The 68,641-nt window shown below is 38.5% G+C and overlaps 3 protein-coding genes across 4 annotated transcripts in view; 1 reads left to right on the top strand and 2 right to left on the bottom strand.

Moving 5' to 3' along the window:
- Inpp1 (inositol polyphosphate-1-phosphatase) overlaps positions 1–2,035 on the bottom strand; it is a 25,621-nt gene extending 23,586 nt beyond the window's left edge. Inside the window, exon 1 of the mRNA XM_013027080.1 lies at positions 1,865–2,035. The gene's annotated coding sequence lies outside the window, so the exon portion shown is untranslated. The remainder of the gene's footprint in view (positions 1–1,864) is intronic.
- An 11,881-nt stretch (positions 2,036–13,916) lies between these two features.
- Positions 13,917–58,237, top strand: Hibch (3-hydroxyisobutyryl-CoA hydrolase). Of its 2 annotated transcripts, none has more exons than XM_013029572.1 (14): positions 13,917–14,030; positions 20,957–20,999; positions 22,631–22,771; positions 23,767–23,851; positions 25,464–25,541; positions 26,925–26,977; positions 36,349–36,427; positions 39,749–39,894; positions 42,706–42,792; positions 44,612–44,670; positions 45,623–45,704; positions 51,047–51,166; positions 54,573–54,606; positions 57,696–58,237. In XM_013029572.1, exons 1-14 carry the CDS (start codon positions 13,996–13,998, stop codon positions 57,809–57,811), a joined length of 1,158 nt encoding a protein of 385 aa, XP_012885026.1. In that variant the 5' UTR covers positions 13,917–13,995; the 3' UTR covers positions 57,812–58,237. The 2 variants fall into 2 exon arrangements, with proteins under 2 accessions (XP_012885026.1, XP_012885018.1); XM_013029564.1 differs by having other exon boundaries at positions 25,461–25,541.
- A 3,379-nt stretch (positions 58,238–61,616) lies between these two features.
- LOC105994461 (chromosome unknown open reading frame, human C2orf88) lies at positions 61,617–64,599 on the bottom strand. The gene has a single exon (XM_013027980.1). It carries the CDS (start codon positions 62,278–62,280, stop codon positions 61,981–61,983), a length of 300 nt encoding a protein of 99 aa, XP_012883434.1. The 5' UTR covers positions 62,281–64,599; the 3' UTR covers positions 61,617–61,980.
- Positions 64,600–68,641: the final 4,042 nt, after the last annotated feature.

Raw genomic sequence — 68,641 nt, 5'->3', positions numbered from 1 at the left:
GAAGAAAGAAAGAAAGAAAGAAAGAAAGAAAGAAAGAAAGAAAGAAAGAAAGAAAGAAAGAAAGAAAGAAAGAAAGAAAGGAAGGAAGGAAGGAAGGAAGAAAGAAAGAAAGGAAAGGAAGGAAGAAAGGAAGAATGGAAGGAAGGAAGGAAGGAAAGAAGGAAGGAAGGAAGGAAGGAAGGAAGAAAGGAAGGAAGGAAGGAAGGAAGCAGGAGGGAGGGAGGGAGGGAGGAAGAGAGGGAGGGAGGAAGGGAGGGAAGGGAAGGAAATGGTTAAATGGTAAATTCATGTTATATATATTTTATAGAACAAAACTAGAGTCTCAAGGAAATGCACATTTCAAAGGCATTTGGCACTAATAAGAGCATAATAAATATTTGCTGATTGAAGAGAAGCTTCAATAGAGTCATGAAAATTATTTTAAAAGAAAGGCCCTAGGCTATTTGTCTTGACACTGATTTTGTGTAGCAGTTAAACTAATTTTTAATAGACTATGCATTTCTATTCAGTAATCTGGGTGTAAACAAAGAGATTAGTGCACTTTACAAGAAGAGCCTAAAGCTCCTCAATCAAGTCATTTCTTGGGGCATCTACTGTTCTTCACTTTAAGGCTGTAGATTGCTTTGAGAGCAAGAAACACATTCCATCTCCCCCATGACACACAGTGGGAGTTCTAGAAATCCACAAGTTCTCATTCCACTAAAGATAAACCTATTTAAAAGGATTTTCTTGCAGCAAAATTAATCTGTAAAGGATTACTCATTACAAAAACTTTAGAATTAAAACAATCAGAAAGCCAGAATTATAAGCTTTTACAAGATGATGATGATTATTTCTGCAATCATAAATGAGTTATTTGATCTAATATACATCCCCCAAATGTTATAATTATAAAGTAGAGCTTACAGATTATGTTATGCATCATGGATGGGACTAGCAGTATAACTGTTAAGATTTCTATTTACTCTTCCACTTTGTAGAAAAAGTGTTTATTATTAAAGATGTTTATAAACTGTTTGATGGAAGACACACATTTCAAGTGAAACATTTTCCTCTAAAGGAACATAAACTAATAAAAGAATATAATACCGTTTATTTGAAAAGTTCAAAGTACTAAAAAGATACAAATGTTCTACACAGGGGACAAACCTCTGCTTATTCCACACCTTAAGACTAGGTTAAAAACTGAGAGGCTCCACAATGTGCTGGGTTAGAGTGACTGTGTGTGTGTGTGTGTGTGTGTGTGTGTGTGTGTGTGTGTGTGCACGCGCGCGCGTCCTAAGTAATCCAGGCATTCTCTTTTACCATTTGTGTCTAACACCCTAGGTGATTCTAGGCTGAGCATCTTTCCACCTACATACAGTGTGCACCCACTGTCTACGACTCACGAACCCACACCTCAAAAGGCAGAGAGAACGAAAAGCAAGGAGGTAAAGATGTTCCTAAGCGCAGGGCATCAGGTAGGTCTGGGGGCCGCGGGCAGTGTCTACCTGGGAAGCGGCTCTGAAAAGCCTGTGCGACGGGGCCAGGGCGCTGCCAGCGGCGCCCTCTACCTGCTGAACCACGGCTCTGACAAGTGTCAGATCAGCTTCTCCTACCTAGACCTGCTAAGGAGACGACTTGAAAGAAATACAAATTCAAGTTTGCCCGCCACTCCTTTCCTCCCCGCGCGGATTTCTCTCCGATGGCTTCTGCAGAGCCGGGGGACCGCGGGGACCCTCGAGTTCCTCCCCGCGGATGATCGCGGCGGCGCTGCCCGGGTGGGCAGGGCCAGGCCGGGTCCCCCCCCACCCCCACCCCGCACCCCTCACCCCGCAGGCCGGGGCGCCCCAGGCCGGGAGTCCGCCCGGCCTGTTTGACTCACCTGCCCTGCGGAGACGCGGGGGAGCGCGCGCGCCGCCCGGCCAGCGCCGGGCACCCAGATCCGAGGAGGAGGATGGGGAAGCCCGGGCGGCGGGGACCCGAGGGTGTCGGTGGCGTAAGGAGGAAACGTATTACCTAAGCCGGGGATGCAGAGGGGGGAAGAAGGCTTACAGTCTTTCCCTCGAGAAACGGAAGAGGGAGGAGAGAGAGGGGGAGGGGGGAGGAGGAGGAGGAACACGAGCCGCGCGGGGAGGCGTGGAGGGGCGCCGCGGGCTAGAACAGGGGTGCCAGGCGTCTGGGCGCGGGCTCAGCGCCAGAGCCCCGGGCCGGGAGGACGGCGGAGGTCACCCGAGAGGAAGGCAGAGCCCGGGCGACGGCCTGGCCTGGAAGCCCTGGAGCTCAGCATCTGCCAGGTCCCCGCCCCCTAGTTTCCCCTAGGACGGTGGCTGTGGCGCGGAGAGGCGGGGTGACGCCTCCAGGCTTCTAGGGCAGGCGAGGGCATCCCACGCCTGCAGAGCCCGGCGTCCACCACGTCACAAGTGGAGCGTGATGAGTCAGATGGGAGGGCCAGGAAGGAAAGGACTCCGCATTGTTCCTCTTGTTTTCCTGGTTAGCCGCCCACAACATTCACTTTTAAAAATCCTGTTCCTTCATTCATCAGTACTGTGGGAAATGACTGCGGATTTGACGGCTGGGTTGGCAGCTGGGCCAGAGGCACTGGGGTCCAGGGTCTTAGTGGGAAGGACGCTGAATGCTCACCATAGCCACATCTCCTTTGCAAGGTGTGGGCCTAGCGACCTAGACAGACGTGTGTCATGGGTAGGGAATGGATCTAGCTCTAGGATGGTTTGGGGTGGCAGAGGGGACTAGGACTAGGCAGTTCTGGGGAGTACGGGTAGGAATTTCTGTTTCGAATGGGAACATAAAGCGATTTGAGTAGAAGGGGGTCTGGCATAGACTAACCCAAGCAGAGGAATGTTTGTGAGTGCCTGGAGACTTCCAGGGCCGCGCTGGTGACCCTTATACTCCATGCTTCTGGTGGACTTCTGACAGTAGATTTGAACTTCCAAGATTCCTTCCAAGGCTTCCATTGGGTTCTGCAAACATGATTTCCTATCCTTATTGATTCAAGTCTGTTCCTTACTGCTGCAAGTGCCCAAGGTCATCCTTGTCTTTCCCTTCTTTTTTTCCCCCCTCCTCCATCCAAATCCAGCCCTAAATCTAGTCCCAACTTCTGTAAATAGTGTCTTCAATAAAATCTCTTCAGTTGAAACATCTGAGTAAAGGTTGGTTCCTGTTATGACAGACTGATACGTAGTAAGGAACACTGTTGATCATCACAGAACACAAATCTTTTATTCTTTATTGAAGCAGGCTCTGTAAAATGTCAGATTTTACATCCAAGCTTTTGATCATTTGTGAGGCAATTACAGAATGATTTATATGTTTCCTGAGCAGGAATTTGTGCTACTGCTTTGAGGCCACTGTTCAGGAACAGCACATTCATGACTATCATTCTTAATGCTTCCAGTAGTTCTTGCAAACTAACACTCTTGCATTTAAAGAAATTATACAGCCCAGCATTGTGATACTCAAACTTTAATATTCTTAGCTTTTGTTTTTGTTTTTGTTGGTCATGGGCTTAAACTTCAGGCTTGGACACTGTCCCTGAGCTCTTTTGCTCAAGGCTAGTACTCTACCATTTTGAGTCACAGTTCCACTTTTGGTTTTCGGGTGATTAATTGGAGATAAGAGTCTTGTGGACTTTGCTGCCCAGGCATAGCTTTGAACCATGATCCTCAGACCTCAGCCTCCTGAGTAGTTAGGATTACAGGTGTGAGCCACCCATGCCTGGCTCAAAATTCTTATATAGACTAGATCTAGATTGCATTGCTATAGCTGAGATAGGACTTAGAAACCATCTCCTCATCTTTGAAGCAGACTTTGACATATAAATTTGGAGTCTCAGAGTCCAAGATACACACAAGTATTGATTGTTATATTTCTTCAGGTTAAAGGCCTAGAATTACATGGTCACTAATATAATTTCACCAATTACCCTTCAACACACTCCTTACCATGAATCATGTTGCCTACCTCATTACTGTTTCTGTCAATGCAGTCATATCAACTGGCATTGGCATTACAATTACTGTCACACAGATCAACACTGTGTGCTTGCTACGACTGTGCCTCATACCTGAAATAAGCTATTGGAAATGTGATACTGGTTTTGGCTATAGTTCACTGGATTATAATGAGCATTTTCAGCAATTGCCACCTCTGTCTCTCAGGTTAGGCATACATAAAAATAACTCACAGGGCTGCGCATAGTTAATAAAATGTGAGTTACGTCAATGATCAGATATGATTTAGTTGTAAGAAATTCTTGCACCATATTGCACAATCTTATTCTTGTGTTCCCATTAAATCACTAATATAAATCAATCTTAGCTAGTCAACTTAAGAAAGACTGAATCGCCGGGCGCTGGTGGCTCACGCCTGTAATACTAGCTACTCAGGAGGCTGAGATCTGAGAATCACGGTTCAAAGCCAGCCCAGGCAGGAAAGACTGTGAGACTCCTATCTCCAATAAACCACCAGAAAACTGGAAGTGGCGCTGTAGCTCAAGTGGTAGAGCGCTTGCCTTGAGCTGAAGAGCTGAAGGACAGTGCCCAGGCCCAGAGTTCAAGCCCCACAACTGACAAAAAAAAAAAAGAAAGACTGAATCACATGAATTCAAATCATAACTAGGATTTGTTTAAAAAAGATTTGGGAAAGGAATTCTTAACATTTGTGATAGTTTTTTAAACTCTTTGAGTGTACTAAAGTATCTAAGTTAGGGGAAATGGAAATTATTTGTAGTGCACTTAGCTGAAATACCACAGATATAAGCATGAAAAAGTGAAAGCAAAAGAGAAATTTGTAAAAACAATTCATTACAGATGCCTTATGGTTATTGCCCATGCAACAATTATGGTTATATCTTATGGTCATTTCACATGCACACACACACACACACATATATGTATGTTAAATCCTCTAAAATGTTACTATCTTTTTTCTATTTACCTTTCCACAGAACTACTGCTTTCTGAAGTCCCAGAAGTAAAATAAGTAAATACCAAAGCTTTGAAGTATATGGGTAATTAGAATTTGAGTTCCTCTCTGTTTCCAGGAAATTAAAGCCTAAAATGTGAGGGGGAAAACTTTAGTGAAGGGGCCTTGGATTGTCTTCCCCTGCATTTCATCTGACCTGCCTTAGTACAGTGCCTCTTCCACATCTACCTAGTAGGTGTAGCATTAACTGCTGTTCAGGACAAAGGTTATCCTCTGAACAGACTGTTATCAATGGCTTGCTTCCTTCAATTCTTAAGCTTTCCTGAACATTTTTGTGTTAACTTTAGCTTTCTGCAGGTGACTCAAAATTAAACATTGTTGGATCCACTATAGTTTATGAAATCATTTATTACACACTTTCTCAGTTTGAATGTTTACATCCTGATTGAGAATTCCTCAGCTCATTCTGCCTTGAAGTTAAGTTTGCCTAACTTTATTTTTTAGAACTGTGTACAATTTGGTGATCTATCTTTTGATATTTTGTAGAAAGCATCAATATATAATTAATGTCCTATGAATAGTTCACTAAAAATCACTTTACTTTTGGCACGAAAACAGGACATTTTGGGACTTTTAAAACCACCTAATATACAGAATTACTTTTTTCTTAAATTATATGCCTCATATCTCTTCCATACCTCATGATAGAAAATCCTTCTGGTAAAAAGGAAAAAAAAGAGCTGGGAAGGTGGCTCAGTGGTAGAGCGCTTGCCTTGCATGCATGAGGCCCTGGGTTCGATTCCTCAGCACCACATAAGCAAAAAGAAAAAAGCCGGAAGTGGCGCTGTGGCTCAAGTGGTAGAGTGCTAGCCTTGAGCTGAAGAGCTGAGGGACAGCACCCAGGCCCAGAGTTCAGGCCCCACGACCGGACCCCCCCAAAAAAAATTACCACAAAGATCAGAATTTATCATCAAATTTCAGAATTTATAAGCAAATTCCCCTTATTTATTTGTAGATATCTTAGTGGTAATTTTAAATATTTATTTTTAAATTAAAATCCTTAAAATTATATCTAAATCATACAAACACTTTTATTGGTAAGCCAATTAGAGATTAGAAAGACAAGTGAAAAAAATAGATCTTTAATATGCTGATTATTATGCTGTGTTTTAAATTTTATTAATTTCCTTGTGCTTCATTATTTAGATAATGGAGATGTAGTGAATATATTTGGGGATTATATTATTACTCCTACTAATTCATTATTTAAAAATAATTTTAAAATTTCAAAAGGCCTTCACATATTTGAATACTTGATCCTAAATGCTTTCCCCAAGGTGTTTTTTTTTGGAGGGGGGGTCCGGTTGTGGGGCCTGAACTCTGGACCTGGGCGCTTTCCCTCAGCTCTTCAGCTCAAGGCTAGTGCTCTACCACTTGAGCCACAGTGCCACTTCCATTTTTCTTTTTGCTTATGTGGTGCTGAGGAATCGAACCCAGGGCCTCATGCATGCAAGGCAGGAGCTCTACCACTGAGCCACCTTCCCAGCCCATATTTTTTATTCTTTGTCAAGTATGTCTGCTTAGCGTATTAATCTAGAGTTTCCACAAAGGAACTGCTATCCATGGAGAGAAAGCATTAAAAAAACAGAACGAACATGCACTTGACTGCAGTTATGTTTGAACTTCATTTTTTCATAAGTATCTCCCTCTCTTCTCATACTTTCTCTTTTCCTGTCCTACTCTTTCTACAAGATTGTGAAGAAAAGTTACATGACTTGTTATACATAATTAAATTCTGTCTTAGAAACAGCAACAGATGCAATAACTAGATATTTCTATGAGGACCCATGAGATAAATGAAGGTTGCACACCATTGCTTGATCCCCAAAATGAAAAGAGAAAGCTAATTCTCAGTTCCCACTTCTCTCCCACTCCCTCTGCCTCCCACATCCTATCCATTTAGATAATCTCATCTTGTGAATGAATATGGGTATTTTTGACCTCAACATATCACTGAGTCTAGAAGGAGATCCTTGCATGGACAGTTGACTCTGATTTGTCATCGCTGTTGATATCAAAAGTTAAACTTGAAAAATACTTGTTGTTACTGCCAATGAGAAATTTTGTATCAGCTACTGACTATTTCTTATCTCATCTACCTTGAAGCTGAAAAACCGTGTCAAACCTTGCTGTCTTGCCTTTCACTCTCTTTGTTCTAAGTGACTCTTGCAGGCAGAAATTGTACATATTTCAAACCATTTTACCACTAGTATTGTGCAATGTCATTTTAAACTTTTCGTTAATTTAGGATTTGGAAGCAGGAACTTCAATGGAGGATTTTTGAACACAGTAGCTGAATATCAGGATACAACTTATCAATATTTACTATTTTCTCTTTCTTTACCTATTTTTTTATCTTCCAAGGGGGAATAAATGATACCATTGTGAATAGCAGAAGCCTCCCAAATACCAAATAGTTGAACAATAAAAGAGACACTGGTCTGGGTACCAATGGTTCACATCTGATATATTAGGTGGAAATCAAGAACATTGTTTTTTTGAGGCTAGGTTGGACAAAAAATTCATGAGACTCCATATTAACCAATAGCTAGGTAATAGTGGTCATATGTCATCTTAGTACTCAGGAGACAGATTGGAGGATCAAATTTCTAGGTCAGTCTGGACACAAAGTTCATGAGACTCCATCTTGACCGGATAATCTAGATGTAGTGACATGTATATGTCATCTCAGCTAGGGCAGGAAGTGTAAAAAGAAAGATTGTGGTCCATTGTCTGCCCTGGCCCAAAAGTGAGAACCCTATCTCAACAATAATCAGAGCAAAAAGATGGATGAGTGGCTCAAGTGATAGCATGACTAGTAAGAAAATTCCTAAGTTCAAACCCTGGTAACACCAAAATGAAAAAAAAATCAAATATTCAGGAATCTAATGTTTATCAGAGGGAAACATACACTTAATCTAAAAACATGTTAGGTATTTTATGTTCACATATTACCATTGTCATGTATTCTTATGTAGAAATAAGTCTGGGGAAATACAGCAGACTTTAACACAATAATTATTACAAAGGACCTTATTCGCCCAGTTCAATGTAAGACTTGCCAAAATTTTTATAAGCAAATTCCCTTATTTATTTGCAGGCATATTAGTAGTAATTTTAAATATTAATTTTAAACTAAAATCCTTAAAATTATATCTACATTATACAAACACTTTTTAATAATGGAATTAAACTGGCATTGTATTACATGCAAGTTATTAAAAATAACCTTGTACAATTACTATGTGATAAAGTCCATGCATAGACTATGAAAATACCATGCAAATTCTTTAAAATGCTGTGGATGTATTATGCATGTATTTTAATTATTGGATAATTTGGCATGCTGTCTGCTAAAAATCAAACCATATATTAAGATTTTATCTAATAGATCTGTTTTGGAGGGACTAGAACACAAACCTTTCCATATCCTTGGGTATATTAGATTCACCTCTTGGACTCACTAGAAATGAAGTGAATACAGCAAAGAAAAAACTTGTCCAAGTTATTCTGGGAATTCCCAATAAAGAAAAATATGGCAGAATGCATGTAATCTCCCTTATTTCCATAAAATTATATTAACTTTTGTTTAAAAAAACTCCAGTATCAAAAGTTATCCACTCTCAAAAGAACAATAAAGCTGGGTGTTGGTGGCTCATGCCTGTAATCCTAGCTTCTCGGGAGGCTGAGATCTGAGGATCATGGTTCAAAGCCAGCCTGGGCAGAAAAGTCCATGGGACTCTTATCTCCAACTAACCACCAGAACACTGGGTGCTGTGGCTCAAGTGGTAGATCACTCACCTTGAGCTGAAGAGCTCAGGGACAGCGCCCAAGCCCAGAGTTCAAGCCCCATAACAACAATAACAACAAAAAAACCCCAACAATAAAATATAAATAACTACAGACAAGCAGTCATTCGTATTTCTAACACTACCCAAGGAAACTCATTGCTCATTTTGGATGTGCATTCTTCTAGAACGTTTCTGTAAATGGATACACATTTCATTATTGTCTCTTTTTTTGTGGTGCTGGGAAGTGAATTTTGTGAGTCAAGAGCTCCACCACTGAGTTGGTTCCAGCCCCATACACACATTTCCTTTCTCTTAAACCATCTTTTGAAAAAAACCCTATTTTATTAATGCTCTGATCTTTGTTAGTTGCTATTTATTTTGTTTTAAGTGTGGTCATATTTTTTTATTGTGAGTACTTTGCTTGACATATACTAATTGTATAAAGAGGTTTCAGTGTTACATTTCAACACATACATACAATATTTGATCATTTTTACACTCTCTATTGCTTTTTGTTAATGCCAGTCCTAGGGCTTAAACTCAGGGCCCATATACTATCTCTGAACTGTTTTGCTCAAGGTTAGTGCTCTTTCACTTGAGCCACAGCTCCACTCCTGGCTTTCTTTTATTTATGTAATTTCTTTTTGGTAATTTATTGTAGATAAAAGTCCCACAAACTTTACTGCCAGGCCTGACTTTGAACTGTAATCTTTGGGTCTCAGCTTCCTGAGTTGCTAGGATTGCAGGCTTGAACCACCAGCACCCAGCTTGGTCTTAAAAAAATCACAATGGGTTTCATTATAATATTTTCATATGTGCATATAATGTACCTTGATCATGTGCACTTCCTTCCTCACGGCTCCCTACCACCAAATTATTCTCCTTTTAATATTCATGTTCTTTTTGCTAGGTCTAGATTTCTCATATAACTGAAAAAGAGGCATTTAGCTTTCTTAGTCTGGCTTATTTTACTTAACATTATGGTTTTTTTAGTTGCATCCATTCCCCGCCCCCTGCAAATAACATACTTTCATTCTTTTTTTTTCACAGTCGAATAATACTGCATTATGTATATGTGCTACATTTTTCTTTATCCATTCATCTGTTAATTTCATAACTTGGCTATTGTGAATAGTACATCGCTGTTGTATGCTGACATATTTCTTTTTTCTTGATAGATTTTAAAATATAAATAGTGTCATGCTGTATGCATTATTTCATAACTTGCTGGGAGGGGAAACATATGTAGACTATTTGACAGGTAGCCTTATGAGAGGTTTCCGTAGTACCATGCAACCTCCAGGGTCCAACATCTGGCATAGTCTTTAGATCCTATCAGCAAACAGCCCACACATTTGCTTGAGAATCCACTCAGTCAAAGAGACAGGGAGATGGAGGAGAGTCCTCCAGTTTTGTTCTTGATGATCATTTCAGTAACTCCATCATAATGCATATGGTACAGCTTGTTTATTTGGACTTCCCAAATGATTAGAACAAGCATATAAAAGGCAGAAATAATTTATCTTTGAAATAATGGGAAACTACGGTACCATGCTTGCTTTGAGGTCAACTCTGGTGTGCAGCAGCCTGCAGGCTGTCCTAAAAAAGGGAAAAAGAGCCTCATAGGTTCTAGGCACAGGTCTCCCAGTGTGCAAGCATTACCACCATGGAGTAGCAACTCCCTCAAAGAATCTAGACATCTGTGGATTCAGGGGGATGGGTCTCTATTTGTATATAGCTATATCATAGTGTTCTTCACCAGTGCTTCTTAGGAGCTCCTTGAAGTCAGTGACTACTAACCAGTTCAGAAAGTTTATTGATGTATTAACAATCATATGGACATCTGATGCTTACTCACTGAACTTATCTCTTCAGGAAAATTTATTTCACTTGCTTTGAGGTCCTTTGCTGAGAATATCCTAGACATATTCTAGTTATTACAAATGAGGGAAGCCATACAGCCTAAGTTTCTTTGGGTTTGGCTTGCTTTGCTTAATATAATTTTTTCCAAGTCTTTCTATTTCCTTATGAATGGGGCAATGTCCTTCTTTCTGAGGGAAGCATAGAATTCCATTGTGAATATATACCACATTTTCTTCTTCGTTTATTTATTTTTATTTTATTTTTGCCAGTCCTGGGGCTTGAACTCAGGGCCTGGGTGCTGTCCTGAGTTCTTTTGCTTATGGCTAGCATTCTACCACTTGAGCCACAGCACCACTTCTGGCCTTTTCTGTTTATGTGATAGTGAGGAATCGAATCCAGGGCTTCATGAATGTTAGACAAGCATAGAGTGTTTGGTTGTATACCTCATTTTCTTGGTCCATTCATCTACAGAGGGACATCTGGATTGATTCCATATCTTAGCTATCTACAATGCTGCAATGAACATGGTTGTGCTGGTGGCTCTAGTGTGGCCTGGTTTGTGGTCCATTGGCTAAATGCCCAGGAGAAGGATTACTGGGTTATTGAGAAGCTGTATGTTCAGTCTTTTAAGGCACCTCTGTACTGCTTTTGATTATAAACTATACTTTGGCTTTTATCTAGGTGGTTCTCTTTCTAGGATCTCTTACTCTAGAGGAAGAAAGCTTCTACTTGTGAGCAGCCATATGAAAGGGCCCAGATGGTTAGAAAGCTACCAAGAATCAAAAGTTTGGTGAAGGATCCTCCTTCCTCCAGTGAGCATTCTAATATCTACAATCCCAGCTAACATGAGAAACTGAAAACTACAAACACCAAGCTAAGCCTCTCCCTGATTCCTGAACCTCAGAATCTGAATGAGATAATAAATGTTTGTTATTTTAAGCTGCTATTTTTTGGGGTTGTTATTAGGGTAGAAAGTGTGGCTCACTGGTAGTGTTTATCTAGCCTGAAGGAGGGCTTGAGTTCTAACCCTAGCTCTGAAAAACTTTCTAAAACTCTTCACCTGTTGCCTTATTTCTGATACTAAGTCAATACTTCCTTCATGATGAATGTTTACTGTCGACCTTTGGGTGGATCTGAAACAACTCTACAGTGGATCCTAATGGCATAGTTAAATCTTGACTTAATAAGCTTTTTTCTCAATGTGCTTATGCTTTTGCTGTTTAGCTGGTGAGATCAGATCTATCACTTATTCTTTTGTCACTGGGAAGAAGGATCTGTAACTTGCCAACGAAACTGGAAATGTCCCAATAGCAATGTAAAAGATTGCAGCTATGTTGGATTAGGAACAAACTATATTGATAATTTATTTATCAACTGTATTCCATCTGCTTGAGTTTCAAAGAATATTAAATGTTATTGTTCTTTTCTTTTTATAGTGGGATCTGAAGTGAGAGCCTGCTGTTTGCTTGCTGGGCAGGTGGATAACCACTTGTGCCACTCCTTCAGTCATTTTTTTGGCTGGTATATTTGAGATGGAGTCTCACAAACTTTTCCTCCCTGGCTGACCTCAAACCAATGTCTAAGCCTCCTACATAGCTAGGATTAAAAGCATGAACGATTAGTATCTGGCTTTTATTTTTATTTAAAGGTTATTAAAATTCTAGAAAAGTCTTTTTTGTATTGATTTTTATAGTAAATATGATGTACAGAGGGATTTACAGGTAAGCCAGGCAAGGAGTATATTTCTTTTTGAACAGTGTCACTTTGTTTTTATTTTCTCCCAGTTTTCCCCTCCTCCCCCTAAGTTACATAGTTCACTCTCAACATAATGTCTAGTGAGTATCACTGCTATATTTGTTCACCCTTTGTCCCACCATTTCTATGCTTCCTGTCCCTCCAATCAAATAAACTTGCATACAAGACAAAAAGTACAGAAATAAAAAATAGCAACAAAAGGGGGAAAACAAAGTATTTCCATTTCAATAAGCATTACTTTATATGATCATATGTACATAGCTATTTGAGTCCTTGTGATCCTAAGAATATCTTACCTTTGTCTCACTGTGTGAATGTTTATCAAATCCTATCATGTCCATGTCTTGTTTATCATGTCCAAGTGTAATTTTTTTGTCTTTTACCATCCATTGTATTTACTTATAGATTTATAGGCATGTTCTAATTATTACAAATGAAGGAAGCAATGCAACCTGTTTCTTTGGGTCTGGCTTACTTCACTTAATAGTTTATTGCCAAGTCCTTATTTCTATTTCCTTACAAATGGGGCAATATCATGCTTTCTGATTTAAGAGTAGAATTCCATTGTGTATACATAGCACATTTTCTTGATCCACTGAGGTATTTCTGGATTGAATCCCTAACTTGGCTACGGGATACAATACTTCAATGAACATGGTTGTGCTAGTGGCTTTAGCGTGGCCGGGCTTGTGGTCAATTGGATAAATGCTCAGGAGTGGGATTACTGAGTCATAAAGAAGTTGTATGTTTAGTCTTTTGAGGAACCTCCATACTGCTTTCCAGAGTGGTTGAACTAGTTCACATTCCCACCATCAGTGTAATAGTGTTTCCTTTTGGCCACATCCCCACCAGCATCTGTCATTATTAGTTTTCTTGATAATGGCCAGTCTAACTGGGGCAGGTGGAATCTCAGTGTTGTTTGGACATAGCTAGCAAGATAAATAGAAATCCCACAGAATGGGAGATTTTTACTAGCTATGCATTCGACAAGGGCTAAAAAAAAAATTACCTGTTCTTTCCCCTTACCCAAAAAAACCCCACAAATCCTCAACGAAACAACAACCTAGTTAATAAATAGGCTGAAGACTTAAAGAGAGACTTTTCAGAAGAAGTAAGACTGGCCAATAGACACGTGGAGAATGCTCAACATCTCTGGCCATAAAAGGAATGCCAATCATAACACTGAGAGATTCCACTTCACCCTAGTTAAAATAGAGAAGTCTTTACCAAAATACTCTGTCCTATTAGCAGCAGGCCAAACCTGGATGACCGCTTCGTCTTTACCCAAGACAGCCTCTAGAGGGCAATCTCTCTTTTTTGTTTTTTCCTTTTTTTCTTTTCTCCTGGCCTCAGTATCTTCTCTGCTTTGGCTTTCACCCCGCCTCCGATTCTGACCACGCCCCTAACTCGCAACCCAATTTCTTCAAGAGGTTATTTTGCCCCGCCCCCTGGCAGCTCACAACCAAACAAAACAGCTGGCTTCGGGGCCGCTCTAGCGGTTCGGAGGACCTCTCGGTGTCTCACGGAAGTGGGCGGGGCTGACGCCGGGTACGGACTTGCTGCGGCCCTCCCGACGGCTTTAACTCAGACAAATATTGTGGGCATGGGGCAACAAGACTTGTGGAGGTTGCTGTCGAGGTGAGTGGGCGAAGAAGCCAGCAGAGCGGTGGCGGGGGCCGTTGGCTACTTTCGCCCAGCTGGGAGAAGGGCCGGGGTGTCCGCTCGCCCGCCCGGCCAGTCCTCCGGCCTGGGCTGCTGCGCGCCGCGAGCACACTCGCGCGTTGCCGGCTGTCTGGTGCTGGTGGTGAGACTCGATGGTTGGGCTGTGTCGGACGGCTCCAGCTTCACCCCGGCGGCTGCCGTTCGCAGGCCCCTGAACGTGGCTTGGGGTTGGGGGAGATGTGTGCAGACGTTAGCTCTTTGAAAGTGTTCCTCGCGGAAATCGGGTCATCATCCTTTCAGAAAGTGAGGGTGTATTTGCTTTGGAGCCAGCGCTTGTCCTGATCAAATGAGGACGACTGTCCCGTGTGCAAAGCCCTAACAGTTTGCTTGATGTTTTCCCACAAAGGGACAAAAAGTTTGTGCGGAAGTTAATAGTTACTGTTGCAAAAGAGTCCAACATTGTATCCACTGGCCTGCTTCTCAAACCTTTGTTCGATGTGGATACTTTTTTTTTTTTAACACTTTTTGCTTTTTTAGTACTTTACAGTTATCCAGCTCTTGGAGAGAGTGCGTACACTCATTGCTGCCTTTTTTTTTTTTTTGACATGGTTAGTAATACCAAATTATTTGAGAAACAGATTTTTAACAGCCTAATTAGAAGAGACGATCATTTCCATGCTTCTCCTCGTTATTCCATCCTAGCTTTCAGGATGCGGATTGACTATGTTAGATCAGGACTAGCTTGGGGGGTTTGATTAGAGGTGGTTTTCCTGAGGCAGCCCTGGAATACGATTTTCCCTAGCAAAACAGAGGTGAGGCCAAGGCCGTCCAGTCTACAGTAGTGTAATCCACAAATACGAAAGGGATTACCATGACAGAGAGGGAAAGGGCCTGCTTTCCATGGCTGGCATTGTTGGGCAATTCTGCTTGAACTCTGGTCTTCTTTGGTTTCTTTAGCACTGTCATATGTTCCTATTATCACTCTTACCAATCTGTTCCAGTGCCAGCTTTGCCTTTGAATTTATTTTTTATATTTTGCCCCCAGACCCACTTTCCTGAAGATAATGGACAATTTAGTTGTCTAGCCTTATTTACTGTAAGCTCTGGTGCTGGTGAAAACTATTTGAATGTCTCCATTGAAGAGTAAGTGCACCCAAATGCATCCAAATGTTACTCTTTACATCCACCAACTTCTGGGTTCCCAATGCTATCTAAGTTCTCTCACACTCCCAAACAAATTTATATGCATTCTCAAATTTGTCACTCGTTCATTTTGTGGAAGCTTGACTGACAGACTGCCTCCCAATTTAGTAAGTTCTATACAATACTGCTAGATTAATATTAACCAAGTTTTATACTTGCAGGAATACTCTCCTGCTTGTGGAACTAAATAAAAATTTGAAGGCTTGGAGTTCAAAATTTTTGGCTTCAGTTTGCTTCATGAGTACCACAGTACTTAATATTTTAGGCATTTCTGTTATCTCTGGACTATGTGTTTCTTCTGTTCTTTACATAAGATTTCCAGATGCCCTTGACATCTGAAAGAGCAGATATTAAATAAATGATTAGACAAACATGAATTTGGTTAACAACTCTTGTAAGGGTCTTAATGCAAAAGTATAGATGTGAGAAGGAGAAGGTCATACTCTTAAAAAGAATTGATCTTTAACTTGTTGATAATACTATTTTCTTCCCCTCATGGCCCATCAGCTTTCTACTCCTTTAACTACTTTGTTTTGGTTCTTGCTCTTTTGGCTGTCTGTTCTCTTCTATTTTGACTTAGTTGTTTCTTAGTTGATTAGAGGGTCAGTCTTTAATGCTGTTATATTTTTCTGTGCCAGGAAATGTAACCCAAAATTTAGAGGTCAGGAAACATGTAGTGTTGTTAGCTAGATGAATGCTTGTGGCTTTAAAACACTGCACTATCAAATCCAAGTAACCACAACAAAACCACATTTGCAGCCCAGGCATCAATCTTACCACCATTACATTTCCAAGGGCAGCTTCTTTCTTTTTTGCAGACAGTGGAGAGGTTCTTCTTCCTCTGTGATTGTCCATGCATGTGACTTCCAGCTTGTCTGTGGTCTTTTAACTTTTCTTTCAGGCCCCAGGCTCTTTTCTTCATTTGTTATATAGTGTTTTTACTTATGTATACAAATAGAATCAGGATGAAAATCATTTTTAGTAATACTGTATTAGGATAAGGATATTCAGATTTTTCAAAAAATATATGGGAAGTTGATTTTAAAATGCTCCTTAATAGATGGGGTGCTAGTGGCTAATGCTTGTAATCTTAGCTAATTAGGAGGCTGAGATCCGAGAATTGAGGATCAAAGCCAGCTGGAGGAGGAAACTCCTTGAGACTTTTATCTCCAATTAACTAGCAGAAAACCAGAAGTGGTGCTGTGGCTCAAAGTGGTAGAGCACTAGCCTTGAACAGGAAAAGCTCAGGGACAGTGCACAGGCCCTGATTTTAAGCCCCACCCAGGGAGGGGAGAGGGAGGAGAATACTCCCTAGTAAGTTATAATCTGTCACTTTAGTTTACTTTTTATCAGGTATTGCTTTTAATGGCAACATTACTGCCTTTTGTGGTCATTGTGTAGAGCTTAAAACAAAATACTTACGCCTATATCCCACCCCGTGGTCTTTGATTTAATTAGTCTTGGATATGACTTGAGCTTTGGAATTTTTTATGAGTCCTCGGGGGGTGATTGTAATAGGAGTTATTAGTTAGGATGAGAGAATATTTTACTTGTGGAGCAAATTTCAAATACTAGGCCAGAGATGAAAAGTGTGACTGACTCAAGTGACTGATTTCCTTCTTTTTTATAGTAGTATTCAATAAGAATATATCAAAGAGGAAAGAAACAAAAATTCCTCAAAGGTCCTTAGATTACAGTTTTAAAGTATAAATTCAGACATCTAATATGTGGTTACAAGTGGTAAACATGGTCTTACTCACTTTTTCTTCTCCTTTGCCTTTGGCTATTCTTTTTATGACCTCAAAGTAGCCTTGAAAAAATTAGTTCCATCAGCTAAAATCTGGGTCTGCAGATGTGAACAATTCCTGTCATGCTACTGTGGATATTGATTCCTGCTGTGACTTCTCTTCATACATTTTGAACTTCTTAAGTATGCATTTCAGCAGTGCGGGTTCATTTGCATGCATGCATACAATGTTTCTGGTTTATATTTATCCTCCTCTATTACTCTTCCTTATCCTTCCTCCCCCAACCTTTCCCCTTTTAAGTTTCTTACAAATGTTTTATATGTTTCATTGTGACCTTTGCACACATAATATTTCTAATCGTGTTCTGCCTTTCTTATGTTTTCTATCCCACTCCATTTTTCACCCCAAAGAAGTCTTCCACCCAACTAAATTTTTTTTTGTTTAAGATTTAGATTCTTGAAAAAACTGTAAGTCTAGCTTGTTTCACTAGACGTTTTGTATTCCTAGCCTAAGCATTTTTAAATAACAAAATTAGAAACTGTTGCTTTGTAACTTGTGGTTTTGGTATTGTTGTAAGTTGTGTCATAACTATTTTTACATGATGTAAGTATTTAAGTAAGTATTTTAGTAGCTGTTTTATGGGTGTGCCTTTAAAAACATTGCTGTATTAGACTTTTATTTTTGGTCAGTCATGGGGCTTGAACTAAAGGTACTGTCCCCCAGCTCTTCAGCTCAAGGCTAGAGCTCTATCACTTGAGCCACAACACCACTTCGATTTATCTGGTAGTTTATTGGGCTGGCTTCAAACCATGATCCTTAGATCTCAGCCTCCTAAGTAGCTAAGGATTGCAGGAGTGATCAGCTTGTATTAGATATTTTGTTTCGAGTTTTTTCCTTCACATAAATAATTGCCGTGAACATCTGTATAAATCAACTGCAAATGCTTGTGAAATTACTAGATGGAAGTGGAAGATTTTTTTAAATTAATAAAATATATTTCTTTGGGTCTAGCTTATTTCACTTAATAAAATTTTTTCCCAAGTCTTTCCATTTCCTAACAAATGGGGCGATGTCATTCTTTCTGATGGAGGCATAGAATTCCATTGTGTATATATACCCTTTTCTTATTCTGTTCATCTACTGAGGGACATCTGGGTTGGTTCCATATCTTAGCTATGGTGAATAATGCTGTGATAAGCATAGTTGTACTGGTAGCTTTACTATGGCCTTGTTTGTGATCATTTGAGTAAATGTTCAATCAAAAGTGGGATTGCTGGATCATAGTGGAGTTTTCTGAGTAGTCTTTTGAGGAACCTCCATACTGCTTTCCAAAGTTGTTGAACAAGTTTCCACTTCCACCAACAATGCAGTGGGGTTTTCTTTTGGCCACATCCCCTCCAGCATCTGTTGTTACTAGATTTCTTGATTATAGCCATTCTAACTGGGGTGAGGTGGAACTCAATGTTGTTTTGATTTGCATTTCTTCCATGGTTTCCCTTATTTGCAAAAACTAGTATACATCTATGATAATCTTACCAGACAAGCAGAAAAGGTCAAAAGCTATATACATATGATCATCTAACATGATGCTAAGCGAAATGAACCTGAGGATTGGGACACAAGAGTTTTTTCTTTGTTGCTGTTGTTTTTAATGTACTATGTAATGTTTTGTTTCTTTTGTATGTTCTTTTGTATGGAATAACCCCTGTTGTCACTGTATTTGATTCTGGTGCCTTGCATCTTTAAAAAAAAAATATATATATATATATAATTGTAAAGATACTGTGCAGAAGGGTTACAGTTACATGAGTAAGGTAATCAGTACATTTCCTATGGAGCATTGTTACCTCCTCCTATGTTTTACCCCTACCATCCTTTCCCCTCCCCACCTCCCCAACTCTTCCCCCCCACCCCAAGTTGTAAAGTTGGTTTTCAACATAGTGTCTTGTACATCTCATAGGTACAATAGGTCAACATGTATCCTTATTTCAGCATTTTGTTATTTTCCTTCCCCTCCCCAAATTAGAAAAATGTCTATACAAGATGCAGGGCACTGGAATCAAATACCCTGAAAACTGGTTATACCATGGGGGAAGGACATACAAAAGAAACAAAAAAAAATCACATAGTACATTATAAGTACATTAAAAACAACAACAAAGACAAAACCTCTTGGGGTTCATCTCGCTTAGCATCATCTTATATGGTCATATATACATAGCTTTTGACCTTTTCTGCTTGTCCTAGACATATACTAGTTTATTGCAAATAAGGAAAACCAAGGGACCTATGTTTCTTTGGGCCTGGCTTACTTCACTTAATATAACTGTGCTCTGCATCTTGTATATACATTTTTATAACTTGGGGAGGAGAAGGAAATAACAAAATGCTGAAATAAGGATACAGGTTGACCCATTGTATCATATGAGAGGTACGAGATGCTATGTTGAGAATGAACTTTACAACTTGGGGGAGCAGGGGAGGGAGGAGTTGGGGAGGTGAGGAAGGAAGGGATGGTAGGGGAAAAACAAAGGAAAGGGTAACAATGCTCCATAGGAAATGTATTCATTACCTTATTTGTGTGACTGTAACTCCTCTGTACAATATCTTTACAACAAAAAATTAAATTAAAATTAAAATAAAAAACAGTATCCAGATAGAGTCTCTTGCTATGTCGTCCAAGCTAGACTTGAATTCCTGGGCTTAAGTGATCCTCTTGCTTCAGCTCCTGTTTATCTGGGACTGCAGATGTATACCATCACACACAGTTAAACTTTTAAAGGTTGTGAATCTGTTTTTCATTCTGCTTACTAGAAAGTTAGTACTAATCTCTTAGCAGTGTCTGAAAATGCCCATGTTATTGCATCCTTACCAAACACTTCACATTAATACTTATTAGAGCATTTTTAAGGTTTACAGAAAAGTTGAACAATGTGTCACGCTCAATTTCATTTGCTCAGTGTCACGCAAATGTGTCCCACTGTCCTAAACATGTCTGTCTCCACCTGCCCATGCTTCCTCCCCAAACCTCTGCCAACTAGTGACTCTTTTCTTGACTTTATAATTTTGCCTTCTTCAGTATATTCACATTGTAATTCATGTATTTGGTAGTCTTTTCAGATTAACTTCTGCTTTGCACACATTTCCTCATGTTTTTACATGCATTCATGTGTTTTGTGTACATGTGTGTCTGTGTGTGTGTGAGTGAAGATAGCTCATTCTGTTTTGACATCTTAGTTACTGATACCTTTTGGCAATTGTGGATGGAGTTAGCAAAAAATTCATATGCAGGTGTGTGTGTGTGTGTGTTTGTGTGTGTGTGCATGTGTGGTCCTGGGGCTTAAACTCAGGGCGTGGGTACTATCTCTGAGCTTCTTTGCTTTTTTACTCTACCACTTGAGCCACAGCTCCACTTCTAGCTTTTGGTGGTTAACTGGAGATGAGTCTCACAGAATTTCATGCCTGAGCATGAAATTTGAACCATAAGCCTCAGATCTCAGCCTCCTGAGTATCTAAGATTACAAGTTTGAGCCACTGGTTCCTGGCTCACAGGTTTTCTCTTGTGGATGTAGGTCTTCAACTCATTTGGCAAAACTCAAGAAGTGGGTTTCTGTATTATATGACAAGAATATATTAATATATTTAATTTTGTAAGAAACAACAAACTCTTCCAAAATGGCTCTCATTTCATTGCTGAATCTTTCAGCAATGAATGAGAGTTAAGTCCTTTAAAGATATTTTGTTCTAATGCCTTATTGTTTTGGTGGCACTGGATTTGAACTCAGGGCTTAGTGTTGACTATGTACACAGTTGTGCTCTCTCTCACTTAAGCCATGCCCTCCCCAGTGCTGTAATAACTTTTGGAAGGGGCTTAAGTAAGAATTATAGAGTTTGAAAATGGAGACATGATTGCCCCTGGACCATGCTCATCGTATTTTACATGTGTTTCAGGTTTGGTTCATTTAAAAGAACCAGGATCATTCTACAACATTTGGTAAGTTTGGACTTCACTTTGCTGGCCTTATTACTTACAGTGTTTAACTTAACATGTTGTTATTATAGGGAAGTCAGGTAAAACAGGACTAACAGGTTTTTCTTACTCTTAGAGCATTATTATTCTTGGTTTTGTAATGTTATACTTGCTATCTCCTATGAAGTTTATGTATCAATATTATATAGCAAAAATATAGTTTTAGTTATACCACTGAACATGGGTAAGTTGAGTTGCTTGGACTTACATAATGAGTCTACAATGTAGACATTTAGTCTCTTTCAGCCTCCCTTTTGAGTAGTTAGGCTCATGAACCACAGTGCCTGCTAGTCTTTTGTTTTTAATATCCTTCCCTGAAGTTCTTATAGGTAAATACAAACATTTTTGCCTGAAAATGAATTTTAGTAAAAATTAATTTCAGCATTAAAAGTGCAACATGATTTTATAAAAGATGGATTGTTGCATTTTATTAGATTTTTGCTACATGCATGTTGTGTAGTTTGAACTGGCATATTCCAGTTAAGATTTTTCAGTTCTTTTTTTTTCAATATGGAGGATTGAGCCAGCCAGGTCCATGCTAGGCAAGCACTCTGCCAGTAGGTACCTCCAGTTATAATTCTCCAGTGTACCTAACTTCCTGTTTTACTTTCCACACTGTTCCTATGTGAGGTTTATAGGATTGTGTTTGTATAAAGAAAGGTGTTAAGACGAACTAATACAACAATGATACTTGCTCTAGACACTATGTTGGAAATGGACTTTATAGCTTGCGGAGGGGTAAGTAGGAGAAAATGAGGGAGGGGATAACAAAATTCAAAAGAAATGCACTCATTACCTCCCTTATATAACTGTAACCCCCTGTTCATCACCTTTATAATAAATATATAAAAATAAGTAAAAGGTGTTACGGTTGGTGGCACCATGAACTTTAGTGATTGTATGTAATGGATTCTTAGAAAATTAGTTAATTCCTATTCCTATAGGTGTTATATTAGTACTGTACGTTACATTAAGTATATAGTGTAAGCCCCTAAGTTAGTGTTCAGGAATCTATCTCTTCCCAATTCTGTAACATGCAAATCTGAAGTTTTATCACCTGGCCTCAAACTGCTTTTCCTGCTTATCCCACCATTATTCCTTTCCTCCACCAGCCATATTTCATTCATATTTAACACACTAACATTATCAAATATCAATTGTCTTTTGCCTAGCATGTACTGTTTCTTCTACCTAGTAGTTCTTGTCTCTCTTTTTCTTTACATACATCAAAGCCCAGCCCAGATGTCACTTTTTAAGACTTGTTATCTTTTCTTTGACTTTGTATTCTTAACACATAACAGAACTCAAATAATAATAATAAAGTAAAAACTTTAGGAGTATGTTATAGTCCAGGGAATTCCACGCTAGGGGATGAGGGGATTCTAAATCATGTAATTCACTCAGAAATAAAAATAAATAATTCAAAAGGTATGTGTAATTTACTTTGGAATTTGTTCACTTACAGTCTCCAAAACTTTTGAGATATGCCTAGCTATCCATTCCTTTTGTTATTAATATGAAAGATTTGCTATGAGCTTATGATGAAATATTTTCACTAAGTTTTTGTTTTTTGGGTTTTTTTAAAATCTGCACAGAGCATGTCTACACACTCGGCAGGCTTGGGAGAAGTGTTGTTGGAAAGGAAAGGTTGTGCAGGAGTGATAACACTAAACAGACCAAAGTTCCTCAATGCGCTGTCCCTGAATATGGTTCGGCAGATTTACTCCCAGCTGAAGGTTTGTCATTTTCTGAAAGCATTTATTTAGATTCTTTGCAACGTTTCTGGAATTTTATCAGAAGGAATTTCAGAACTCTCTTGCATATGCACCCTGACCCCATTGATTCTTGAGCCCTCAGTTCCTTCAAGTGTAATAATCATTGAATGCCCTTGGTGATAGGAAACCCTTTCTTCATGAGACAGCCCTTTCCAGAAGCTTTTAGGTAGCTGTCTGCCATTCTTTGTTCCTCTGACCTTTCAAACAGTGAACCTGGCTCTACTTTTGAGTATAAGTTAGCAGGTTTTAATCTCTTGCACATGACAGTCACCTTTTGGTTTCAAGACAATTCTTTTCAAAATACTTGCCTCTTGATTCTTTTATTCTATTTTTATTATTCATTTATTTTTTTGGTGGTGCTGGAGATTAAACCCAGGGACTCACAAATGCTAAACAATTGCTCTACTACTCAGCTCTACCTAGTGCCCCATCCTGCTTGTCTATTCGTCATCCTTACCAAATTCAAGTCAATTCCATATTTCATCAACATCGTAAGTTGTTTATTCTGTTATGTGCATATTTTTCTTAGAACAGAGCTCTATGACAATTGCTCTATCAGCAATCTTTGTGCTATTCACCAGACTTACAAATTTATGTAATCTATCATTAAGCCCTTATTTATTCATCTTGGGCTCAATTGGAACCATATACTGTAATGGGATATTATTAATATTAATCAATATTAATTGGCTTACTAATTTTGTGATGCCATGAAGAAATCTGATCACAAAGTACTCAAGCAGGAGCCTTTTATGGAATACACTCTTAATTTATCTCAGAAGAGAAAATGGAGTTCATTCCATGCTTAAGGAAATGAATGAGATCCACTCCTCTAGATATGTTTTATAAAACCATCAATGTATCTATACACATGTATGTATATGTACACATATGGATGTATCTTGAATGAGTTTATGTTTACAGTTTGCTCATACCATCTTCTTCTGTTTGAATAGAAATGGGAACAAGATCCTGAAACATTTCTGATTATTATAAAGGGGACTGGAGAAAAGGCTTTCTGTGCTGGTGGTGATGTAAGAGGTGAATTCCCTTCTCCTATATTAGTGATTTTTTTTTCTGATAAGAACTGACAAAGGGGCAGGGCACCTGTGGCTCCTGCCTGTAATCCTAGCTACTCAGGAGGCTGAGATCTGAGGATCACAGTTCAAAGCCAGCCCGGGCAGGAAAGTCCATGAGACTCTTATCTCCAATAAAGCACTAGAAAACCAGAAGTGACGCTGTGCCTCAAGTGGTAGATCACTCACCTTGAGCTGAAGAGTGTAAGGACAGAGTTCAAGCCCCATGACCAAAAAAAAAAAAAAAAGAACTGACAAAGGTAAATATTTGAGGATGTTTATAATTCATCTTATTTTCTAGAACCATTAAAGATAATAATTATTAAGAAATTAGAAAATAGAGACCTAACCTTTTGTTGTTAGTGTTAGAAAGTGAGGGGAATTGAGATTTTTTTTATTGCGAAGGTGTACGAAGGGTTACAGTTTAGAGATTTGTTTTTGACTTCACTGTACATGTAGTAAAGTTTAGATCTGAAACTCACATAATTTTGTCAAAGTAGTATAATCTGAACATAGTAAGTCTGAGAATGTAAATGGAAAAATGGACCCAAATTTTGTTTCTTCTGCTACTTACTACACAGATCACTTTTATGTGTGGGATTTATTCCTCACATACTAAGCAGGCAATTTTGTTGAGGATGACGTTGATTGTCTTATAATTCCATTCAGTGCTGACACTATCTAGGTGGGGGTAGTGTCCAGATCCCAAGATCAAGGGCTCAATTCTCAACATGGCTCCCTTCCCCTACACTTTAGATACCAATAGTTAAGACCCAAGTTTGTTTTGCCTATGCTCCTGACTCACTGGGTATAAACCCAACTTCCCATAAGCTACTTGTTGAATTTGGTTAGTTTGCTTGCATGGTTGTAGAAATCAAGAGAATGTACTGGTTTATTATAAGGGTATTTATTATAAAGGATACAGGACATTAACGTATAGAGCACAGGGAAAGATATGGGAAAAGAAGTGAGGAGCATCCATTAGCTGAACTACCCTGTTCAAGTCTCCAGACTCTATCCTTTTGGATTTTTATGGAGCCTTCATTGCATGAGCAATGGAGCATGGATAGCTACATGGAATTGTGACTGGATGAAAAGGGCATGATGAATGCTAATAGAGGAAGGAAGCCCGCTGCCTGCACATTCACATTCCTTTTGGCCTCTGTTCAACATTCCTTCTCCCAGGTCTGGTACAGGACTCCTCAAATGAGGGCATCTGCTCTGGACAAGTGAGGCCGAGAATGTCTTCATGACCAGCTCCAAGAGACAGCAGGAAAAATTCGAACATATGACTAGCTTTGGGGAAGCCTATGGCCTACCTTATAGCCTACCTTGGGAATTATGAAATATATGCCATAATACACCAGCATATCGAACAAAAATTTTTGCCTTAAAATGTTAACAATTGGTCTGTGTCTAAGTGTAATATGTCTGTAACATGGGCAGTTTAAGTGTGTTAAGCCCTTTTAGAACCTTCACTCCAGTACTTACCACAGTATTTTTAATCTGTTTGACTATATTGATTAGAAAACACTTTTTTGATTTGCAATGTGTTTCCTTCTTTCCTTCCATAGCAGTCTCAGAAGCTGCAAAGACAAAGCAGAATCTGGCTCAGGATTTCTTCAGAGAAGAATATTTACTGAACAATACTATTGGTAGGTATACTCTGTTGAGAGCATTAAAAATACAATGGAGAAATGGGGAGGACGGTATGATTGGTTAAAATAGGCACTCTTATTGAAACTTTTATGTACAATGTATTGGGCATAAATAAAATTGGTTGAACTTTCTGACTGCTTATTCCAGAAGAATTACACTTTAATTTTGGTAGACTCTACTTGTATTTGTTATAAAGTTAATATTAAAATAGGGATTCAACTGTGGATAGGGATGGGAGCGAAAAGCTGGAAGAGAGTGAGAGAATGGGTAACATTGTCCAAAAAGAAATGTACTCATTACCTGACTTAAGTAACTTGTAACATCTCTGTACATCACCTTATAATAACAATAAAAATTAAATTTAAATAAATTAAAAAATAGCGATTTCTGATCATATATCTAGCTTTGTGGGAAACAAAATCTTGGGGCTCAGCTTTCTATGTAAAATGAATCATTTCTTAATTCTTAAGGAACTCCACAATGAAAAAATTTTTATGGTCAAAGTTGTAGGTTTCAATGGAAGCAAAGTTTTGAAGGTTTCATATCTCCTTGTAGCAAGAGGGTATTATTACTTTGTTCCCTATTTGTTAAGAGTGCTTTGTTTTGTCTGGTTGTTTATCAAGTGATGGAACATCTACTTTCTTGGATTTTTTTTCTCTCCTGGGCAGAGGGCTTGTGTTCTTATGAGTTCTAAAATCAACCAGTGAAGTTCTTCTAGTTTTCATTGCAAGTGGAAGAGCTCCTAACTGAAATTTTATTCATTTAGCTGATTGGCTAGCTCATAATCTTTAACTATTGTTTCCACTCAACTATTGGCTTCAAGTTTCTTTTGTGTTCCTGACACCTGGGGACTTTCCTTCATTGATGTGAAATTGGATATAAAAGTAGAAATTGCTTTTTCTGTAATTTCTATGGGTTATGAGTAGGACTGGGGTACAGGGCAAGTTTCCCACTTAAGCTCAGTGAGCCAAACTGAATGGACATCTGTCTGTTCTTTACATCCAAAACTGTGCCAATCTTTCTTAATTAATAAGCAAAATGTTGGACTGAAAATGTTGGCTCCAGTGGGGGGCAGGAGGAAGAAAAGAAAAGAAAACCAATTGTGTACATAGACATTGGTGCCTTATTAAGGCAGAATTTACTTCTCAATAGCTAAAACAAAACATTCTTTTATTTCCACTTGAAAGTTGAGTTGTTAAATGATAACAAATAATCTGTATTGTGCTTAGATTAACATCTAAAATTGCATATTTATTTATGAATATTAATATGTTTTATAAAAGTTTCCTTGGTAAAATAGATATATATAATGTGTTTTTCAAACAAAAAGGTAACTATTTTAAATATTACAACTAACATTATAGCTCTATTTCTTTTAGGCTCTTGTCAGAAACCATATGTTGCACTTATTGATGGGATCACAATGGGAGGTGTAAGTAGATGCTACTCTTTTCATTGATGTGAGTTATACTCAAAACAAGCTAAAATTATTAAACAGAAGTGAAGAATATAATACAATATAAGCCATTGAAACAAAATCATATGTGATTTGGAGTTTAATCCAATTATTTTGAATTGTAATTCAATTACAGTGTATAATATTTTAATTTTTTAAATTAGGTAGCTTGCCAGAGTGTTTGTACTTTTTTTTACCTATAGGACCTTTTTCTTGTGTTGGAAATCAAACTCATGGTCTTGCGTATTCTAAGAATCAATACACTACCACTGGAATATATTCTCAGCTGTTGTTGTTTTTGTTTTTCTTTTTTTAAATTTTAGGTGGTATTAGGGTTTGAACTCAGGACCTATACTTGCTAGGCAGGCACTCTTAACAGTTGAGCCATACCCCCTAATCCTCTTTTGCGTTTTTTTTTCCCCCTTCAAATGAGATCTCAAGTTATTTTTCTGGAGTGGGCCTTGGACCATGATCCTTCTACCTACAGCTCCTGAGTAGCTCTGGTTACAGGTGTATACCACCACACCTGGCTTATTTATTGAGATGTATGTCACAGTAACTTTTTGTCTGACTGGCCTTGAACCACAATCCTTCTCATGTCCATCTCCTGAGTTGCTGGGTCCACAGGCATGTTAAGTTTTTCTAGGCTTTTAATGGTTGGCTAATCATAGCTAGTACATAAAACTTTACCAGAAATGCTTAAAGATTTTGGGACAGGAATTCACTGTGTAGCCCAGGTTGGTCTGAACTTATTATGAAGCTAGTCTGGCCTTGTACTCATGATCCTGCTTGAACCTTTTGGTTTCTGAGATCATACAGGCATATATCACCAGGCCTTGGTTAGTGCTTTTAATTTATATGAAATTCTTTAAAATGGTATTTCTGCCCATTGACAAATCATTTTTTTTATTGTGAAAATACCATTTAGAGGAGTTACAATTACATGGGCAAGATAATGAGTACATTTCTTTTTTTATTTTTTTTATTGTGAAAATACTGTACAGAGGAGTTACAATTACATGGGCAAGATAATGAGTACATTTCTTATCAAGCATTGTTGCCTCCTCCTTTGTTTCTTTGTTTCCCCTTCCTATCCCTTCCCATCTCTCTGCCACCCCCGCCAAAGTTGTAAAGTTCGTTTTTTGACATAACGACTTGTACATCTCATTGTTGCAATGGGTCCACCTGTATCCCTATTTAAATAATTTGTTTTTTCCCTTCCCCTCTCCAAATTATACCAACATCAAATACAGCGAAAACAGGGATTATACCATGCAGGAGGGACATACAAAGCAACAAAGAAATCATCTTATAAATATGTTAGCAACAATAGCAAGAAAGAAAAAAACCACTTGTGTCCTTATCTTGGGGTTCATTTCACTTAACATCACTTATCTGATGGTTTCTGCTTGTTTCAGACATATACTAGATATTGCAAATAAGGGAAACCATGGGACCTATGTTTCTTTGGGCCTGGCTTGCTTCACTTAATATAATTTTTTCCAAGGCTTTCCATTTCCTGACAAATGGGACAATGTCATTCTTTCTGATGGAGGCATAGAATTCCATTGTGTATATATACCACATTTTCTTGATTCATTCATCTACTGATGGGCATCTGGGTTGGTTCCATATCTTAGCTATGGTAAATAATGCTGCAGTAAACATAGTTGTGCTCGTAGCTTTAGTATGGTTTTGTTTGTGATCATTTGGGTAAATGCCCAAAATTGGGATTGCTGGGTCATAGGGAGCTCTATGTGGAGTCTTTTGAGGAACCTCCGTACTTCTTTCCAAAATGGTTGAACAAGTTTACACTCCCACCAACAATGCAGTAGAGTTCCCTTCTGTCCACATCCCCTCCAGCATCTGTTGTTATTAGAGTTCTTGATTATAGCCATTCTAACTGGGGTGAGGTGGTATCTCAATGTTGTTTTGATTTGCATTTCTTTTATGGCTAGGGAGGTTGAGCATTTCTTCATGTGTCTATTGGCCATCCTTCTTTCCTCTTCAGAGAAGTTTCTCTTTAAGTCTTTAGCCCACTTATTTATTGGGCAGTGGTTTCTTTGAGAATTTGTTGTTGGAGGATTTTAATTTTTTGAGTTCCAGGTATATTTTAGACATGAAACCCTTATTTGTTGTATGGCTAATGAAGATTTTCTCCCAATCTGTGGGCTTTCTGTTGATCCTGCAAGCTATGTCCTTTGCCATGCAGAAGCTCTGCAATTTCATGCAATCCCATTTGTCCAACCTTTCTTTGTTTTGTTGTGTTTTTGGGTCTCTATTAAGAAAATTTTGGCCTGCGCCAAGGAGACCTAGGGTTTTTCCTATTCTATCCTGTAATGTTTTCAAGGTGTTTGTTTTGACTCCAAGGTCTTTGATCCATTTGGAGTTGATTCTGGCGCAGGGTGATATATAAGGATCCAGCTTTAGTTTTCTACAAGTAGATAACCAATTGTCAAATCATTTTTGCTTTGCCTCTGTTATTATACAGAAATCTAACTGGCTAACATGAAATAATTTTAGAGCAAGTGGTGAATTGGATGATCCTGAGTATAACAAAGACAATCCTTTAAAGAAGAGAGTGGTCAGAAAGGGGGCTACATGGCGAGGTGGTGGATTGAGTTGATCGTAGAATGATGGTGATGAGGAGAAAAAGTAACTTCTGTTCTGACCCAGCCATCATGGCTGATGCTGCTTGAAGATGGTCAAGAGGGACACATCTATTTGTCAAAGCTATACAATGTCACAGGAACTTCTGAAATGAAACTGTAGTTTAATATTTATTTTCAATGCAGAACAGATGGCTGAGTAAAAGAATGGATGGACAAGAGTGATATGATCCAATGGTAATAAGTTAGAGGCAAATTAGGAAGGTCTGTTTGTACATATTCTTTTTTTTTTTAATTGTACAGATTCTTGTCAGCCACTCTAACATTCCATTCTGTTTTCTCTGGGCATAAAGCAGGCCTTTCACATAGGGGTGAAGTGCTTTTAGTAGAGATAGATCAGAGAATTCCTTTGGTATCAGCCCTACTTAGGAAGGGCTGAAATTCAGATAATGACCTCTAAAATATATACAAGAGATAGGACTTAGGTATGCAGGTTGTACAAGATCAGTGGGTGAAGTTCTAAAAATTCTACTGACTCAATATTTATTTAGAAAGGAAGAAGTCTCTCCTCTTACTCTTGTAAAACCACCTTCAGTGAAGCCTCTTGGGTACTAAGAATTGGCTTAGATCTTGCACATCATTTGGAAAGAGATTCTACTAGCAGGTGTCTAGTGAGAAAGCATCATCAAGAGCAGGCAATGACTGTCTTCCAGTTGGTAGATACTGTCCATGGTTTTGTTGTTCTTCTATTTTCAAGGAAGTGCTAACTTAGGGATATTAAAAGCTCTGGAGTGTCCGTAATTGGTGGTTTATGCCTATAATCCCAGTACTTGGGAAGTGGAAGTTTGGGTTACATAATGAGGCCCTGCTTCAAGAAAAGAGATATAAACACAAAATACTGTATGAAGAAAGTTCTTCAGAACAGGGGAAAAGAAATAACTGGAAGTACTGCTGTATAACTGCTTTGTGGATATATAAGGAATGAGGAAAAGATGAAAGCAAAAGCAATAAGCATAACCAATAGCATGTAAGAAAATGTGGCCCCAATTAAACATGAAAGAAACCCAACAAGAACATAGCAATCTCAGATGTCTTGAGTAGAACTGAATAAGTGTAATCTTCTTCCCACTGGTTTTCTTTCTGTATTTACTGAAAAGTGCACGAATAACTTTCTAAATAAAAGTATACTTTATATCAGCCCTTCTAGTCAGAATTCTACAAATTAATGCTTTTTACAATGCTTTGAGTGGAATGAGCAAAGAAATCTTATGGTCAGACAGCACTCATTCGTGAGCTCAGCTTGGCAGCAAAAGCAGGTAATTTTTGTAGACTGAGCTAAGGGGAAAAGTAAAATTTGCATCATTTGGGCATGGTCTTAATTAGTTGGTTTCCTGTGATCGGCTGAAACATAGATGCTTACTAAAGTATACTAAGGTTGAGTTTTGTTATAGTTTGTTACACAGGTACTCAAGATACAGACTCAGACCAATAACCAGCTAATTTAACAAACTAAACACAGGATAAAATGAGGCAAATAGGCTTTAATAAAAAGTATGAATAATGATTATTTTGATTTTGGTCAGTAATTTTTTTCTTCTAATGTAGCAAATTTAGCAGTCCAAAAGATGGCGCTACAGAACTTCATTTTTACCCCATCACTTTTTTTTTTCTGTAGAAAGTATTTTTCTCCAGCATTATTTTAATGTTTCATTATCCATCACACAGCATTTTATAGAGGAGAAGGCTATATTCTATTGTTGCAGGTTTCTGAAATTCAAATATATACTCAGTATTTTGGTATATAGTAAAATAACAATGAATGTTACTAAGTGGTTCTCTACATAGTTGATCAAAATTCTGTAAAATTATGGCGTTTTAGTGTATTTGTTTCTAGAGAGATACTTAAAATAATACTTCATTTTCTTTCCAAGAAAAAAAAGTATTTAAATTTGTTGGCTTTCCCTTTAAGCAGTTTTTTTTTTTTTTTTGAGTCTGGTCGTGGGGCCTGAACTCTGGGCCTGGGCGCTGTCCCTCAGCTCTTCAGCTCAAGGCTAGCGCTCTACCACTTGAGCCATAGTACCACTTCTGGCTTTTTTTCTTTTTGCTTATGTGGTGCTGAGGAATCCAACCCAGGGCCTCATGCATGCAAGGCAAGCGCTCTACCACTGAGCCACCTTCCCAGCCCTTAAGCAGTTTTTGAAGTTATGTATACTGAACTGGATTTAAAGAAAACTTGTTTCCCTCCTCCAACCCTCCCCCCACCTTTAAATTTTATAAAGAAGACAGTATTGACTCCTCCAAGCCAACTCAAATTATGGGTGTAAAGTGGACTTGTTTTTGTGTTTCTCAAAGTACCTTTAAGTTGCTCTAACAGAAGGATTGCAATTGTAGACAAACAAGATATGACACACCAAATAGATCACTTTGTCATAGGACTATTTGAGAAACAGTAGGAACAGGAAAAGTTCTGAAAACTGTACAAGTTATCCTTTTCTAAGGAAAGTTATACCATAAGAAAAATCTGTATTTGTAAGGGAGTCTCTCTCTCTGTCTGTCTTTCTGTCTCCTCCCTCCCTCCCTCTCTCTCTCTCTCTCTCTCTCTCTTTCTCTCTCTCTCTCTCTCTGTCTCTCTCCCTCCCTCTCCCTCCCTCTCTCTCTCTCTCTCTCTCTCTCTTTCTCTCTCTCTCTCTCTCTGTCTCTCTTCTCCTCTAGGAGAGGGATGCCTGCATCACCTGAAATACCTACCTGTGGAGAAGACACCAATGTTTATCCTGTAAAACAAACATGACTCTTGTTTTCCATCCTTTTCCTGCACATCTTCCTATAACTTGTCTCCCTATATCTTTCTTTAGTTGAAGAGACTATATAAACTAGAGTTCTAGGCTGCTTCTTGGAGACGTCCAACTTTCCTATTTATACCTCCCATGTACACCTGCTTATTTTCTCTCTTTATTGACCTGTCTTCTGTAATGGAGGTTCCAGCTAAAAACTCAGGGTAGAAGAAAATAATTTTTACCCTTTTTTCATGATCAATAATGAAAATAGTTGGGAAGTATGTTTTAGGAAGGGATTGTTACAGGGATAAAGCTCAGCTCTGAGGCTGCCAACAGACTCAGCTGCCACCTGTCCCCACATGCAGAAGAGATGAGCAGTGCTGGAGAGCAAGAAAGGAGCTTTAGTCAGTGATCACCTTGGGAAGATCAAAGGGGTTCAGTGACCCCAGGTCTGTTTCCAAGGCGCTGACAGGAATTTTGAGTTGTATAGCAAAGGAAACAAAGCTAGGGGTTGGAAGTTAGCACAGGTTATCTTGGTCAAACCAGTGGACTACTTGGTTATTGCCTTAGTTCTGGTTTGGGGAAGTTATATTGGGGTGATATATTCTACAAGTCTCACCATACTTTGGGGATGATTTCAGTCCCTTGTCATAGATGTTTACCCATCAGTTCTGCTGGTTTTGTTACTCAGAAGAAAGACTCAGAAGGCAAAAAGTTAAAGAGGCAAAAGAGAGCTAGAAAGGGACAAAATGGAGTTAGCTAGGCTTGTGGCTGAACTCTTTCTTTCTGTATGTTGTGATTGATTGGGAATGGTAGTGGGATTAGAAACAGTGAGCCTGTACGGTTCCCAAATGGTTTTATAGGACATAGACCAACCACATAGAATGTGAGCCATTAAATGGGAGCTTTTCAATCAGATTATATTTAGCTACTGATGAGTGTTACTTGAGACATGTCCTTTTTTATGAAAAGAATGAACAATCCTCTAAGATAAAAATATGTTAATGTCTTGCAAAGGTTTGTTAGAATTGGTACTCTTTGGTTTGAAGTGACTTTGTTACTGCTAATGACAATTGAAAATAAGAAAGCTTTCTTTATATTGTCATGAAGGTTTTTCTTAAAAGCATTTAATAGAATCTAGGGCTTAATGAAACCTGAGAAGGGATGAAATAATTTTGTGAACTCAGTTAATATTTTTAGGGGAACTTTTGAATTTCTTCCCTTTCCAATCCCACATATTTTAAATCTTTTAAAAAATAGTCACTTTAAAATTGTTTTAAGAAATGAAAAAAATGCATTAGCTGAGATATTAGTAACCTAGCAGAAGCTGTAAGAGGAAATATAAAAGGAATTTCTAAGCATATAGTCCACATACTTCCTTTTCATTTGTTTTTATTCAGTGTTGTACTTTCTCCAAATGTGGAATTCATAGCTAATTAAATTTGGGGAGGGGAAGGGGAATGAATAACAAAATACTGAAACAAGGACACAGTGCAACAGTGATACTCACGAGACACTATGTTGGAAATGAACTTTACAACTTGGGTTGGGGAGGAGTGGGGGAGGAAAGGAAGGGATAGTAGGAGAAAAACAAAGTTCATCAAGAAATGTAGTCATTACCTTAATCATGTAACTGTAACCCCTCTGTACAGCATCTTTACAATAAAATGCATTTTTAAAAAAGAGTAGGGAGAAGTAAGGAGAAGGATTAGAGCAGAGACAATATTGATTGTTAAGACCTGGAGATCTAGCTGTGAGGCAATTCTTCTTTTTTTTTTTTAATATTTTTTTGGTCGGCCGTGGGGCTTGAACTCTGGGCCTGGGCGCTGTCCCTCAGCTCTTCAGCTCAAGGCGAGTGCTCTACCACTTGAGCTACAGCGCCACTTCCGGTTTTCTGGTGGTTTATTGGAGATAGGAGTCTCACGGTCTCTCCTGCCCAGGCTGGCTTTGAACTGCGATCTTCAGATCTCAGCCTCCTGAGTAGCTAGGATTACAGTCGTGAGCCACCAGCGCCCGGCTGTGAGGCAATTCTTCTGAATCCTGGGATCCATAGAAGACAACTGAAAAACTGCTAATTTAGCTCAACATTTTCTTATAAATTCTTAGCAATACATTTCTGAAAAGTTGAGAATAAAATGCAAGGAAAGGGCTCTTAAAATAATATAGATGAACCAAGTGTTACGGTACAGACATGTAAACACATCTATCTAGATGGGAGGTACAAAAAGGAGTATTGTGGTTTGAGACCAGTCTAGGGGTGAAAGGGAGTTATGGAGACCCTGTATCATAAAACAAGTTGAGAATGGTGGTGCATGCCTGTAATCTGAGGTACACATGGTGTGGAGGAGGTGTGCAGTAGAGCATCACAGTTTGCACTGGGCAATGTGCAAGACCCTAATTGAGAAATAATCTAAAACAAAGATAGCGAGCATGACTCAACCAGTTGAGCATTTGCCTGGCAAGTGTCCCTAAGTTCAAAACCCAGTGCCACCCTTCCTCCCAAATGTAAGGAAATTATCAGTGTAACTAGTGTTTTATTTTTATAAGAACTGTGAGATTTCATTATAAAGTATGTACAATCTCATTGGGGTTAATATTTTCAGTTGACTGTGTCCTAACATAGTACCTAAAACATAATTCTGCTGTCTATATAAGGAGACTCTAATATGGTAGATATAACTGATAGGTGGTGGCATAAAGATGTAGTGACCAAAGAATTTTATTCATTTCCATGTTTATGAACATGATCTATTAAATTTTAAGTAGTATAGCACAAAAAGTTTATGCAAAATTATGTATATGTCTAAGTATTTTCTTAAAGAAAGGCTTGGTAGGGCTGGGAAGGTGGCTCAGTGGTAGAGTGCTTGCTTTACATGCATGAGGCCCTGGGTTCGATTCCTCAGCACCACATAAGCAAAAAGAAAAAATTCAGAAGTGGCGCTGTAGCTCAAGTGGTAGAGCGCTAGCCTTGAGCTGAGAGCCGAGGGACAGCACCCAGGCCCAGAGTTCAGGCCCCATGACTGACCCCCCCCAAAAAAAAAAGAAAGGCTTGGTAGTTTTAACTATTTGCAAGTGACTAAACTGAGTATGAAAGCATTTGAATTGAGGCACTTTTAATGAAAAACTAGAAGACTCAAATAGAACTGAAACCCTTTATATTTAGCTAATGCTTACCAAACTCCTGTTGAGAGCAAATACACATTTTAACTTACTTTACTCTGTGATGTCAGTGATAGAGTAGTGGTTCAAAAGAATTAAGAATGAGAAGAACTACAAGAATAAGAAGTTCTGAGTGAGGAGAAAGAGCATAATAATGCAGGCAATTACAGGGATAAGAGCAAGCTCAAGCTTATGAACTTTGTCTTCATGGACTCCTCATAAGACGATAATAATACATACCTTTTTAAATAACATGTAAGTTTGAAGTAGATTCTCAGTCAAATCTTTTAGTAACTGATTTTAAGGCCTCATGAAGTGTTATGAGAAAAGTGATAAAATATGTAAGTAAATAAGATAGGTTCAATATATATTTATTGGACTAGCTTGTGATGGTTATTATTTATGCTGCCAATAAACAACACTAAGTTGTTCTGGGCAGAGTCAGTGTTTTTTGGTATGTGTTAATGAATTTCATCACCACACTTTCTTGTGCACATAATATACTCTGATTACACTCACTTTGCCCCATTATCATGTCTTAAACTGCATCTATTTTGAAGTGACAGAGTTAGGGCAAAGAGTATATGGTTACAACAAATCAATTTCAAATATCAAGGATTCCTTATGTTTTTCATTCAGAGAGCTCATTTGAAATTTTGTGGCTTAGAGCTTTCCTCCAACCTATCCTTTGTAACACATTCTGGTGGGAAATAAATATATTTTATTTGCTTTATGATATTTGTGGGTTTATGCTTTTAATTTCTGCAATACTGTTAAGCCAAAATCTTTTTTCTTATTTCCGTAGGGAGTTGGTCTCTCAGTTCACGGACAATTCCGAGTGGCTACTGAACGGTCTGTTTTTGCAATGCCAGAAACAGGACTAGGTAAAATACCAGAAAGTTTTCAATTACTTACAAGCAGTTTGTTCCTTTCATCTACTTTGGATTTGTTTATTGTTGTTATTGTTTGAAAAATTGGAGCAGTGCTAATGTGAATGCTAATTAATTATTACCCTCCTGATCCTCCCTCCCCCCAGGCATCATCATCTGTCCAGTGCCTATGAATGATTACTTTTGCTAGTCTGACTAGTGGGGAAACGCATTGTCTCAGCCTTCTTGTGGATTCCCAGTTCAGTTTCTCCTAATCTTTTCCTAGTCTCATGAAGTTGCCTCATACACATGTATTGCCCATTTCTCAGATACCCAGAGTTCATATTCTCTCTCTGTCTCTGTCTCTCTCTTCTCTCTTCCCTCTCTCCTCCTGTCTTTCTGTTTCTCTCTCCCCTCTCTCTGCTGCACTCTCTCTTGCTATCTCCTCCTTAGTACACTTTTCTGGTAATTATAGATGCCCGGGTCTCTCTGGATTCTTAACTTCATTTATCAAATGAAGGATTATGCCAGGCCTGGAAACTCCCAAGGCATTAAACTGGAGCTATTGTACCTTGCTTGTCTTCTGATACTTAGAGATTATTTTCCTTTATTGTCTGATGTGCAGTGTGCACATTGGTTTATATATTTTTGTGGTTCTAGGGAGCAGACCAAAGGTCTTGCAGATCCTAGGCAAGTACTCTACTCCTTAGCTGTACTTCTAACCCTTGGTTTTTTTCTGTTGTTTGTTTTGTTTTGTTTTGTTTATTTTTTTGCCAGTCCTGGGGCAAAACTCTGGGCCTGGGCACTGTCCCTTGGCTCCTTTTGTTCAAGTCTTACATTCTGCCACTTTGAGCCACAACACCACTTTTGGCTTTTTCTGTGATTAATTGGAGATAAGAGACTCATAGACTTTCCTGTCCAGTCTGGCTTTGAACCACGATCCTCAAATCTCAGCCTCCTGAGTAGCTAGGATTATAGGTGTGAGCCACAGGCTCATGGCACCCTTGGGTTTTTGCTACAGCATCTCACTATGCAGTACAAACTGGCCTTGAATTTATGCTTCTCCTGCTCTGCTTCTCAGGTGCTGGGATTAGAGGTGTGTGCTACCATGCTTGCCATGTGTCTGTTTTGGTAGTTGTTTCAGGCAGGGATGTAATCGTGGTCCCTGGTAGACTGTTTTGCCCATGGTGTAATTTTTCTGGATGGTCATGTTAGGTTGGATGGTTAAGGAGACAAGCTGAGGAAATGATAGGAAGGAGCTAGTTTAAGTAAGGCCTGAGAATAGAATGTGTGGCATTGAGAAAAGTTGGCTCAAAAACCCAAAAGTGAGAATGAACCTTTTCAGCAAATCAAACGTGCAAGTGGGTCTGAATCTAGGGAAAGAGTGATGGAATGTGCTCTTGAAGAGACACAGCCACCTCCAGCAGTGAGTTTGGTAAGAAACCATGGGAGATTTGTGTAGTAGGGAGTGACACAGTCTACTTTTAGACCACCATTTGGTGCTTTGAAGATAATGTCTTGTAAAGGTGCCCTAATATTAACAGTGAGATTGGTTAGGAGGTCCTTACACCAAGCTAGAACTACATTGTCTGGTACTTAGCCACTAGCTACCCATTGCAAATTTAAACTTTTAAGTAAAAATCTTCTCCAGTTGCATCACCCATATTTCATCTGTTTAAAGGCTACATACGGCTGGTGGCGACCTCACTGGACAGCAGAATATTCTTATCAGCGCAGCATATTGTACTGGACAGTACGGAGCTAGAGAAAGGAAATTCCAGTTTGAAATAGTGTGGAGGAATAACATTGAATAGGAGGAATAGACTTGGAAAACATTACGGGAGTTAAATAGCTCACTCATACATGGAATCCTAGATGACTCCCAAGTATTTATTTGTGCTACTCAATAGTTAAGGCTGATCAAGGAAGGTACATTGTAGTGTGAGCATGTGGTTTAGGAGATACTTATTAGCTATAGTTTTACCTACAAGGCAGATGTAAGAGTGTGATATTCAAGGGGAAAAGTGTAACTGGTTTTAGCAGTGAATAATTTGCTAGGCTGCCATACTTAATAAGGCTCTGTCTGTGCATAACCATATTGTAGTTATGAATATTGGAAGGATATATGAACTTTGGAGGGACACAGTTCAGTCTATAACAAGACTATTCATCATGTAGATGTTACTTAAAGCTAGAAGATCTAAGGAAAATGTAAACTCAGGGAAGAGGAAGTCATCTAATATCAAACTTGGACTCTGTAACATTTGACAGTCAATCAAAAGAGGAAGAGCCAGCCAGGGAAACTAGAAAAAAACAGCCACTGGTAGTGGAGGCAAGGGTAATTGGGAGAATATAATGACCTAGAAGAGAGCATGTTTCAGGATAAGAGGGTGTTTTCACTTGGGCAGTATACTGCCAAGCTGAACCCCTGGACAGGTTGGACAAATTAAAAACAAAGCTGAGTGACTGGAGTATCTTGAGTAGTTAAATATGTAATAGGCCCTGGAAGATTTTGAATTGGTAAGCGTGATTGTTTTAATTTAAGGGAAACCATGGAAAGGTTTTAAGGAGTTGAATGCAAGGAATCTGATCAAGATTTGTGTTTGACAAAGATCACTCTGGAGGGTAATCAGTAGGATGTTGTAGGTTCTGGTGAGGATAATGGGTGTCAGTCTGGATGATTTTTCTCTTTGTGGAGGTGAGTAATGGTAGAAATTAGGGAGAGGTTGGTTCAACTTCAGACCTTCTGGTTTGATGTACTAAGATCTCCACTTTCAGTAGCATTCTATTTACTCTTTAATTCTAGGAATTTCTTAGCAATTAGAACCTGAAAGAATTTAAAGATTTATGCTCATATTTATGCTGCCAGTTAGGAAAAGAACAAGTGCAAAAGATTTTATTACTTAGGAACTTACTCATTCAATAGAAGTAATGGTTATTGTATCAGTCTTCATCTACAATATTACAAAATTAAGTGATTTAAATGGTAATTTGCATATAATAGTCCTTGGACTGAATGTTTTACTATATGTATTATATTAATTAGTGATAAGAAAATTTAGGTAGCATTATTGATTACTTATACTATGCAAAATATTGTGCCATCTGACAGTTTATTGACTTCTACATGAAATAAGCAGATTTTGAAAAATGTTAATACTAATTTAGCACAATTTATAGCAAGTTTTTTGTACTGGTTGTACTGTGTAGTACCTAGCTTAATACTCTTTGCCATACTGATGAGAACTCCAGAGAGAAATGAATAGGTAAACGAAAAATGTATGTTCATCTTTATTTGAGTCATCGTTAATCACTTTTTGTTATATTTAATTACAGGACTATTCCCTGATGTGGGTGGAGGTTATTTTTTGCCAAGACTTCCAGGAAAACTGGGCTACTTTCTTGCATTAACAGGATTCAGACTAAAAGGAAGAGATGTGTACAGAGCAGGAATTGCCACACACTTTGTAGATTCTGGAAAGGTAACTGGGTGTTTGTTTTGTATGAGGAAAATGTTATGGGTGGTTGAGACCCCAAGGTAGATGTGTGTGTGTGAATCCTTGACCTTCTGAGAGAAGGTGTGTAAGCATCTTGATTCTCAGTTTTCCCTATGTAAAATGAAAGGAACCTTTTATTTTGTAAGAATATCCTTCCTTCCTTTTTCTCTTTCTCTTTCTCTTTTTCTTTCTTCCTTCCTTCCTTCCTTCTCTCCTTCCCTTCCTTCCTTCCTTCCTTCCTTCCTTCCTTCCTTCTTTCCTTCCTTCCTTCCTTCCTTCCCTCCTTCCTTCCTTCCCTCCTTCCCTCCTTCCTTCCTTCCTTCCTTCCTTCCTTCCTTTTCTTTCTTTCCTTCCTTCTTTCATTTTTTTTGTTGGTTGTTGGGCTTGAACTCTGGGCCTGGGCGCTGTCCCTCAGCCAACAGGCCACTTCCTGTAAGAATATTCTTGAAGAATTCTTCTGTTTCTAAGTTTTCTTAGTGCAGTTCATATAATTGCATTGCAAAATATGTTTTTTGTGACTTTTTAAAGCATGTTTGCTTCAAGAAGATTGCATGTTATTTATCTGCCTGTTTTGTTTCATCATTTTCTTTTTCTAACTAGATGGCCAATGTTCTTAGCACTGGATAGTGATGAAGAGTATGCCGATAGATAGGCCTTAATTTTAGTCCTTTCTTGAATTTAACTTTGGCTTCCAAAATGAGGAATTAGTGTTATCATCATAGTTCAAGCTTCTAATATTATATGTAATATCAGGAAGTGCTAAATAATGTGAGGTGATTTTATCCCAGAGTCTCAGACAAAGATCTGTGATTTCTTCTACTTCCTCTGACTTAGTTTTTTTCTTGATGAACAGGCTTATCTCACCTCTGAACCACATAAGTGTGTGCACCAGCTGGCGGGCCTGTCCTGTGTAATGGTCTCTATCTGTGGAGCTATAGGGTGAACTCTACTTCCCAGGAAGTACATAACTTCACATGAATATCTGATCTTGAGGACATGGCATTTAGAATAGTGGAAGGACTATTATAAAAGTTGAATTAGAAAATTTATGTTATATGCGTAGTGCAGTAACTGGCCTATATTAAGAATTCAGCTGGGCACTGGTGGCTCACTCCTGTAATCCTAGCTACTCATGAGATCTGAATTTCAAGGTTCAAAGCCAAGCCTGGGCAGGAAAGTCCTTGAGACTCTTCTCTCCAATTAACCACAAGAAAACCAGAAGTGGCACTGTGGCCCAAAATGATGGAATGCTAGCCTCCTGGACAGCACCCACTCTCTACGTTCAAGCCGCTTGGCCAACAACAACAACAACAAAAAAAGAATTCAAATTTTAATTATTTTGATACTAGAGATTACTCTGGCTTTTGGACTATTATATGAATCTCTAAAGGCTACTAACAAATTATAAAGTTCTTTACTCTCATGTATCCCCTCTGGCCTGCCATTGAAGTTAAAACATTTAGATAGTATAAAATGCATTGTTTGGACGCTAATAGAATTCTCTTCACAAACTTTATAAATTGGCAGTGAACATTTTGTATTTTAATGAGCCTTAGATTTTTCTCACATTATTATAGATCCTGTAAAATGTGCGAAGTGCACATTTGTTACAAGTCCCCTCTATTTGGCTGAAATTTCAGCTCTCTCTCCATGTTTTGCCTATCCTTAGCTACACTGAGTAAGCAACTGTCTGATCCTTACCCTTAGCAAATGTGGGCCCTCCACTGTCCACTCTGGGGACACCTTTAGTATGGTGGATTTAGTTAGTGTAAGAGAGAGAGCTGATGCATAGTTCTCACTTTTCTTCAGCTTGTCCAATGATAGTGTCTGTAGCAGATAAATGGCCCATTTGGGGGCCTATAATAAATAAAAAAAGAGAGTGGTACACATTAAGGATAGTGTATGAAAAAAAAGAAGAGCTTTCCTGTAAGAAAATACCAGAATTGTTTCATATTTACTGATGTTAGGGTGTGTATTGTCAGGAAAAAGCATTCCACATAGAATAAAAAAACAAGGACAGGAAAACCTCAGCTATTTTGAAAATAGTGAATGGTCCCATTTAGTTGTAAGTTAGGTATATAAGAAAATAGAAAGGTAAGTGGATTGTATATGGTGTTAGGCAGGGAGCAGAGTAGCCACTAGACATGTGATTTTTATAAGTCAGACCTTTGGTTGCAATATACTTTGGATATCTTTTATCTGAAATGCTTGGGACCAGAAGTGTTTCGGATTTCAGACTGTAGATACTACATTTTAAGTGCCATCTTGGTTCATTCCTTCCAAGGCAGCATTTTCTGCCTTCAATCCAGTTTATTTCAATGACCCAGCTGAAGAGAGAGTATCATAATTTTAGACAAGAATTCTATCAAAAAGCTTTTAGCCAGTGTGGTGGCTGATGCCTGTAATCCAGCCACTCAGGAGACGTCGCCTCAGTGATCTGGAGGATTCAGGTATATGGCCAGCTCAAGAAAAAAGTTAGCAAGACTCTATCTTCCCAAAAGGAAAAAAAGCAAAACCAAACAAGCTAGGTGTGATGGTTCATGCCAGATGTCCCAGCTACTCAGGAGGTGCAGGGAGGGGTATCAAGGTCCAAGGATGGCCTGAGAGAAAATGCAAGACCCTGTCTAAAAGACGGGATTGGTGCCAGGGCTCAGATATCTCTCAGCCTAACAAGTAGGAAGCTTTGAGTTCAAACCCCAGTACCACCAAAAATAAAAATCATAAAATAATTAGGAGAAGAAAAGCTTTCTGTGTTTTTATGGTGTTTCAAATCTGTTTTTCTTTTCTCCCCTTTAGATGTCCATGTTAGAGCAAGATTTGTTAGCCTTGAAATCTCCTTCAGCAAAAAATGTTGCAAATGTCTTAGCAACCTACCATGCCGAGGTAATCTTGTCAGTGTTCTAACCTGAAGGTTTTCATTTATGGGGAAAGAAAAGTGATTAAAAAATTAATAGTTGAGAAACATTATACATGTACTGGGGATTTTTTTTACTTTAAAGCATGGAGGGAGGGTCAGCCCTCCACACCCCTTAGCATTGCTGTCTGAAAAGATGACATTTTAGTGTGCAGCTGCACAGCTTGCCTTGTCATTAGCCTTGGAAGGGATTTTTACAACACACTGCAGTTTTGTACTGGAGGCCCAGTGTTCACATTATTTTTGCGATTACTAAAATAAAACTCTTAAATCTTTAATAATAAAATATATTACAGGATTTAATTCCTTACGTTACCTAACTTGAGTTCCTTTATATAAAAGCCAAGTATCTATAAAAACCTGTAGTTTCTAACTATCTGCTTTTTTCCCTGAAACTGAACTAAAATTATAATAGAGCAATGAAAGGGGAAAATGAGATGACAACAGAAATGAGATGTCTATAATGAAAGCTTGCAAGGAGAAGGCCTTCAGTAGTTAACTTAGACCTGCAAACGCTATGATCATCCTTCAGTGCTGAAGCCAGGAAGAAGTAACCCGATTCCTGCTCTCAGCCCTTCTGAAGAGCCAGGAATCTCTGAAGATGTGTGCAGGTGTTGGGCTAAAGCTAAATTGTAGTCAATTGTGGAGTGTTTACTTAGCCTGTGCAAGGTCCTAGGTTCTGTCTCCAGATCTACTAAAAGGAAAAGGAGAAGAAGGATGATAAGAAGATTGTGTTTAATTTTTTTTTAAAAAAAAATCAGCAGTTAGAACTCCAAAAGTCCAGCAGATCTAGCCAAGAACAGGAGTAGTGGTGCTCTACTGAGAATTGGAGCGTGTATATCAAGAAGACCTGAACCTCCCTCGACCACCTGGCCTGAAGAACCAAATGCATATCATCCCACTCCCAAGTAATACATTGGGAGGAAAAGAAATACTATATACCATTGATATGCATGGACCCCTTAATGATGCATCCAGGTACTTATCAGATTGTATAATGCAATGTACAACTGATAACTGTGGTTGGCATTACATATAAAATTATAAGAGAGACCCATCCAAAGTACTGTACTCATGAGTACAGGATGAGGGAGCTCTACCACACACTGATTTTTTTTCCTAAATAATCTTAATTAAGTGGAGGTCCGTGCAAATAAGTTCTACAATAGGCCTTCCCCAAACCCAGAGCCAGTTGTCTTAGTGAAAGTCTTGTATCCAGTATTGTACTGTGTTATAATTCTGCATCACCTGCAGTGAAGAATGACCTTGGTAAACTGAGACATGTTCATGAAGAAGACTTGGATTGTGAGGATACACACAGCTGTGTTATATGAGAAACAATTTTGGTAATCAAGGGATTAAATCAAAGTAGAAAGTCTAGAAGACAGACTTTTGGCCCAGGGTTAAAACAACAGCGGCCTAGTTACTGTATTGCCAAGCACTTGGGAGCACCTTCCTGGGGTGCTGTTTTCTATCCCTGGAGGTCAGAGCTGCAGGGACACCGGGAATGGTAGATTAAATAGATGTGTCAGGGTGACCTCTCAGATCTCTTAAGTTCTTGGATTTACACAATAGTTTATCAATTTTAATATTTAAATAAAGATACAAGAACCAGTCTAGAATACTGTATACATACTGTCTGAATTTTGAGCATATGGTGGTAGTTATTTATGAGAGTGTTAGATGTAATTTTACTGAAAGTGATAATCTGTTACAAAGTGTATAATTAAGTAGGAAATTTTGGAGCATTTAAAGCAGTTTTAATTTCTTCAAATTATTTTTAAACAGTGCAAGACTGATCAAGACAAGTCTTTTATACTTGAGGAACATACGGACAGCATAAACAGGTACTTATAACTCAGTTATATCTACTATATTCCTTTGGAAAGAGTCTGTTCAATTGAATTTGTGAACATTTTTATTGTGTTTATGTAGCAAATTCTGAGTTCAGATAGCATAGTGCTTTTATGTTTATGTAAACTTGGAAGAACCTTCTTGCTCTTTGAAAGGGAAATAAGTAATCACTGTCTAGTTAAATGTTCTTCTATATTAATCCATTTAAATGCAAAACAACTTTGTTTTTTCTCTTTGTGCCAGTCCTGGGGCTTAAACTCAGGGTCTGAATACTGTCCCTGATAGTTTTTGATCAAGGCTAACAGTCAACCCTTTGAGCCATACCTCCACTTCTAGCTTTTTGGTGGCTAATTGGAGATAAGAGTTTGGTGGACTTTCCTGCCCAGAATGGCTTTGAACTGCCTTCCTCAGATCTCAGCCCCCTGAATAACTAGGATTACAGGCATGAGCCACCAGTACCCAACACAAAATAACGTCTTAAAAAATGGAGAAAGAGGCTACAAAATAATAATTGAATCAGTTTTTATCTTTGTAAAGTCATTTTCTCTGAAGAGCTTATTAAGTCAACCAGGAAAAGTGTGCAGTGATGTAAGAAATTGCACACTGTCTAAGGAAGGAAGGAAAAACACTGTTAGAAGATAATTTTTCCATCTCTTCGTTTTAAAAGCATCAGTTTTTCACAGTGAGATATTTATTCATACATAGGTCCATCAATGTAATAAAAACAAAAGAAAAGAGATTTAAGTTTTGTTTTGAACTAATGATGGTAGGCTGTCAACACCCTTCACAAGGAAAGAGCTTTCTATTTCCTTATCCTATAAAACAGGCTAAATAATTCTTCATTATTGGTACCAGGTTAGGGAGAAGCGTTCAGTCAGATCTGTTGTTATCCTAGAGATAGGAATTCACTTGCACCTTGGTAAAATCACACTTTTTTCTTAATAGTTGTTTTTCAGCCAATACTGTGGAGAAGATTATGGAAAATTTACAACAAGATGGTTCTCCTTTTGCTCTAGAACAGTTGAAGGTAATAAACTGACCCTTCCTTCCTCAAGTATGGTGTATTCTCCAGACAGAGAAGCTTTTCTGAGGTGCCATTGCTGGGTATAATGACACAGGAAGTCTCTGACAGCAGTGGCATCAAACCATGACCAAACTCAACTGCCATGCCTGCTGACCAGCTGCTAAGGGCAAATGAGAGCTGATTGTATGTCCTCTGTATGTAACAGAGAAGGACTTTAGTAACTCTGTTTCATTTCTGAATAGTTCTTCTTGTTCTCTGGAAGTAGCTTTTAGTTCCATATTTATTAGAAAAGTTGAGAAGCTGAAGGATAGCCACATAATAATATGTTGCAATTACATCAATCTATAAATTGTGCTTAATATGGAATATGGTGTTTGTAAACAAGAGAGTTCATGAAAAAGTGATCCTATTTGAACTAGAAAGAGACCCACCTACAGCCAAAGCTGAGCCTTAAGTAGTATTTCTCAGAATTAGGGACTTTTTAATCATCTTTTAAATAGTAATGTAACTCAGTTGGTAAGAACAAGGGAAAAGCTGTTTTAATATAAATGTGTACACCCTTACTATTTACTATTTATGACATTCATTTATCATAAGATTATGAAACTTGAGGTATTATTGTTTTCTTAAAGGAAGTTTTAGTTTGTCTTCATCTACTGATATTCTATTTATAGATATAGCTACAGCATTTCAGCTCTCAGGAAATTTACTGACAAAAATTTAAAAGTCTTATGTGCCTGCTTAGTGGACGCTCTATAGATGAGTCATGCCTCCAGGTTTTTTTTTTTTTTTTGCAGTGGTTCTTTTTGAGATAAGTTCTCTCTGCCTGAGTACATGCTTGGACTGTGATCTCCTATTTATGCTTCCTCACACACTGGGATGGTAGGTGTGTGTGACATCATGTTCACTATTGGTCAAGAAGGAGTAACAAGGAGTCCTGTGAACCTTTATGCTCCTGCTAGTCTCACACCACGATCCTTCCAGTCTCAGCCTTCCAAGTAGCTAGCACTGCAGGATCATGCCTTGGACCCATGGGGTGCACTGCCAAGGAAGCCAGCATTACCTACAGTCTTTTAGTGTGCCCCTTGTTGCATTCTGGATGAAGGGCTTAAAGGGAGGGCATGTAAATTCCTTTTTCAGCACCAGAAATCTCACATTTTTGTCTTCTTTCTAGTTATAACTGTTAGATTTATGTTTAATTTTAAAGTACCTATTTTTTTGAAGGGGGGAGGGGGTCTGGTCGTGGGACCTGAACTCTGTCCCTCAGCTCTTCAGCTCAAGGCTAGCACTCTACCACTTGAGCCACAGCGCCACTTCCAGCTTTTTGCTTTTTGCTTATGTGGTGCTGAGGAATCGAACCCAGGGCCTCATGCATGCAGGGCAAGCACTCTAACACTGAGCCACCTTCCCAGCCCCTAAAGTACCTATTTTGTGGAAGAGTCAATGGAACTGTTTTATACTTGAAGATGTTAACATACAAAAACAGGACAAAAATTCTTTGCAAGATTTATGTAAAAAAAATAGAGGAAAAATAAGGACTCTAAAAATGATAGCCAGATCATGGATTTTTTTTTAAGAAATAGCAAAATACTAAAAAAAGAAATTAAACCTGAAAAGGTTACTAATCCTTCGGTAAGCTTTGAGAGCTATTCACGAGTATGCTAGTTCAAAGTAAATCAGCAGCTGTCCTTCATGAAGAATTAACTGTAGTACGAATCCTTCTCCTGCTGTGTAAAGACCTGGAAAAGTGAAGAAAAAAGGTGAAGCAATTGCCTGAATCCCTGAGAGAAGAGTAATAGGGATGGTGTCAGCTTTCCTCCTCAAAGAATTTCCAGAATATTGATCTGTACATGTCTCAGACAGAACTCCACAAGACCATCGGAAGATGCACAGGAAGGCAAATGTGCTTAGAAAGTAACACAGCTCATTAAGGCTTGGCTGGGGTGAGCGCACTTCCCATCAGCCAGAGGTTCACACCTTCTTTCAGACTACAGAAAAGGCTGCTCTGGACGCCTAAAATACTTTACTGGGGGTAGTCTTTTCACCAAAGGGTTTTGGAACAGTTGGATATCCCTATGTAAAGGGGAAAAATATGTAAAAATATATAGCTTGCACCGTATGCAAAAATTCAAATTAGTTTATAGACATAGATGTAACATCCACAGCTGAAATGAATTCTATTGTCAGTTTTTTTTTTTACGCAAAAGTATGGACAACAAAAGGAAAACAACCAGTTAGTTGATTTTTAATTAAATGGTTTTTCTTTTTGAAAGACACTCAAGAAAACGAGTGAACCTTATGGGTAAAAGACATTGACTTTATAGACAAGAGAAAACCGTTTTCCAGTGTGCTGGTGGAACTTAGTCACTTAATGTCTTCAACACCATCATGAACATTTTAGGATATTGTGAAATAGAAGTATTTGGCATCTTTGCCAAATGTTATTTAAACCATTCCTGCATTTAAAAAGTTATCAGGGAAGTTCAAAATAAGGTTGCAGAAAGCATTTTTAAAAATATACTGGCTCAATCCCTTTTTTCCCCCCACATTGTATCTAAAACAAAGTAGTGCTTTAAGTAGGGGGCTGTTTGAACTTTGCGTACATTTCAAAGTGGTGCAAATATATTAAATTTAAATGTTGAGCTTGAAGTGGTGACTTATACCTGAAATCTCAGCACCCAGCCAGGGCTGCATTGTGAGACTGTCTCAAATTGAACAAGGGAATGGATAATTAAATGTTTCTGTGGAATTGCACTATACAGTGAGCAGAAAGTCTGATTTATTGTAGTTTAAGTAGTTTTGAGTTTGTACTCAGTTTGTACTGGTGAAGATTTGCAGATAGAAGTATATGGTGATTTAGAAATAAATTCACATCTCATAGCAAAATATAATACTTAGCTATGGTTCATTTAAACTTTTCAATATCAAAGATCAATTTACCAGACCAGAATATAAAAGCCCTTTTTTTACTATTTGGTTTTAAAATGACAGTTAATGTGATTTATTACATATGGTTTAAGATTCTCTTTGACTTAATTCCACTAACCTGAAGACAAAAGCTAAGAGCTGTTTGCCACCTAAACCTTACAAAAACTGACCGACCCAGCTTTCGATTTTTTGGTGGTGATGTTGTAAACCATCATACAATAGCAGTGTTATTTTATTAGGCCTGTGTTCCTCTATGTGCTTGTCTTGATCCTGTTGGTTTTTCCTCCCCTACTATTCTGTCTGTCAGACTATAAGTTTCTCAGAGTTTGCTTAACTATGTATTTTAGCATCTTATCACAGAGAATGTCAGGTGACTGGTGTGATGAGGGAGTAGACAAAGTACTGTTTGGGCCACTTGTACAGAAGCAATCCAATCCTGGGAGAACTAAGTCAAAGAGAGTAATCACATAAACAATTGTAACTTAATATGTTGAGTAAGATTTATATGACTTACTACAGAGTCCAGAAAATAGTGCAGGGAATCTTTTCCTCTGACCTGTATAATGTGAGCACTACACTGAATGCTTAAATTGCTACTGTCTATAGCATACTCTTCCCTTGGAAGTATTTTTATTAGTATGAAGTAAGTTTTAAAAATCATGAATTTTATTTCTTACTGGAGGGATTAGAAAGTTCTATTTCATAGAAGGTTAATAGCTTTGAAATATATCATAGCTTTCTTCAGAGAAGAACAATATTATACACATGTAAATTATAATTATCCTACACCTTCACGTGTTCCTTTGATTTATGTAGGGAACAAATCAATTTGTTTCCTTTAATTAGTATCTTAACCTTTCATTTCCTGTTCATTATCTCTATTTAGAAGTCAGTATCAGCACTATCTTTTTGTTCATTTTAAAAAGTAAAGGCCAGTCAGGCATGGTATCCTAGCTACTCAGGAAGCTGAGATTGCTGGGTGCTGGTGGCTCACACCAGAATCCTACCTAATCAGGAGACTGAGATCTGAAGATTATAACTCAAAGCCAGCCCAGGCAGGAAAGTGTGTGAAACTCTTATCTCTAGTTAACCATCAGAAAACCAGAAGTGGTGCTGTGGCTCAAAGTAGTAGAGTGAAAAAGCTCAGAGACAGAGCCCAGGACCTAAGTTCAAGCCCCACAACTGACAAAAATAAGTAAATAAAAGGAAGCTGACATTCATTGTGGGTAGTAGGTCAGCAGCCTGGGCAAAAAGTTGCAATCCTATCTCCTTTAATTCCAGCCATGGCAGAAGTGTAAATAGGAGAATTGTGGTCCAGGAAGTGTGAGTAGGAGGATCACAGTCCAGGCTGGCTTGCCAGGGGGGAGGGAGGGGAGGTGGAGGGGGGGAGACCCTTTCTCAATTCTATTTGATTTTTTTTCCATTTAAAGGAAATTTATAATTACTAGAAACCTAATAGCCTAGTTTTCTCAATTCTTTGAACTCATAAAATAAAATTTAAGTCTGAGACGTTTATTCAACAGATAGCCTAAAAGACTATCTGTTGATGAAAGTGCAAGCCTTGATGTATACATCTCTAGTACCAGCAAAGTAGTCACAATCATACACATGTTTTGCAACTCAGGTAGTAGAATCTTTAAGCTGAAAACAAATGGCACAGCATTGGAGCTATGTATAAAATTCCTATTTAATATTTAAACTGAAGAACAGTGCCTCATAGTAACATGAATTGTTTTTATATCTCCAAGGTAAGTAGACTTAACTCTAGCTGAGCCAGTTGAGTTTAGGTACTTTTCCAGAGTCACAAAGTGAGAGGAGAATAGTTCCTTCCCCTTGTCCTTCTCCTTCCCCTTGTCCTTCTCCTTCCCCTTCCCCTTTCTCTTCCCTTTCCCCTTCCCCTTCCCCTTCCTCACTTTACTTTCCCCTGTCCCCTCCCCTCCCTTCCCTTTATTATTATTATTAATTTATTATTTTTCAGAAGTTGTAAAAGAGATTTCAATTCTACCTGTCCGTTTTTGAGCGCATGTATCTTAATGTCATCCCTTCCATCATTCTCCCCATCTCTCCCAACCCTACCCTGTGTCTACATATAAAGCAGAGTGTCCTCTGTACGTATTAGTGATTTGTAACATGTCTATTAATTTTTGATGTTTGCTTATCTACTTGAGATCATAATTTTAAAAAATGGGTAAAGAATTCCTTTCACTTGCCAAATGATCTGTTTCCTTTTCTGTATCAGTTTAGAAAATGTGTTTGGTGCTTTGGCAGGATCATGTTAAGATATAATTTTTATGAAACCTGGCACAAAAAAGAACATTAAAGGGCGTATTTTAATGTAACATACATAGAAAGTCAGCTAGTTTATTATAGTTAATAAAGGAACTGTTGGTCTTCAACTACTATTTTTCCTCCAAAAGGTCATTAGTAAAATGTCTCCAATGTCCTTAAAGATCACACTAAGGCAACTCATAGAGGGGTCTTCAAAGACCTTGCAGGAAGTACTAACAATGGAATATCGGCTCAGTCAAGCATGCATGGTAAGTTTTTTTTTTTAATTAATTATGGCTTTCTAGTTAGGGTAGTAATATATGCTCCTTGTAGGAAGTATAACAAAAAAAAAGTATAAACAAGAAAATGAGTTACCTATAAATCTCTTTTGTGAAAAGAAAATAGGCCGGGTAGTGTTAAGTATGTGAAAATATTGCCTTCTAGATTATTTGTAAGCCTTTATGAAATACCAATTATATTTGTGTGTAAGACCTCTGCCTTTATGTAGATTTCAGAATAGAAATAATTTTTTCAAATATAGGCAAAGGAGGGCTGAGAAGGTGGCTCAGTGGTAGAGCGCTTGCCTTGCATGCCTGAGGCCCTGGGTTCAATTCCTCAGCACCACATTAGCAAAAAGAAAAAAGCCAGAAGTGGCGCTCTGGCTCAAGTGGTAGAGTGCTAGCCTTGAGCTGAAGAGCTGAGGGACAGCTGTCAGGCCCAGAGTTCAGGCCCCACGACCGGACCCCAAAAAACAAACAAACAAACAAATATATTCATTGTTAAAAAGAGGAATAATAGTTATCAGGCATATTTTATACAAATTCAATAAATGCACAATAAATGCACATGAAACATTTCTTTTTCTACATGTTAAACTTTCCAAAGACAGATCATTGTGTATGGTAGAGCCTTTGAAAAGCATCATATTATTTATATTAATAAACAACACCAAAGAGGAATATTTGATCTAATAATCAGAAATAAGAGATTTTTAATAGATTTAATGTCTTCAAAATACTTATTAAGATATGGAAAGTACATCTGGGTAGAAGTAAAACTCTCATAAGCCATGTCTGAAAGTCACCCCTTGGAGGATGTCCATGAAGATGAAGCTCTATTAAGTGTTTGTTATGAGCATTTACTGGTAGTCACTCTATTAAGTCTGTGAAAATGGATACTGTTATGTTTCACAGATGAGGAAACGGAGGCTGTTCAACAAAACAAGGCATGTAAACTTGATAGTCGTTAGCTAGTAGCCTGTGAGCCTCATGGAGTTTATTGACTGTGCTTTTAGTGCACTGCTGAGATAGACCAATTCACTTCCTTCTCACAGATGTTACTATGTGGCAGTGCCTTCTTATTGGGCTTATGGGAGGCAAAGGGGAAACCGGCTATAAAACCATAGCGTTGATAGCTGTGAGACACTACCTCATCTGTGACCTGACAGATGAGAAGTGAGAATATGGAGTAGCTTTTTGGGTTTTAAGGAGGAGATGGTTTAATTTTTTCCATTTGACTTGATTGCATTTTTAAGTAGATAATTATTGCTGCCAAGTAGAGACAGGGCAGGAGGGGTTTAAAAGTGGATGTAAAGACCAGATAGGAGTATGTTGCAGTGACCTAAGTGTGAGCTAGAAGTGGTGTTGAATATCATGGTGCCAAAGGACATGAGTCAATGGATATGAGGCAAATGTCTGAGATAGAATTGATAGGATATGAGGATTGATAGGAAGGAAAGGATTCATTTAGGAGGTGGAGCTTGGAGCTTGGCTCAGACTTAAGTCTGAAGGATAGTTAAGCACCTCCCCCTCTTTAAAAAAGAGCTCTTGAAAAGAATTTATTAACACAACAAATAAATATGTTGCAGGGCTAACAATAGCTTGAAAGAAAACTGACATATTACTATCATCACTAAGATTTTGATGTTCACAAAGACCATCACTAAAGTTCTTTGAAGATGAAAAGAAATAGGAAGTGAAATAGGCAAGTTTCAGAGCGGGTGGAGGGAACTGCAGGACAGAGTTTTGAGGCAGGAGTTCCTGCTAGTGCCTGGAACTGCAGAGCTTCTGGGAGAAGAACGGAGGGGATATGGTGGTGAGAGCTGGAATCCAAGCAACCAGTATGGGCAAGGTCCCTGTGGGACACATAGGGCCCTGATGTGTAAGACTGAAAGTTCTGCTCTGTGTAAAATGAGAAGACATGACATGGTGTAGAGCAGGCGTGCTTTGATCTTACACTGGACCAGACGCCATCATTATGGCAGTTGCGTTAGCACTGTCTGGATATGATCATACAGAAGGCAAATTTCAGATGTAGGCCTGGGAGAAATCCAAGTCTATCCTATTGAAGTGAGGAACAGAAAGTAAGATGGGAAGAGAAAACAAAAGGACAAGTAGGAGAATCAGAAGAGCATGAAGTCACACAAATGAGAGAGGCTTATGGCTGGGGGGTTAAAGCTTTTGCCTAGAGAAGTTCTGGCAACAGCATAATGTTTGGAGGGGAATGTAGTGAATAAATAGTGTCAAATATTGCAAAATGTCTGGCAAGTAAGGTTGGGAAGTATCCTTTAAGTTTGATGACATTGAAGCTCTGGGGTCCAAGTTAGACTTCAGTGAGTTGAAGAGGATGTAAGTAGGCAAGAGGTGAAAGAGGAAGGGCAGACAGCAGGTACACATCTTTTTCTTTTTGAAATAAATAGGTATTCTCTGAGTTTTATTGTGTAAGATCAAAGATACTACAGCATGTTTATAAATGACTGGAAATAATCCAATAGAGAAAAAGATTGTAATAGTTAACACTTAGCACATAATCAGTCTGTGCTGCCTCATGGTTTAAAATCCTATGATGGGTGTATTGATAGTGCTACTCATATGAAGAAACAGGGTTAGAGAAATTACTAACCAAGACAACATAGTGACTTGCAGTACAACTGGCATGGAACTTAGACATTTGAACTGTGTATACTCAGCCATTCAGTTATGCTGACTCCGTTCATATGTCCAGAGAACTGAGACATCATCTTCTTATCAAGAAGAGTTCCCAAGAGGGCACAAGGGGATCTGCAGCAGGGCCTGGTCTTTGAGACAGGAGGGAGGTAATCCCCTCCCACACAGTCAAATGGCCAGGGTCCGTGGCAGGTGTTTTAGTGGTGTGTGTAGGATTTTCACATCAGAGGACTTCCTTTTGTTAATGGATGGTGAGTCATTACATGATAACATAGTAAGAATGTGCACCTGGGCAGAAGCTGAGAAAGTAGAAAATAAATGGTTGCTTTGGGGACTAGGGAGAGATGATGGGTTGTGGGTCGTTTTCAGTGCTTTGTTTTAAATGAAATCTCTGGTACTCAGCTGGTACAAGGATTTTGCTAGGACAGTGTAAAAGGGAAAGGTTTGCAGCAGGTGACAATTTCTATGGAGAGTGACTGTGTAATAAATGGGAAGTGAAGCCTGCACAGGTGGGAGCCATAGGAGCAGCAGCCAAAGGAGGATCAAGAATACGCTGAATGGACACACTTGAAGGGAAAAAGAGTAGGAAGTAGTCCAGGCTCTGGATGTCACAGTTCAGGTCATGGAAGTGAGAGGCGAACATGGGGCGAGGCGGGAGTGAGGGTGGGGGCGCAGAAGGGAGAGAGCACCAAGAATGAAACTGACCCATTTAATCTCAATTTTTTTTCAGGCAAATCATGATTTTCATGAAGGTGTTAGAGCTGGTGAGTGACAAATAACTATAATTCTTGCTTGGCTATCAGGGATTTGTGAATATATACTGCTAACTAAAGAGCACATTTTTTTAATGGCAGTCCTGGGACTCAAACTCAAGGCCTAAGCACCGTCTCTGAGCTTTTGCTCAAGGTTAGCACTGCACTACCTGGGCCACAGTTCCATTTCCTGTCTTTTATGGTGAGAGATAAAAGTTTCATGGACTTTCCTGCCCAGGTTGGCTTTGAACCACAAATCAGATCTCAGCCTCCTGAGTAGCTAGGATTATAGGCATGAGCCACTGGTACCAGTCACTAGATATACTTTTATATTTCTTTTTGTGGTGCTAGAATTTAGACTTGCTAGGCAAGCGCTCTACCACTGTCACACACCCCTGCCCTAGAAATTTGTTACTATTGTTGGTCATAGTACTTGAACTAGACTAGCATTCTAGCACCAATTTGAGTGCCACAGCACTAATTCTGGTTTTCTGGTGCTTAATTGGAGATAAGAGTCTCAAAGACTTTCCTGCATGGGCTGGTTTTGAACCATGATCCTCAGATCTCAGCTTCCTGAGTAGCTAGGATTACAGACATGAGCCACCAGTGCCCAGCTAGAAATATGTTTTTATCTGAATAAGAGGTTATGTTCTGAACCCTAAGCTTTAGTAAACACTCACAATTGTCCTAATTTCTGGCATGATATAATATCATAAATAAGAACTGGGGTCAACTCCTTTTATAAAGCACATGTGATTGAATCAGAACAGATGGTTCCACTTTTTTTAGAAACAAAGTAACATATATTTTCCTTACTAACTCACTGAAGATTCTTGCTGTACTGGAACCTAAACCTCTGATTTTAGAAAGACTGTGTACAAATTTGGTTTTGTTGAAGATGCACTATCATGATCATTTATTGTGAGAGTGTATCTATCTAAAAACATTTTATATTTTTAGAATATATCTTTAAGGGATAAAGAGTTGAACTCAAGCAGCATTTGAGTTCTAGATCATAAACTTTATCAAGCTATTGTTTTTTAAACTCAAGTTTTTAAAAAGTCTAAAAATTATTGAATCAGTGTCTCACAATGTAATCCAGCTGGTCTTGAGCTGATCTTCCTACCTCAGCCTTCTAAGTGCTGGAATTACAAGTAAATACACCACACCTAGCTACATTTTTAATGAATGTATGAAGCCTCCTCTTTAACAAGGCCTCTTATTTAGAAAGCAATATCTGCTCTGGGACAAATGTTTAGTGTTCTTGCTATCTATAAAAATATTTCAAAGTTGGGCGCCGGTGGCTCATGCCTGTAATCCTAGCTACTCAGGAGGCTGAGATCTGAGGATCGCGGTTCAAAGCCAGCCCGGGCAGGAGAGACGGTGAGACTCCTATCTCCAATAAACCACTAGAAAACCGGAAGTGGAGCTGTGGCTCAAGCGGTAGATTGCTCGCCTTGAGCTGAAGAGCGCAGGGACAGCGCCCACGCCCAGATGGTTCAAGCCCCACGACCGACCCAAAAAAAGAAAATTCAGCAAATTAAAATAAGTAGGTAGATTAGGGAAATGTTTATTAAATATCTTAGGCTTACTATTTAGAATTAAACTCTTTCTGGTTGTGAAAGAAAATAAAATGGATGATCTTAAGTAGAGCTCAGTAGCTAACAAATGAAGTCAGGGGATCTCAGGAGACCTTCTGAAAAACCCCAGCTGCCTACATGGCAAGAATTTGTTATGTTCTTCTAAGCAAAAACTTGGGCTAGCTTAAGAGGAACTAGTACAGATTTGAGTAATAGTCTTTCCTGTTTCCTTTGGTGGCATCTCAAGGAGGCGGATAATAGTGGCCAGCAAGATTAAAAGGGAAGAGAATAACATGGAAAGAATGCACCATTATAAATTTACAATAGCTTGGGAATGTACACTTTGAAATTGGTTATGGATCAGAACACTGGTGTTTAAGATACCACTGATTGGATTCTGGAGTCCCATAGTAGACAGCCAAACCTTAAAGCCATCCAGTATGCATGTCTATAGTCCATCCTACTTGGGAGATAGTTTGAGACCAGTCTAGGAAAGGTGGAGACACATCACCTCAAAAACAGAAAAACAAAAACACCACCCAAAACAAAACACCTCTCTCTAATTTCCACATTTACATAAAGGTTCTTTTCTTCCTCCTAACAAGGTAGCCTTCTTCCTTGTTTTCCAGACTGCTCCTTATTTAGCCATTTAATACTTAAATTGGATTTTTACAGTTATCCAGAGTTATTTTTATTCTTCATTAAAATTATGCATATTGTAAACATGTTGAGCACCATGGTTTGAAAATTGTTTAACTGTAGATTCATATGCACTAAATAATAAAATCCTGCATGCCCTGTACCCACTTCCCCAAATAACACTTACATAACTACAGTGTGCACCAGAACTATAGTATTGCAGCCAGGAAATGGGTATGAGACTCTATTTTTTAAGAGGAGGTTACAGATTGCCTCATACTTTCCATCCTCTGGGAATATTAGGTGGCTTCACTCAGTGATGACTATGTGGTAACAGGAGAAGTAGAAGTTGCATGATAACCTGTCAGAGCTCTGATTTTTTTAAATTTAGAGCTGTCTGAACTAGAGGATTCAGCAGAACAGCAGTATCTACATTTAATTAAGTACAAAGTTCCCTTTTACCTTCAGTGATTAATTTTCTTCCCAAAGAAGAACTGGACCTACTCCCTGGCTTTCTGTTTCAACTATGCCAGTGCTGATTTTTAGCTGTTTGTAACATGGAGGTTTCATTAGTGATTTTCTTTGAAGAAGGAAAAAGAATGTTCAAAGAACTCTATTAATCTAGCTTCTATTAAAGCTAGAGATGTGAAGCTCAGAAGGTGAGAAATACCCTCACTTTTCATCAAAGAATATGGCTATCTGAACAAATTCTTTGAAGGTTTAATTTAAAAGAAAAACAGATCATGTAGAAAACCATAACTTTACAGAAAAAAGTGCTATAGAAAAGTATATGTAGTAAAAGACAGGTTTTTGTCAACGCAGCAATTAAAATATGATCACACCAGAAGGAAATGTGCTAGTATCTTTTTCTTCTTTTGACAGTTTTAATTGATAAAGACCAGAGTCCAAAGTGGAAACCAGCTAATCTAAAAGAAGTTACCGATGAAGATGTGAATAATTATTTTAAATCTCTGGGAAGCAATGATTTGAAACTCTGAGGTGGTTGGTGTTTTAAGATATATTTGGTAGCATGGGTTGGCAAACTACACCACCTGGGCCAAATCTGGCTTGGTGCCTATTTTTATACAGCCTGAAAGTTAGCAATGGCTGCTCTACTTTTATATGGTTGAGAAAAGAAATCAAAGGCATTTCATGACATGTGAAAAGTCAGTGTAATTTCAGATATCAGTGTTCAGAAGGCTTTATTGAAACATAGCTGTATTTAGTTTACAGGCTGCTTTGAGTCAAGCAGTTACAACACAGGCTATATGGCCTGTAGTACCTGAAATACCATCTGTTTTATCATTGTCAGTTTGCCAATCCATTTTAGAAAAGGGGAAATTTTGAAGGTCTCTAGAGATATCTAACTGAAATGGAAGCTTCATATTTGCCTTTCAGTAGTGGTTTCAGTATAAATGATAAAAGATAAAACCTCTGGGATTTGGGGGGAGAATGTTAAAATGTCTCATAGAATTTCCTTCTTGTATGTATGTATGAAATAATTGAATTACAAGAGGGGGGAGGGTTCATGTAATTAATCTATCCAATGTATAAATTCAGCTTTGGCCTTCCCTAAAGTAATGAGAATACCTTCCTCTGGCGAAACCCCAAATTACATTACATTTTTACTTGAGAAAATTCAAAACAGTTTAAAATGTAAGTATCTTCAATAACTGGTACTGTTGGCAGAAAAGTGTGTGTAAGCCATATAAGAAATTTGATGGAGTTTCAGGGGAAAAGACCTTGAAGTTCTAGGCAAGAATAAGTTTGCAAAAAGCCATGAGATCTGGAAAGGGCATCAGAGATTATATCCTGCACCTTCTCATAGAGGGAAGATGGCAGCCCATCACTTTTGTTTTGAATTTTCCCCATTCCTAATCTATTTGTCATGAGGACTTTTCTTCCAAAAAATTCAGGAACATGTCTAGAATAAAATGCCAACAATATTGGACATATTTATATTTTCAAGGCTCATAAATTAGCCTATTTAATTATTATTATATATTTGGTTTCTATTCACTTCATACTTAATATAGACTGTTAAGTCTTTTATGTTAAAAATGTCTTTGTATAAAATATTGAAAAGAATTTGCATCAATTAAATGAGAAACTCATAGCTAATTGCAACTGGATTTATTGTGCAGTTTCAAAAAAGGCGACAAAGTATTTGAAAAAATAATACTACTTCACTAACAGGGAAGAGAATTTGCTAATAATATTTGTGTTTTGTAAATCAAGATGTAGGTTGTTTCTTAGAGCCAGTGATGGAAGGTGGTTTGATTAAAAACTCTATTAGAAATTTGTTTTAAAATTACTTGTTTTTTTGGTATAGGTAACATCTCTGACTTTTGGCTTTAAGATCATGTAATATGGAAGCAAATATTTCTGCCTCATTTTATGAACTGCCGGTGATATTGAGTACAAAATGAACCTCATTTTTAGTCCTGTGTTTATTTTTCGTACTCAAAAGGCAATTTGACACAAATTATTCCTTTGGAACTTAGATGATAATCATTATTGTCCCCTGTTAAATTGTGCTTTAAGTGCTAATAACCATACACAGATTGCAAACAACTAGTAAGGCAACAAAAAGGGGGAAATTTTAGGGTCACAGGCTTGTAGTTCAGTTACGAGAGAGGCAAGTGTGGAAGGCAGCAGTGAATGTCTTGGTATTGGATTGGTATTAGGAATTGGCACATGTATTTTCTGAAGACCTGCTTCCAATCTGGAGGTTGTGCTAGTAATTTCCTCTGCCCTTCACTAATGTTTCCCTTTCTAGTAAACTAGTAATTCTTTCAGTATTCCATTTTTCAGGTCTCCCCTCTCTTCTGTATTATTCTCTTCCTTGAACATGAAAGATCTTCAAAGTGAAGTAAAGCCAATATTTGAATATAAAGATATTTAAGAATACTAGTTATAGGCCAACCTACCTTAATAACTGTCAGCTGTGTTATACGTTTTCATTCAGCTATTTTTTCTCCCCACCTGGTTTATCTACTAACTCTGCTCAAAGGCTCTTGGAACATATACACATCATACTCCATTAATAAATGGTGCAGGGAAAGGGGTGGTGGCTGTTTTGGTAAAAGTGTTTCGCCACAGTTGCTGGGAGAGGTGGCTGGAGAGATTTAGAACTCTAGCTAGGTAACAACCTGACTCACCTCCAGAAAATAGGGGCACAGAGCAATGAGGGAAAATCAAGTTAAATATTTAGATATAACCCTAACCCACGAGTATTGGTCCCTATGTATGCCGAGAACCTTAGTGTGGCATATTGCTTTGTATGGCTTTTGTGTTCTCCCTGAAGTATTTTGAATGTATTTGAATGACTTGGCAACAAGTGTCATGAAATAAGATGAATAAAAAGCAACATAACCTAGGTTTTTGAGTAATTAGTATAAACATTCACAACCTTAAATCTTCCACTCATGAGCTAGAAAAATCTGTTTTGTTTTTAATGGAAAACTTTCTGCACTTAGCCTTAAAACTCAGATCCTAGTATGAATGAGAGTGAGTGGGCCTCTTCTATACATGTTTCTAGATTGCAAATCCTGTGGTACAGGAAAATTAAAATTGATCAGGTGTCCAAGCACAGCTGGAAGATGGCATGCTGCTTATTTTAATTATCTTTTTGTTGGAGAATTTGCTCTATTTGATTGTGGGTGTCAGAGTATTGTTAAAATTAGAGGTAGCTTTTTCTACCTGCTTACAAAGTCAAAAAGCATATTTAATCTCTGCTTTTAGAGATCCACAGCCTTTTTCCACCTGCTTTTAGTTATCAATGACACTGGTAGGTTACACCTTTATAAAAGTATCAAACATAAATTGGGCTTAGCTGCCTTTCCAACAATCTTGATGGAAAAATCATTCTAGAGGCTCAGTTCCTTTTACCTATCTTAGTTCCTTCTTTCCTATATGTTTTGTCTTTTCAATGTTGTTCATCTCATCCAGTCTTTTGTTGCTGTTGATCTTTAAGTAGTACTTTAAAAATGTGCTTGAAATTATGAAAATTCTATAACATATGGCTAAAAATACCCTATGGCAAGTATTACCACTAAAAAACACATTTCCTTTAGAGGAGTGCTCTATTTTATAATGAGCTACAAATCTGTCAGCTCCCCATAGTTATGTAGCAAGTGACTGCATCACAAAACTGGGCATGAGTTCCCTTTACAGCAGCATCTCTGTCAGTAAAGCCTCACACAGTTAACCCCACTCTGCTTTATGCCTACACACTAGGCTTCTGTTATTTTTGAGATTTACTGAATTGGTATTTATAAAAGGGGCCTAATTCAATGCAATACTTCATGTAATAGCTTCTAATAATTTTATCTTTTTAAGATGGCAAAGTCTAATCTCTCCTATACTTGTTTTATTTAGGGCATGGGGTTCAAGATGGCAGTATGCTTAAGAACAAGGGTCAAGTGGCCCTGATTGTACTTTGGTCACTTTCTAATCCTTGGTTGTAGATGTAAAGACCTTGGAATCCTTAACCCAGTTAGTTTTGACCAACAAGACACGTAGATCACTGTGACTTGAGAGCCATTCGCTTGCCAAGATGTTCAGAAAAAAAAGGGGGGCGGTTTTTAGGGGGTATAAAAGAAATAGTCATTAAAAAAATAATCCAGTAAGGGGCTGGGAAGGTGGCTCAGTGGCAGAGTGCTCGCCTTGCCTGCATGAGGCCCTGGATTCTGTTCCTCAGTACCACATCAGCAGAAAAAGCCAAAAGAGGTGCTGTGGCTCAAGTGGTACGAGTGCTAGCCTTGAGCTGAAATGCTGAGGGACAGCGCCCAGGCCCAGAGATCAGGCCCCACAATCAACAACCACCACCACCACCACAAAATCTATTAAAACAGCCATTTGGAACTTGGGCACTTATTTCTCTTTGGTGATCACATCAGTGCATGGGGAAGATGTGCTATGGCATTACAGCTAATTACTGAGACACAGGGCCTCTGTCCAGCCTGTGACCCCAGGTGCAATGTGTATTGCCATTAATAGAGAACTGCTTAAAACACATTTCTTCTTAGTTATTCCTACACTTGTGGCATTCTTCACCCGTTTTTACATCTAGATAGACTTATTTGTACTTATTCACACCCACATTTGCTTTTGCCTCATGTATTTAAACTAGCACCAGCTATATGCAAAGTTCAGGAAAGTTCTGTCATCCCGCAGTGTCAGAGCTGTCATTCTCAATGTATGGGATGTCGCAGTACTTGGTGTTATTGCTTGCCCATTGATTCACAGCGTCCTCCATGATTTCCTGGGCTAGGGACTCTGCATATTCAAGGAGCGTAGTACTCGGTGGTGGCACTTCCTTCTCAGCTGTTTGGGTGATATCTGGAGAGGGCATCTTAGGTAGAAGTCTCTCTTCTGGTATAAAGTTTTCTTCACTCTCATGTCGCTTCTCATTCTCCAGTGTGGTAGGAAATGGGAAGGTTTGCTTTGATTTCATGCAGCCCATGGTGGTGTGAAGAGCTCTGGCTGAATGAAGGAAAGAAGTACTGGCAAAGACTACTTCTGCAGCATCATTGGAAAACAACGAAGGGACCTTCACTCGATGTTGACCAGGCCACGTCGATAATCAATGTCCCTCTCACTATTCCCCTGTGGTATTTACCTGTTGAGAGAAGGGAGTTTTCATTTTGGAGTTATAGAAGGTAAAATATGATTCATTAATGTGTGGAGATAGTATAACATAGAATGCAAAATATGATTCATGGTGTGGAAACAAGTTCATTTCACTTGCCAGTTTACAAAATATGAAAACATATTTTCAGCCTTTTTAATTATCTACACTTATTTATAGCAGGCATCACAGGACCAGATACATCACTGTTGGACCAAATTCTAGATTCCTGTGGAATTGTCAGAACACCACAGTTTCTATGTTGTCTATAAACATGCTGACAATGACAGAATTGAATAGGCTGTGGTGCACAAAGCATAAAATACTTACCCTCTAGCCCTTTATAGGAAACGTTTGCTGATGCGGATCTTGAATGTGACAAGAAACAGGCAGAGCAAAATGTGCTTCTGCCATATATCCTGTGAGCCGGCACATTATGGCCTATTAAAAATCTGGTTTTATTCTCTGGTTGAATATTTACCACTTGCTTTAGCAGAGAATGATGGTTTATGTTGCAGGTTTCTCCTCCTAAATAGCATTCCTACCCTGATTTGATCAGAGTGGATGTGACTCCTAGGCTACCAAGGTGTCATTGACCAAACTTGTTTAAAGCTAGGACTTAAGGATAAAGCCTCACAGAGCAATTTCACTGTAGGGACCACTAGCCATCTGAGAGAGGGTGTGTGAGGTTATAGTCACCAATTAATATCTTTGTTTTTGAGTTTCAGGTATAATTCTGAAGATTCATAAAATTTGTTTTTGAACTCTCTGACCTTTAGATGGTCAAAGACAGCATAAGCCGAATTCACTTTTAATGGTTTGTAATTAAGACTTGGAAAGGCAACCTTTGTCAGGTATACTTTTTTCTATAAATTCTTCCCCCATTTTCTTTCTCACAATAGTATATCTGGTCCCTATCGCTGTCTAATAAGGATAATAGAGAAGGCAAAAAAAGAATTCTAGCCTTTTGCTTTTAATAACCTTTAGTTCTGCACACCCTGCTTCATGTTTCAGCTTTCAGAAATGGATTTCAAAAGGGAACAAGGAATGTGGGTGGTCTGTCTTGTTTATGACACTCAGCAACTTGGAGATGAGGACTGTCTGATTGTGTAGCCCTGCATGTGGTGACTTACCATCATATCTGTTCTGTACTGTGAGGGGTAGTTAAGGAACTGGGTATGGTTAACACGAAAGATTAGAGAATTCAATGAGTGTCAAACACAAGGCAGTGGGGAGAATGATCAGAATATCCTCTTTGCTAGGATTTTTGGTTTTACATAGCAATACAAATAGTGCCAGATTTCTCCCTTACCATAATCAACTAATATGTCAGGCAGGTATTCCAGGCACTGAAACACAAGCAATGTACAGTGTGTCTTAGAGAAGGGAGACATAAGCTGTAAATATCCTGGATGTTTGTTTGAGGTAATCTTCCAGCATTATCACAGAGAAGTTGAATACAAAGAGAGTGGCAATTCTGCTATGTTGTAGAAGCAGACAGCAAGTGGAATTTATAAGAGACAAGAGCTAAACTAAGGGAGAAAAGTCATCAAGAATAATGATTGGATGTGCATACATAATACAGGGATAGGTAAGGATCTTGCAGAAGGTTAGCTGTTTGGAACTTGAGTTGAACAGTGATGCTGAAAGTTATATTGTACTTGTTGAATCCTTGGAGTTAAGGACCAGCTAAAATAGAATACTACTAGGGAAATATGACACCTTAAGAGATGGGTTTGTGAAAGTATTAAGGAGTTGGATAGTGTATGTCTTAGGCTTGTGATCCATATTACTGAAGACTGAATGCTTATCCCCTGCTGTTCAGAGTCCAAGGCTGAAACCTAATCTCTAATGTAATAGTACTTGAGGTGGAACCTCTAGGAAGCCATTATAGGATCACTGGGTCTATAAAAAAGAAAGTTCAGAGAAGTCTCTCACCCTCATGTGACAACATAGCAGGAAACGAACTGATGCTGAATCTATGGTGTCTTAACTGGATGGATTTTCCAGCCTGCAGCTGGGAAATAAGTTTTGAAAAATAAATTTATTTATTTATAGTCACTCAGTTTATGGTACTTGGCCAACAACTACAAAAGCAAAAACATAAATAGGTGGACATAATTTCTACTCAAATAAAGCCTCATTTACAAGAACAAGCTGTCATTTATGGCTCACAGTGGACTAACAGACATAGTCTTCCTCTAACACAGTGTAAAGCTCAGTAAAGCAAAGGTGACCATCCAGACTTCATATAAAATATCACAATGTGCATCATCTAGTAAGCAAAAAAATGGCTAGTTAGGCTGGGCGCCAATGGCTCACACCTATAATTCTAGCTATTGAGGTAGAGAGGAAGAGGATCCACATGGAAGAAAAATAGCTATAAATGGACTCCCTGAAATGTGATGTGTCTCCAGGGGCAAGAGGTAGGGGAGATGGAGAAGGACAGAGAGTGACTGGTCAAGATGTGCTGGACCCTAAGTGGCTACGTTAAATTTTAATCTGACCGACTATTTGAAGATTACAAATAGACCCCCCCCCCATGACCCAACATTGGTAACAGAATTTACAAAAATGTTAATTAAAATAGTTAATATATTCAAGTACATAAAAGAAAAAAAGGTCACAAAAGTGAACAAATAGAGAATGTCATTAGAGGATGGGAATTATATAATGAAAGTAGAAACTCAGATCTAATACAGTATCTGAAATATTTACTGTCTACACTAATGGCTAATGCCAAAGGTGGGATTTGTGAATGTGAACATTTAGCTACAGATTTATCCATTCTGAAATATGGAAGCATTTACTAAAAATTAAATAGAGCAATCAGTAAAGAGATAATATATGACTTAAAAATGGTGAAGAAACAGATTCATTGACTCCAGAAGAAAGAACATAAGAAGAAAGAAAATGTGACAGAAATCAGCAAGATGACTAACTTGCAATTAAAAGATTATTTCCAATTAAAAAGCAGATGATGATTGGGGCTGGGAAGGTGGTAGAGTGCTTGCCTTGCATGTATGAAGCCCTGGGTTTGATTCCTCAGCACCACATCAGCAGGAAAAGCCAAAAGTGGTACTGTGGCTCAAGTGGTAGGGCACTAGCCTTGAGCTGAAGAGCTAAGGGACAGCGCCCAGGCCCAGAGTTCAGGCCCCATAATGACAGAGAAAAAAAAAAAGCAGATGATGGTCAGATTGTTAAACAATAAGATCCAGACCACACAAAGATAGTCAGCTGATTGTCAGCCAAAGCTGTACAATGGAGAAAAGAGGTTTTGCAACAAATGCTGTGAACACGGAACATCCACATGCAACACACATACACACACACACACACACACACACACACACACACACACACACACACACCAAAACAGCACCCTTTATCAAACACAGCAAAGAAAAAACTATGAGCTTAGTGATCCTTTTAAGGTACAACACCAAAGGTGTAATTTATGAAATAAACTCCATAAGACACTGCCAAGGCATTAAGATAAGCCAAACTAGGAGAAATATTTTAAAAGCATACTTGATAAGAATTGTCATTCACATATATGAAGAGCTCTTAAAATTCAATAATTATATGAACTTGATTAAAAATGAGCAAAAGATCTAAATGGGTGCCTCACTGAGGAAGACATACACATGAAAAGCATATAAAAAATAACATGTCATTAGGGAACTGCACAATTAAAATAACAGTGAGATACCACCATAAACTTAGAATGGCCAAAATCCAGAACCCAATACCAAATGCTAGTAAGGATGTGAAGCCACAGAACTCTTATGTATGGTTGGGGAGAACGCAGAAGTGTCACTTCAGAAGACAGCTTGGCAATTTTCTGTGTAACAAAACACTCTTCATATAACTAAATATACTACAATACTGCCTGATATTTACTCTAATGAGCCAAAAACATGTCCATGCAAAACCTTACACTCAGATGTCTGTATCGGTAATTGCTCAAATTTAGAAGTAACCAAGATGTCCATCTGTTGGCAAATGGATAAACTATGGTACATGTAAGTTTCAGAATAGTATATAGCCTTAAAAAGAAATGTTACCTACCCATGAAAACTAAAGGAGGAACTTTAAATGCTTTCTTACTCAGTTGTCAGTCTAGAAGGACTACATTATCATTCCAATTACATAACTTTCTGGAAAAGACAAAACACTGGATGCCAGGGAGAAAGGGATGGCCAGGTTCAGCACATGATTGAGGGAGCAGTGAAACTATTCTGTATACATGATGGATATAAATCATTATGTGTGTGACAAAACACAACATGGTGGCCAATGCTTACAACTCCAACTGGGAAACTAATATCCAGAGGATTGCAGTTCAAGCCTAGCACTGGAAGAAAGTGTTAGACTCCATCTGCAAAGTAGCAGCTTTTTAAAAAAAATGCAGAACTGGAGTTATAGCCCAAGTGGTAGAGTGCCAACCAAACCAGCAAGCCAAATGAGCACCAAGCTCTGAGTTGGAAGCCCCATACCGTAAACATTGTGAACTGTCCAAAATCAAGAATGAACAGGGGTATAAATTGGACTTTGGATGGTCATGAGATGCCAATATAGGTTCAATTATAGCAAATCTACCCTTCTGGGTATAAGACAATGTCTCTGGGTGCATGCTGTCAAAAATATATGAAGACTCTGCATTTCCTGTTCAGTTTCTCCATGAATGTAACACTTACCTTAAATATAGACTGTCTGCTGTCTAAAAGAGGTACTTTATAAACATGAAAACAAAGTTTATAGAAGTCAAGGAAGAAGCAACCCCATCAGCATGTTGCTTTCAGTAACAGAAACTAACAATAAATACAAAATAAGAAATACAGGGTTTGTTTTCAACTCAGGTCTTGCACTAGTAGGCTTTATTTTTGAGATAGGTTCTCGTTCCCTGCCCAGGAGCTTGGAGCATGCATCATCTGCCTATTTTCTGCTTCCGGCCATAATTGGTATCACAGAAGCTCTCCAATACAACTGCTTCTTCATTGGAGATGGATTTTCACATACTTTTCTGAGAATTGAATTGAGAATTGAATTTCTCTGCCTTGGACTGGGCTTGCACAGTAATCCTCCAGGTCTCAGCCTCCCAAGTAACTAGTATTACAGGCAGGAGCTAACACTTCTACCATACCCAATGGGTGAATTAAATAACAATATGATCCAACTTGATTTAATTGACATTTATAGAACACTACACTCAAGAAAATATCTTTAAATGTTTATAACAGAAAGAACAAAAGTTTAAAACAATTTAAGATAAGCCGGCACTGGTGGCTCACGCCTGTAATCCTAGCTTCTCAGGAGGCTGAGTTCTGAGGATCACAGTTCAAAGCCAGCCTGGACAGAAAAGTCCTTGTGATTTTTACCTCCAATTAACCACAAAAAGCTGAAAATAGAACTGTGACTCAGGTGGTAGAGCACTAGCTTTGAGCAAAAAGGCCAGGGACAGTACCCAGGCCCTGAGTTCAAGCTGCAGGACTGGCACCAAAAGAAGAAATAAAAAGCAACATGCAGTATGCTGGGCATGGTAGCACATGCTATTTGGGAAACAGAGGCAGAAGGAGTGAGAGTTCAATGTCAGCTTGTACTATACAGTGAGATCTTGTCTCCAAAAATGAATCTCATAAAATAGACAAATCTCTATCTAAACTGATTAAGAGAATTACCAAAAATGTGTAGTTACAAAGAGAAAAAATGGTATTAGAACTGATCTTACATACATTGGAAGAATATGAACAACCATTACAAAACTGTGATGTGGACACAAGGAAAATTAGAAAGTCTAATATCAATTAAATTAACAAATTTTAATTTAAATCTTACTCCACCAAATCCTTCAAGGCCCAATGGCTATCTAGAGAATTATGTCAAACACTTAAGGAGAAAGCAATACCAATCTTAGCCAAACTCAGTCTATATGAAGCCCTGAGTGTTGTTACCAAGACTAATGACAGAGTAAGAAAAACCTTTACAGACCAGTATTCCTCATAAACATGGACTCAAGTATTTAAATGATAAAACTAGTCCTAAGATTTATACCAAGAATGCAAAAGTACTTATGCCTAAAAAGTAAAATGTAAAACAAAAATTCAGGGCTGGGAAGGTGGCTCAGTGGTAGAGCGCTTGCCTTGCATGCCTGAGGCCCTGGGTTCGATTCCTCAGCACCACATAAGCAAAAAGA

Source organism: Dipodomys ordii, unplaced genomic scaffold (assembly GCF_000151885.1).
Source record: "Dipodomys ordii isolate 6190 unplaced genomic scaffold, Dord_2.0 Scaffold5, whole genome shotgun sequence".
NCBI classification, from domain to species: Eukaryota; Metazoa; Chordata; class Mammalia; order Rodentia; family Heteromyidae; genus Dipodomys; species Dipodomys ordii.
The sequence above is the reverse complement of the archived record's forward strand: the minus strand, read 5'-3'. Positions and strand labels throughout refer to the sequence as shown.

Coding starts and splice junctions, on each gene's coding strand:
- LOC105994461 (XM_013027980.1), bottom strand. CDS start 62,280: ATGGGCTGCATGAAATCAAAGCAAACCTTCCCATTTCCTACCACACTG.
- Hibch (XM_013029564.1), top strand. CDS start 13,996: ATGGGGCAACAAGACTTGTGGAGGTTGCTGTCGAG. Junction 21,000..22,630: donor GGATCATTCTACAACATTTG/GTAAGTTTGGAC, acceptor AAATCTGCACAG/AGCATGTCTACACACTCGGC. Junction 44,671..45,622: donor CATACGGACAGCATAAACAG/GTACTTATAACT, acceptor TTTTCTTAATAG/TTGTTTTTCAGCCAATACTG.